Source organism: Arachis duranensis, chromosome 6, assembly GCF_000817695.3.
Source record: "Arachis duranensis cultivar V14167 chromosome 6, aradu.V14167.gnm2.J7QH, whole genome shotgun sequence".
NCBI lineage: Eukaryota > Viridiplantae > Streptophyta > Magnoliopsida > Fabales > Fabaceae > Arachis > Arachis duranensis.
The window spans coordinates 18618986-18691074 of record NC_029777.3 but is presented as its reverse complement, the minus strand read 5'-3'; the positions used below and the strand labels follow the sequence as shown (position 1 = coordinate 18691074).

The 72089-nt window shown below is 32.5% G+C and overlaps 4 protein-coding genes across 4 annotated transcripts in view; all 4 read right to left on the bottom strand.

Moving 5' to 3' along the window:
- Nucleotides 1-25951: 25951 nt before the first annotated feature.
- On the bottom strand, nt 25952-30353 carry LOC107493308 (uncharacterized protein At1g76660). Its single transcript, XM_016114406.3, has 3 exons — nt 30010-30353; nt 26714-27899; nt 25952-26359 (listed from the first exon to the last, which is right to left on the bottom strand). The coding sequence occupies exons 1-3, from the start codon at nt 30046-30048 to the stop codon at nt 26157-26159; spliced, it is 1428 nt and encodes a 475-aa protein (XP_015969892.1). The 5' UTR covers nt 30049-30353; the 3' UTR covers nt 25952-26156.
- Nucleotides 30354-51663: 21310 nt separating this feature from the next.
- LOC110272965 (uncharacterized) lies at nt 51664-55083 on the bottom strand. The gene is made up of 8 exons (XM_021125762.1): nt 54723-55083; nt 54330-54497; nt 53715-53739; nt 53482-53623; nt 52872-53213; nt 52286-52770; nt 52088-52172; nt 51664-51999 (listed from the first exon to the last, which is right to left on the bottom strand). Exons 1-8 carry the CDS (start codon nt 55081-55083, stop codon nt 51664-51666), a joined length of 1944 nt encoding a protein of 647 aa, XP_020981421.1.
- Nucleotides 55084-63135: 8052 nt separating this feature from the next.
- On the bottom strand, nt 63136-66745 carry LOC107493309 (UDP-rhamnose/UDP-galactose transporter 2). Its single transcript, XM_016114407.3, has 5 exons — nt 66053-66745; nt 65535-65719; nt 64368-64568; nt 63866-64027; nt 63136-63755 (listed from the first exon to the last, which is right to left on the bottom strand). Exons 1-5 carry the CDS (start codon nt 66180-66182, stop codon nt 63396-63398), a joined length of 1038 nt encoding a protein of 345 aa, XP_015969893.1. The 5' UTR covers nt 66183-66745; the 3' UTR covers nt 63136-63395.
- A 4738-nt stretch (nt 66746-71483) lies between these two features.
- Nucleotides 71484-72089, bottom strand: part of LOC107493310 (chlorophyll a-b binding protein 7, chloroplastic) — a 3411-nt gene continuing 2805 nt past the window's right edge. The window contains exon 6 of the mRNA XM_021124552.2: nt 71484-72056. Within this exon, the coding sequence (XP_020980211.1) occupies nt 71742-72056 (315 nt within the window). The 3' untranslated portion in view covers nt 71484-71741. The remainder of the gene's footprint in view (nt 72057-72089) is intronic.

Genomic DNA, 72089 nt, shown 5'->3' with positions numbered 1-72089 from the left:
CATCTATATATATTATGTATATCATCTTAATGGTCCATATGAAGCTGCAAAGAGTACAGTTCATGTTTACTCATTCATATAAAATGTCCACATTCTTTTATCCTTTTGTTTTCTGCATCTAATTGAGCCTTTTTTTAGTGTTCACAGTCATCTCTATCTTATAGTAGAAACTGTATGTGCTAGAAAAAATGCTTGGCATCTAATGCTTTTTTTAAATTTTTTGTTTGACCTTTTAATACAGTATTGAGAAGCAGCCTCCACATAAAAAAAATTGGAAAGCTGGAATATAGTATAGGATATGGTTGGTAGAGACGGAGATCGCGGCTGTGGCCATGGCCGAGGCTGAGGCTGAGGCCGTGGCCGAGGCCGAGGCCGAGGCCAAAAGGGGAGGTCAGGCTTTCTACCGGTCACCCCCTTGACTTGCATGCAGATCCATACACTCTTGTTGGGTCATCATCAGGCACGAATGCTCTGACCAATGGGAGACCGCCACCTATTGCTACGACTATCCCCTCTCGTTAGGAGCCTCAGATACACATGATGCCTACTCTGGGTGTGCCAAGATCATGCACACAACAAGCCAATGAACCTTCCAACACTACCTCACATGGTGTGCAAAGTGATCTAGCTATTGTAGCGCCCAGTCAAGCAGGAGCTTGTGGGGAAAGACAAACCACATCTAATGGTACCCAAGATACTCATGGTTAAGGAATATCCACCACCACTGGTCACTCCAGCACAAGTGCTCCCATGCTTAGATATGATGGTGCCAAATGGTTTGTTATTTGCTTTAAATTTTATGAATTGCATGTCTCATTTTTACTAAGTAATGTCCTTATCATTTTTTTTTATTTTTGATGTAGTTGGCACCCACCTAAACCTGGTTTAAAGCATATTTCTTAGGTTTTTAAGGAAAACTACAACAAGCCTTGGCTGAGTTTTAATGAGGCAGATGATGATACTCAAAAAATATGTGGACAGAGTGGAAGGTAAATTTTAATTACTATATTACAGTAATTAACTCAATAAAATTACATGGCTGAGTTTTTAAGGACCTACATGTTTTTACTGCACATGCTAATCTCATTAATTAATTACTAAAGTACATGTCATAATCTGTTTAATTTCAACGTGATGAAGGGCTAATTTGTTGCTGATACATTTTTTTCTTGGATCTTGTTGTTTAGAATTTCAATGCCATATTATATACTATACCATCTGATTTATATATATACTTGCTGGCTGCTTTAGTTAACATGTCCTTGCATCATGGACGAAATATATATTGATTTATAAGGGTAATGATCATATTATATAAACTTTAGAAAGACCAATTATTATAGCTATTACCCAAGAAGAATTTGAGTCTTATTTTTTGGAATCTCTTAATTACTTGACTTGCAAGATTTTTCAGTAATTCAGACTACTACTACCTAATATTTTTAGATAAATTAAGATTAGAAAAGATATGGTGGACAGAGTGGATAGAGTAGAGGGTAAATATGTATCATATTATGTTATATAATAACAAGATATTATTTTTTTAAAATAGAAATGCTTTGACATTCTTGACATGGAAGAGGATGATATCTATCAAGCTTGGAGGTTTATAGCTGCCAAGTGCTTCCGAGGTATGCTCCATGCCATTCGCAAAAAAGGTGCCTGTCCATATTGGATCCCACCAAAAGTTCTTGGTGAATTGATGAGACGTTGGGACACTGATGCCTATAGACAATTATAGGCGAGAAATACAACTGCTAGGAAATCAACTCGAGGTACCTCCCTTCACACTGCAGGAGGCACCACCTTTCCAAAAGCGAGGTTACGCTTGGTAATTTGCTTATAGAACCCTCTTTTCTACTTTATAATATCAGTTGCCATCATAATTTATACTATTATTTATAGAGTTGATTTAATATTAGTTTATACTATTATTCTTTCGATCTAAACCGAAGCTTTGACTTTTGGATTTCTTCAGCTTTGTTTCAAAATATGAGCTAAATAATGAAATAAAAAATATAAAATAAAAATAATTGAAGTTAGATTTCAGTTACCTTCTATGTTGGTTCTCTTTTTCATTAAGTGTGGTTTAGAGTGCCTTTGATTATCATCATCATCAATTATGATATAGTCATGATTTTCATGAACTTCTTTGAGCATGCTTTTATGAGTTCTTGTAAAAAACAATAAAAGAAAATGAAGTACTAACCTTCTTTAGCTTCCATAATTTAACAGAGAATGAACCTCTGAACTCTATAAAATATAATTTGCTATTTTAATTGGTTTCGTAACCTCAAAATTCAAACATGAATAACAATATACAAAGAAATGAAGGCTTGAAGTTATCAACAATTGTGAAGAGGATCTGATACATTAGGAACCTTTCTCTTCTCTGAGAAGTTAACATCAAATAGTTGCCTTGGAAGATTATTATTATGTTGTTGTTGCTGCCTCTGCCTTTGATGATGATGATGTTGTTGATTTTGTTTCTCTTTAATTAATATTGTTTTGCCTCTGCCTCTGCCTCTGCCAAACTATGCTTTTATGAGTTCTCTTTTATGAGCATGCTTTTATGAGCTGCTCTATCTAAGTGCAGTAGTTTAGTTCAGTATATATCAATTGTACACCCATATTTGTTGATAATTTGGTTACATTATGTAGAATCATTCACTTGAAAGACCATCACGTATGGATGAGTTTTTTGAGCACACTCACACTCGCAAAGAGGATAGGACTCAATGGGTTGATGAACACTCCCGAAAGACAAAGGTAACTTACCTTCATTGTAATGTTGGACTTATTCTTTTCACATATCCCCTTAATTTTTTCATTATCAATACTTCTAGTAGTTTATCAATCATTTCTTCTCATTGTAGGATATATTTCAAGAGTGTATGTTTTAGGCTGAGCAAGAGCAGCAGGCTGCTGTAAAGGCTGGTGTAACTGATCCACCACCTATCTTTGAGGAAAGCATATAGATTGAGATAGTGGGTGGAAAATGAAGAGGTAGGGTATATGGCATGGGTGAGTTAAGGGACTCTTCCATGGTGCGACCTCGATTGATGGGCCAACCACGACCACCAGCACTGATGTTTCGGATCTTAGAGAACAAATCGCAATACTCAATAGGGAAGTTGAACAACATGCCGCTAAATATAGAGAGCTTGAAGACCGCTACCAGAAAGAGAAAAGAGAGTGGCAACAGACTGTTGAATTCTTGCGTGAGGATCTCAACACCAGTAACTCACAGATGGATCAGTTTAGTCATCAATTGAGCAGCTTGACTGAGTATGTGTGGGCCATGGGTCCTAGTGTTCTGGATCACGTGTTTTCCCACCTCCTCCTTTTACTTTTCCAAGCTCCCAGAAAAGCATATCCCCAGGTAGAAAACTCCCACCTATTTTGCAGCAACCAGGACAACCACAGAGTTCTCAAAGGGACGACGATTCTGACGATCTTGATGACTCGGATGATTATTTAGATGAGTATGAGTAGGGTAATTTACTTTGCTTTGAATATTTTGTATTATTAGTAGATTGAATTTAAACGAATATAACTCTAAGTTTAGTTATTTATCTTGTCTAGAGTCTTTATGTTAGAGGATTATTTATTATTTTGATAAGTTTGTAAACTCATTATCTAACATTAAGTATAAATTTTATTTTTATATTTAGAAGTTTATTTATCTAATATTTTGTATACATTTTATTTCTATATTTAAAAGTTTATTTGTATTAATTGTCTACTATTTTTCAAATAAAAAAATTATAGCTATTAAAATTGACTACAGGGTTGTCGCTTTTTAAATTTAAAATAGACAAAAAAATACAGACATAGAATTTGTCAGTATCTAAGTAATTAAATCGCCAGCTTTTTTGTCGATTTTATAAAATAAATCCTAGGAAACCTTAGAAAATCTTAGAAAACCTTTGAAAATCCTAAAAAAACCCTAGAAATTCCTTAAAAATCCTAGAAAACCCTAGAAGAATCCTAGAAAAATACTAGAAAATCCAAGAAAAATCTAGAAAATCCAAAAACCCTAAAAAAACCATAAAAATCTTAGAAAATTCTAGAAAACATAGAGAAACCCTAGAAAAACCATAGAAAATCCTAGATAACCCTAGAAAATCTTAGAAAACACTAGAAAACCTAGAAAACACTAGAAAACTCTAAAAACTCTAGAAAAACCTAGAAAACCATAGAAAATCTTAGAAAAACCTTAGGAAACCATAGAAAACCCTCAAAAGCCCTAGTAAATCCTAGAAAACACTAAAAACCCCTAGAAAATCTTAAAAATCCTAGAAAACCCTAAAAAACTCTAGAAAAACCCTAGAAAACCCTAGAAAAACCTAAAAAAATCCTAGAAAACCCTCAAAAAATTATAGAAAACTCTAAACAACCCTAGAAAAACCTTGAAAACACTAGAAAACCCTAAAAAAATCTAGAAAATCCTAGATAACCCTGAAAACCCTAAAAACTCCTAGAAAAACCCTAGAAAATCCTGAAAAATATTAGAAAACCCTAAAAATCCTTTAAAAATCCCAAAAACTCCTAAGAAAACCTTAAATAACTCTAGAAAATCCTAGAAAAATCTAGAAAATCCAACAAACTCTAGACAATCCTAGAAAACGTTGAAAACACAAGAAAACCCCAGAAAAAACCTTGTAAATCCTAGAAAACTCTAGATACCCCAGAAAACCCTAAAAAACCCTAGAAAATCCTAGAAAACCTTGAAAAATACTAGAACACCATAGAAAATCCTTAAAAACTTTAGAAAATCCCAGAAAACTCTAAGAAAACCCTAAATAACCCTAAAAAATCCTAGAAAAACTTAGAAAACCCTAAAAACCCTAGAAAATCCTAGACAATCCTAGAAAACCATAGAAAATCCTTGAAAACTCTAGAAAAATCCTAGAAACCCTAGAAAATCCTGAAAAAATTCTAGAAGATCCTAGAAAACACTAGAAAATCCTAAAAATCCCTAGAAAATCCTAAAATACTCTAGAAAACCCTAAAAATCCAATGAAGCCCTAGGAAATCCTAGAAAACCCTAGAAAATCCTAAAAACCCAAAAAATCCTAGAAAACCAAAGAAAAATCCTAAAGAACCATAAAAAACCATAGAAAACCCTAGAAAAACTCTAGGAACCCCTAGAAAACCTTAAAAATCCTAGGAAACCCTAGAAAATCTTAGTAAAGTTCAAAAAAATCTGAAAAATCCAAAAATACCCTAGAAAAGAACTAGAAAAATCCTAGAAAAAAACTAGAAAATCCAAGAAAAATCTAGGAAACCAAAAAAACCTTAAAAAACCCTAAAAAGGCTTAGAAAACCTTAGAAAACCCTAGAAAATCCAAAAACGTCCTAGAAAACCAAAGAGAAAACCCTAGAAAACCCATAGAAAATCCTAGATAATCCTAGAAAATCCTAGAGAACACTAGAAAACTTAGAAAACACTAGAAAATCCTAAAAAACTATAGAAAAACCTAGAAAACCCTAGAAACTAAGAGAAAAACACTAGGAAATCCTAGAAAACCCTGAAAAGTCCTAAAAAATCCTAGAAAATACAAAAAACCCATGAAAACCCTAAAAAATCCAAGAAAATCCTAAAAATTCTAGAAAAACCCTAAAATCCCTAGAAAAGCTTTCTAAAACCCAAAAAATCCCTTGAAAATCTTAGAAAATCTAAGAAAACCCTAAAAAATACTAGAAAACTCTCGAAAAACCCTAGAAAACTCTAAACAACCCTAGAAAAATCTTGAAAACACTAGAAAACCCTAGAAAAACCTAGAGAATACTATAAAACCCTAGATAACCCAGAAAATCCTAAAAATCCTAGAAAAATCCTAGAAAACCCTGAAAAACATGAGAAGATCCTAAAAAACCTTAGAGAATCCCAAAAAACCCTAAGAAAATTCTAAATAACCCCAGAAAATCTTAGAAAAGCCTAGAAAGACTTAAAAACCCTAGAAAACCCTAAGAAACCAACGAAAAACCTAGAAAACCCTTGAAAACCCTAGAAAAACCCTAGAAACCCCTAGAAAATCCTGAAAAATCCTAGAAGACCCTAGAAAATCCTAGAAAATCTTAAAAATTCCTAAAAAATTCTAGAAAACTTAAAAATCCTACAAAATCCTAGGAAATTCTAGAAAATCCAAGAAAATCCTAGAAAACCCTTGAAAACCCTAAAAACCCTAGAAAACCATAGAAAGCTATATATAGAAAACTCTAGAAAACCCTAGAAAAACCTAGAAAACCCTAGAAAAACTCTAGAAAATCCTAGAAAATACTAAAAATCTTAGGAAACCCTAGAAAACCGTAGAAAACCCTAAAAGATCTTAGAAAATGCTAGAAATACCCTAGAAAAATACTAGAAAATCTAAGAAAAATCTAGAAAACACAAAAAAACCTTAAAAACCCTAGAAAACCTTAGAAAACCTAGAAAATCCAAAAAATCTTAGAAAACCATAGAAAAACCCTAGAAAAACCTTAGAAAACCCTATATTACTTTAGAAAATCTTAGAAAAATCCTAAAAAACCTTAGAAAAATCCTAGGAAACCGTAGAAAAACCGTGAACAACCATAGAAAACACTAGAAAAATCTTAGAAAATCCTGAAAAACCCTAGAAAATTCTAGAAACCCTTAAAAATATCTAAAAAGGCCCTAGAAAACGCTAATAAACCCCTAGAAAATCATAGAAAACCCTAGAAAAACCTTAGAAATTCCTAGAAATCCTAAAAAAATCCTAGAAAATCCTTAGAAAACCCTAGAAAAACCCTATAAAACCCTAGAAAAATCCTAGTAAACCCAAGAAAAACCCTGAAAAATTCTAAAAAATACTAGAAAAACCCTAGAAAATCTTAGAAAATCTTGATAAAACCCTAGAAAACCTTAGAAACCCCTAAATAACCCTAGAAAATGCTAAAAAACTCTAGAAAACCGTAGAAATTTCTAAAAAAATCTTAGAAAACCCTAGAAATTCGAAAAAAATTCCTAGAAAAATCTAGAAAACCTTAAAAAGCCCTAGAAAACCCTAGAAAACCCTAAAAAACCCCTAGGAAACACTAAAAACCCTAGAAAAATCATAGAAAACCCAAGAAAAAACTAGAAAATCCTAAAATCCCTAACAAAACCTAGAAAACTCTAAAAGATCCTAGAAAAACATAGAAAACCCTGAGAAAAGCCAAGATAACCCTAGAAAATATTAGAAAACTCTAGAAAACCCTAAAAAATCCTAGAAAATTATAGAAAAACTCTAGAAAAACCCTAGAAATCCTAGTAAAATCGTAGAAAACTCTAGAAAAACCATAGAAAACTCTAGAAATCCTAAAAAAATTCTAGAAAACGCTAAAAAAATCTAGAAAACCCTAAAAACAGTAAAAAAAACTTAGAAAACCTAGAAAAACCTAGAAAATCCCAAGAAAACACTAGAAAAATCTAGAAAAATCTAGAAAACACTAGAAAATTCTAAAAAACCCTAGAAAACCCTAGGAAACCCTAAAAACAATGAAAAAATCCTAAAAAATCCTCGAAAAACCTAAGAAATGCAAGAAAACCCAAAAAACGCAAGAAAACCCTAGAAAAATCCTAGAAAAACCTAGAAAATCCTAGAAAACCACTAGAAATCTTTAAAAAAATCCTAGAAAACCATAGAAAATCCCTAAGAAACCCTAGAAAACACTAGAAGAACCCTAGAAAATATTAGAAAATCTAAAAAAATTCTAGAAAACCCTAGAAAACAGTAAAAAAAACCTGAGAAAACCCAAAATAACCCTAGAAAAATCCTAGAAAACACTACAAAATACTAGAAAACCCTAAAAATCCTAGAAAACCTAAAAAAACCTAGAAAATCCTAGAAAAATCCTAGGAAACTCCAGAAAATCCTGAAAAACCCTAGTAAATCCTAGAAAACACAAAAAAACCCTAGGAAACCCTAAAAACCCTAGAAAACCTTAAAGAACCCTAGAAAAACTTTGTAAAACCAGAAAAATTCCTGGAAAACCCTAGAAAACTAAAGAAAAACCCTAAAGAACCCTAGAAAATCATAGAAAAATCTCGAAAACCCTAGAAAAACTTTAGGAACCACTAGAAAACCCTAAAAATTCTAGGAAACCCTAGAAAACCTTAGTAAATTTTAAAAAAATTTGGAAAATCCTAAAATACCTTAGAAAACCCTTAGAAAAATCCTTGAAAAATACTAGAAAATCCAAGAAAAATCTAGGAAATCAAAAAAACCCTAAAAAAGCATAGAAAATCCTAAAAAAGCCAAAAAAAAAACCTAGAAAACCAAAGCAAAAAACATAGAAAAACCATAGAAAATCCTAGATAACCCTAGAAAATCCTAGAGAACACTAGAAAATACTAGAAAATCCTAAAACACTATAGAAAATCTAGAAAACCTAGAAAATCCTAGAAACTAAGAGAAAAACACTAAGAAACCCTAGAAAACTCTAAAAGGCTCTAAAAATCCTAGAAAATACAAAAAACCCATGAAAACCTTAAAAATCTTAGAAAACCCTAAAAAACTCTAGAAAAACCCTAGAAAAGCTTTCTAAAACCCAAAAAATCCCTTGAAAACCCTAGAAAATCCAAGAAAATCCTAAAGAATCCTAGAAAACCCTCGAAAAACCCTAGAAAACTCTAAACAATCCTAAAAAAATCTTGAAAACACTAGAAAACCCTAGGAAAACCTAGAGAATCCTAGAAAGCCCTATAGAACCCTAAAAATCCTAGAAAACCATAGAAAATTATAGAAAAACCCTAGAGAATCCTAGAAAACCCTAGAAAAACCTAGAAAACCCTAGAAAACCCTAAAAAAATTCTAGGAAATCCTTAGAAAACACCATAAATCTTAAGAAACCCAAGAAAACCGTAGAAAATCCTAAACAAATACAAGAAAACCGTAGAAAAACCCTGAACAACCATAGAAAATACTAGAAAAATCCTAGAAAATCTTAGAAAATTCTAAAAAACCCTAGAAAACTCTAGAGACCCTTAAAAATCTCTAAAAAGGCTCTAGAAAATGCTAAAAAACCCCTAGAAAACCATAGAAACCCCTAAAAAAAGCTTAGAAAACTCTAGAAATCCTAAAAAAATCCTAGAAAATCCATAGAAAACCTTAGAAAAACCTTATAAAACCCTAGAAAAATCCTAGTAAACCCTTAAAAACCCTAAAAAATCTTAGAAAATCCTGAAAAAACCCTAGAAAATCTTAGAAAACCCTAAATAACCCTAGAAAATGCTAAAAAATTCTAGAAAACCCTAGAAAAAACCTTAGAAAATCCTAGAAATCCGAAAAAAAATTCCTAGAAAAATCTAGAAAACCTTTAAAAGCCCTAGAAAACTCTAGAAAATCCTAGAAAACACTAAAAAACCCTAGAAAAATCATAGAAACCCCAAGAAAAACCTAGAAAACCATAAAATCCCTAACAAAACCTAGGAAACCCTAAAAAATCCTAGAAAAGCATAGAAAACCCCAAGAAAAGCCAAGATAACCCTAGAAAACGTTAGAAAACTCTAGAAAACCCTAAAAAATCCTAGAAAATCTTAGAAAAACTCTAGAAAAACCCTAAAAATCTTAGAAAAACCCAGAAAACTATAGAAAAACCATAGAAAACTCTAGAAATCCTAAAAAATTCTAGAAACGCTAGAAAAACATAGAAAACCCTAAAAAACAGTAAAAAAAACCTAGAAAACCTAGAAAAACCTATAAAATCCCAAGAAAATCCTAGAAAAATCTAGAAATACAAAGAAAACACTAGAAAATTCTAGAAAACCCTAGAAAATCCTAAAAATAATAAAAAAATCCTAAAAAACCCTAGAAAAACCTAAGAAATGCAAGAAAACCCAAAAAACCCAACAAAACCCTAGAAAAATCTTAGAAAAGCCTAGAAAATCCTAGAAAACCCCTAAAAATCTTAGAAAAATCCTAGAAAACCATAGAAAATCCATAAGAAATCCTAGAAAACACTAGAAGAACCCTAGAAAATCTTACAAAACCTTAGAAAACCTTAAAAAATCTTAGAAAATTCTAGAAAACGTTAGAAAACTCTAAAAAATTCTAGAAAACCCTAGAAAACAGTAGAAAATCCAAAAAAACCCTAGAAAAATCTTAGAAAACACTACAAAATACTAGAAAACCCTAAAAAATTTTAGAAAACCTAGAAAATCCTAGAAAACCACAGAAAATCCTGCAAAACCCTAGTAAATCCTAGAAAACACAAAAAACCCATAGAAAATCCTAAAACCCTAGAAAACCATAAAGAACCCTAGAAAAATCCTAGAAAACCCTAGAAAAACTTTGTAAAACCCAAAAAATTCCTGGAAAACCCTTGAAAACCAAAGAAAAACCCTAAAGAACTCGAGAAAACCATAGAAAAATCTAGAAAACCCTAAAAAAACTCTAGGAACCCCTAGAAAACCCTAAAAATTCTAGGAAACCCTAGAAAACCTTAGTAAATTTTTAAAAAATTTGGAAAATCCTAAAATATGTTAGAAAAACCCTAGAAAAATCCTCGAAAAATACTAAAAATTCAAGAAAAATCTAGGAAACCAAAAAAACCCTAAAAAAGCTTAGAAAACCTTAGAAAACCATAAAAATCCAAAAAAGTCATAGAAAACCAAAGCAAAAAACCTAGAAAAACCATAGAAAATCCTAGATAACCCAAGAAAATCCTAGAGAACACTAGAAAACCTAGAAAATCCTAAAAAACTATAGAAAAACCTAGAAAATCCTAGAAATTAAGAGAAAAACACTAGGAAACCCTAGAAAACTTTGAAAAGCTCTAAAAAATCCTAGAAAACACAAAAAACTCATGAAAACCTTAAAAATCTTAGAAAACCCTAAAAACTCTAGAAAAACCCTAGAAAAGCTTTCTAAAACCCAAAAAACCCTTGTAAACCCTAGAAAACCCAAGAAAACCCTAAAAATCCTAGAAAACCCTCGAAAAACCCTAGAAAACTCTAAACAACCCTAGAAAAATCTTGAAAACACTAGAAAACCTTAGAAAAACCTAGAGAATTCTAGAAAATCCTAGAGAACCCTAAAAATTCTAGAAAATCATAAAAAACTATAGAAAAACCCTAGAGAATCCTAGAAAACCCTAGAAAAACCTAGAAAACCCTAGAAAAATTCTAGGAAACCTTAGAAAACACAAAAAATCTTAGGAAACCCTAGAAAACCATAGAAAACCCTAAAAAACCCTAGAAAACCCTAAAAGATCTTAGAAAACCCTAGAAATACCCTAGAAAAATACTAGAAAATCCAAGAAAAATCAAGGAAACCTAGAAAATCTTAGAAAAATCCTAGGAAACCTTAGAAAAATCCTGAAAAGTCCTAGAAAACACCTGAAAAATCCTAAAAATTCTTAGAAAATCCTGAAAAATCCCTAGAAAACTCTAGAAAACCTTAAAATCTCTAAAAAGATCCTAGAAAATGCTAAAAAACCCTAAAAAACTATAGAAAACCTTAGAAAAGCCTTAGAAAATCCTAGAAATCCTAAAACAATTCTAGAAAAATCCTAGAAAACTCTAAAAAAATCCTATAAAATCCTAGAAAAATCCTAGTAAACCCTAGAAAAATCCTAAAAAATCCGAAAAAAGACTAGAAAAATCCTAGAAAATCTTAGAAAATCCTGAAAACCCCTAGAAAACCTTAGAAAACTCTAAATAACCCTAGAAAACGCTAAAAAACTCTAGAAAACCGTAGAAAACCCTAAAAAAACCTTAGAAAATACTAGAAATCCTAAAAAGACCCTAGAAACCCTTAGAAAAACTTTAGAAAGTCCTAGAAATCCGAAAAAAATTCCTAGAAAAATCTAGAAAACCTTAAAAAGCCCTAAAAAACTCTAGAAAACCCTAAGAAACCCTAAAAACCTTAGGAAACACTAAAAAACTCTAGAAAAATCATAGAAAATTCAAGAAAAACCTAGAAAAGCCTAAAATCCCTAACAAAACTTAGGAAACCCTAGAAAACCCTAAAAAATCCTAGAAAAACATAGAAAACCGCTAGAAAAGCCAAAATAACCCTAGAAAATGTTAGGAAACCCTAGACAACCCTAAAAAATCCTAAAAAATCTTAGAAAAACTTTAGAAAAACTCTAGAAAATCCTAGAAAAACTCTAGAAAACTCTAGAAAAATCATAGAAAACCCTAGAAATCCTAGAAAAATCCTAGAAAACTCTAGAGAAATCTAGAAAAATCTAGAAAATCTTAAAAAACACTAAAAACCCCTAGAAAACCTAGAAAAACCTAGAAAACTCTAAGAAAACCCTAGAAAAACCTAGAAAACCCTAGAAAACCTTACAAAATTCTAGGAAAACCTAGAAATCCCTAGGAAACCCTAGGAAACCCTAGAAAATAATAAAAAACCCTAAAAAATCCTAGAAAAACCTAAAAAATCCTAGAAAATCCAAAAAACCTAAGAAAACCCTAGAAAAACCTAGAAAACCCAAGAAAACCCCTAGAAAACCTTAGAAAAACCCTAAAAAATCATAGAAAATCCCTAAGAAACCCTTGAAAACACTAGAAGAACCTTAGAAAATCTTACAAAACCTTAGAAAACCTTTAAAAATCCTAGAAAATTCTAGAAAACGTTAGCAAACTCTAAAAAAATCCTAGAAAATTCTAGAAAACAATAGAAAACCCAAGGAAACCAAAAAAGCCCTAGAAAAACCCTAGAAATACTACAAAATACTAAAAAATCCTAGAAAACCTAAAAAAACCTAGAAAATCTTAGAAAAATTCTAGGAAATCCTGAAAAATTCTAGTAAATCCTAGAAAATACAAAAAATCCCTAAAAAACCCTAAAAACACTAGAAAACCCTAAAAAACTCTAGAAAAATCCTAGAAAACCCTAGATAAACTTTGTAAAACCCAAAAAATTCCTGGAAAACCCTAGAAAACCAAATAAAACCCTAATAAATCCTAGAAAACCCCTTGAAAATCCTAGACAACTCTAGACAACCCTAGAAAAATCTTGAAAATACTAGAAAACCCTAGAAAAAATCTAGAAAATTCTAGAAAACCCTAGATAACCCAGAAAACCCTAAAAAACCATAGAAAAATACTAGAAAACCCTAGAAAACCCTGAAAAATATTAGAAAATCCTAAAAAATCCTAGAAAACTCTAAAAAATTTTAGAAAATTCAAGAAAACCTTAAGAAAACCCTAAATAACCCTAGAAAATCATTAAAAAAACCTAGAAAATCTTAAAAATCAAGGAAAACCTTAGAAAACTCTAAAAAACCATAGAAAACCCTAGAAAACTCTTGACAACCCTAGAAAAACCCTAGAAAATTCTAAAAAATCCTAGAAGACCCTAGAAAATCCTAGAAAATCCTAAAAATCCCTAGAAAATCCCAAAAACTCTAAAAAACCCTAAAAATCCTACAAAATCCTAAGAAATCTTAGAAAATCTTTGAAAATCCTTGAAAACCCTAGAAAACCCTAAAAACTCTAGAAAACCCTAGAAAATCATAGAAAAACTCTAAAGAACCGTAAAAAACCATAGAAAACCTTAAAAATTCTAGAAAATCCTAGAAAAATCATAGAAAAATACTAGAAAATCCAAGAAAAATCTAGGAAACCCAAAAAACCCTAAAAAACCCTAGAAAATCTTAGAAAATCCTGGAAACCCCAATAAAATCCTAGAAAATCTTTGAAAAACACTAGAGAACCCTAGATAACCCTAAAAAATCCAAGAAAAAACCTAGAAAACACTATAAAAATCCTAGAAAACCTTAGAAAATCCTTAAAAACCCTAGAAAACTCTAGAAAACCTAAGAAATTCTAAAAAATTCTAGAAAAAGCTAAAAAAACTCTAAAAAATCCTAGAAAATCCTAGAAAACTCTTGAAAACCCTAGAAAAACCCTAGGAAACCCTAGAAAATCCTGAAAAATCCTAGAAGATCCTAGAAAAACCTAAAAATCCCTAGAAAACCGTAAAAAATCTAGAAGACCTTAAAAATACAATAAAATCCTAGAAAATCTTAGAAAACCCTAGGAAATCCTAGAAAACTTTAAAAACTCTAGAAAACCATAGAAAAAATCCTAGAGAATCCTAGAAAACCCTAAAAATTCCTAGAAAGCCCTAAAAAACTCTAAAAAACACTAAAAATCTTACAAAACCCTAGAAAATCCTAAAAACTCTAAAAAATCCTGGAAAACCATAGAACAACCCTAGAGAAGCCTAGAAAACTCTAAAAAAAACTCTAGAAAAACTCTAGGAAACTCTAGAAAACATTAAAAATCCTAGGAAACCCAAGCAAAACCCTAGAAAACCCTAAAAATCGTACAAAACCATAGAAAAACCCTAGAAAAATACTAGAAAATCCAAGAAAAATCTAGGAAACCCAAAAAACCTTAAAAACCCTAGAAAACCTTAGGAAACCTTAGAAAACCCAAAAAAATCCTAGAATACCATAGAAAATCACTAGAAAAACCTTAGAAAACTCTAGAAAAACCTTAGAAAACCTGAGAAATCTTAAAAAATCTTAGAAAACCCCAAGGAAACCCTAGAAAAACCCTAAAAACCTTAAAAAACACTAGAAAAATCCTAGAAAATCTTGAAAAACCCTAGATAACCCTAGAAAATCTTAAAAAACTCTAAAAAACCCTAGAAATCTCCAAAAGACCCTAGTAAACCGTAGAAAAATTTTAGAAAACCATAGAAATCCTAAAATATCCTAGAAATTTCCTTGAAATCCTCAGAAAAACCTTAGAAAATCCTAGAAATCCAAAAAAAATTCCAAGAAAACTCTTGAAAAATCTGAAAAACCTAGAAAACCCTAAAAAACCCTAGAAAATTCTAGAAAAACAAAAAAAACACTAGAAAACCGTGGGAAACCCAAGAAAACCTTAAAAAATCCTAGAAAAATCATAGAAAATCCTAAAAAAACTTAGGAAATTCAAAAAAATCCTAAACAATCATAAAAAACTATAGAAAATCCTAGAAAATCCAAGATAACTCTAGAAAATGTTAGAAAACCTTAGAAAACCTTAAAAACTCTAGAAAATCCTAGAAAAACTCTAGAAAAGCCCTAGAAAATCCTAGAAAATCCAAGAAAATTCTAGAAAAACCCTAGAAAATCCTAGAAAAAATCCTAAAAAAAATCCTACAAAACTCTAGAAAAATCTAGAAAATCCTAAAAAACCCTAGAAAATCTTGGAAAACTCTAGAAAAACCTAGAAAATCCTAGAAAACCCTAGAGAATCCCAGAAAACCCCTAGAAAATCTTAGAAAATCCTAGAAAAATCTAGAAAACCTTAGAAAACTCTAGGAAACCCTAGAAAATCCTAGGAAACCCTAGAAAACACTAAACACCTAAGAAAAACCATAGAAAACACTAGAAAAACCTAGGAAACCTAAAAAATCCTAGAAAATCGTAGAAAAACCAAGAAAACCCTAGAAAACCCTAGGAAACCCTAGAAAAAACTAGAAAATCCTAAACACCTAAGAAAAACCATAGAAAATACTAGAAAAACCTAGAAGACCTAAAAAATCCTAGAAAATCCTAGAAAAACCAAGAAAAATCTAGAAAACCCTAAACAACTAAGAAAAACCATAGAAAATACTAACAAACTTAGGAAATCTTAAAAAACCCTAGAAAATCCTAGAAAATACTAAAAACTTTAGAAAACCCCTAGAAAATCTAAGATAACCCTAGAAAATATTAGAAAATCCTAGAAAACCCTAAAAAGGTCTAGAAAACCCTAGGAAATTCTGAAAACCCCTAGAAATTTCTAAAAAACTCTAGAAAACCCTAGAAAAACCCTAGAAAACTATAGAAAAATTTTGAAAACCCCTAAAAAACTTTGGAAAAACCTTTAAAAACCATAGAAAATCCCATGCCATACAGAAAATCCTAGAAAACCCTTAAAAATCTTAGAAAAATCTTAGAAAGTTCTAAAAAACACAAAAATACCCTAGAAAATCTTAGAAAACCCTAGAAAATCCTAAAAAGTCTAGAAAAACCTAGAATACCCTAGATAATCCTAGAAAATTCAAGAAAACCCTAAGAATCCTAGAAAATTCTAGATAACCCTAGAAAACCCTAGAAAAAAATAAGAAAATCATAAAAAATCTAGAAAATCCCTAGAGAGCCATAGAAAATCTTAAAAACCTCTAAAAAACCTATAAAATTCCAGTAAAAAAAGCCTAGAAATCCCAAGAAAAACTTTGAAAAGTCCTAAAAACCTAGAAAACCCTAGAAAACCATAGAAAACTCAAAAAATCCTAAAAAACCCTAGAAAAATCTGAAAAGCCCTAGAAAACCCTAAAAAAGACTAGAAAATCCTAGAAAACTCTAGAAAACTCTCGAAAACCCTAGATAACACAGAAAATCCTAGAAAAATACTAGAAACCCTAGAAAAATCCTAGAAAACCCTTGAAAATATTAAAATATTATAGAAAATACTAAAAAACCTTAGAAAATCCTAGAAAAACCTAGAGAACCCTAGAAAATCCTAGAAAATTCTTGAAAATCTTAGAAAACTCTAAAAAAAACCTAGAAAATCCTAGAAAACCCATAGAAAAAACTAGAAATCCTAAAAAAGTCCTACAAAACTCTAGAAAAATCTAGAAAATCCTAAAAAACCCTAGAAAATCTTGGAAAACTCTAGAAAAACCTAGAAAATCCTAGAAAACCTATAGAAAACCCTAGAAATCCTAAAAAAATCCTACAAAACTCTAGAAAAATCTAGAAAATCCTAAAAAACCCTAGAAAATCTTGGAAAACTCTAGAAAAACCTAGAAAATCCTAGAAAAACCTAGAAAACCTTAGAAAACCCTAGGAAACCCTAGAAAACCCTAGAAAATCCTAGAAAAAACTAGAAAACCCTAAACACCTAAGAAAAACCATAGAAAACACTAGAAAAACCTAGGAAACCAAAAAAATCCTAGAAAATCCTAGAAAAACCAAGAAAAACCTAGAAAACTCTAGAAAATCCTAAACACCTAAGAAAAACCATAGAAAATACTAACAAACATAGGAAATCCTAAAAAACCCTAGAAAACACTAAAAATTTTAGAAAACCCCTAGAAAATCCAAGATAACCCTAGAAAATATTAGGAAATCTTAGAAAACCCTAAAAAAGTCTGGAAAACCCTAGAAAATATTGAAAACCCCTAGAAATTTCTAAAAAACTCTAGAAAACCCTAGAAAAACCCTAGAAAACTCTAGAAAAACTTTGAAAAACCCTAAAAAACCTTTAAAAACCTTAGAAAATCCCATATCATACAGAAAATTCTAGAAAACCTTTAAAAATCTTAGAAAAATCCTAGAAAGTTCTAGAAAACACAAAAATACCCTAAAAAATCTTAGAAAACCCTAGAAAATCCTAAAAAGTCTAGAAAAACCTAGAAAATCCTAGATAATCCTAGAAAATTCAAGAAAATCCTAAAAATCTTAGAAAATTCTAGATAACCTAGAAAACCTAGAAAAAAATTAGAAAACCTAGAAAACCCAAAGAAACCCTAGGAAATCCTAGAAAATCATAAAAAATCCTAGAAAATCCCTAGAGAGCCATAGAAAATCCTAAAAACTCCTAAAAAAATCCTAAAAAACCTATAAAACCCCAGTAAAAAAATCCTAGAAATCCCAAGAAAAACTTTGAAAAGCCCTAAAAACCTAGAAAACCCTAGAAAATCATAGAAAACCCCAAAAAGTACTAGAAAACTCTAAAAAAATCCTAGAAAACCCTAGAAAAATAAAAAAAGCCCTAGAAAACCCTAAAAAGACTAGAAAATCCTAGAAAACTCTCGAAAACCCTAGATAACACAGAAAACCCTAGAAAAATACTAGAAACCCTATAAAAATTCTAGAAAACCCTTGAAAATACTAAAATATTATAGAAAATACTAGAAAACCTTAGAAAATTCTAGCAAAAACCTAGAGAACCCTAGAAAATCCTAGAAAACCCTAGAAAATCTTGGAAAACTCTAGAAAAACCTAGAAAATCCTAGAAAACCCATAGAAAGTCCTAGAAATCCTAAAAAAATCCTACAAAACTCTAGAAAAATCTAGAAAATCTTAAAAAACCCTAGAAAATCTTGGAAAACTCTAGAAAAACCTAGAAAATCTTAGAAAACTCATAGAAAACCCTAGAAATACTAAAAAATCTTACAAAACTCTAGAAAAATCTAGAAAATCCTAAAAAACCCTAGAAAATCTTGGAAAACTCTAAAAAAACCTAGAAAATCCTAGAAAACCCTAGGAAATCCCAGAAAACCCCTAGAAAATCTTAGAAATCCTAGAAAAACCTAGAAAACTTTAGAAAACCCTAGGAACCCTAGAAAATCCTAGGAAATCCTAGAAAAAACTAGAAAACCCTAAACACCTAAGAAAAACCAAAGAAAACACTAGAAAATCCTAGAAGACCTAAAAAATCCTAGAAAATCCTAGAAAAACCAAGAAAAATCTAAAAAACCCTAAACACCTAAGAAAAACCATAGAAAATACTAACAAACTTAGGAAATCTTAAAAAACCTAGAAAATCCTAGAAAATACTAAAAACTTTAGAAAACCCCTAGAAAATCCAAGATAACTCTAGAAAATATTAGAAAATCCTAGAAAGTACTAGAAAACTCTAAAAAAATCCTAGAAAATCCTAGAAAAATCTAAAAAGTCCTAGAAAATCCTAAAAAAGACTAGAAAATCCTAGAAAACTCTAGAAAACTCTCGAAAACCCTAGATAACACAGAAAACCCTAGAAAACTACTAGAAACCCTAGAAAAATCCTAGAAAACCCTTGAAAATACTAAAATTTTATAGAAAATACTAGAAAACCTTAGAAAATCCTAGAAAAACCTAGAGAACCCTAGAAAATCCTAGAAAACCCTAAAAAACCTTAGAAAATCCTAGATAACCCTAGAGAACCCTAGAAAACCCCTAGAAAATTCTGAAAAACCTCTAGAAAACCCTAGGAAACTCTAGGAAATCCTAGAAAACCTTAAAAAGCCCTAGAAAATTCTAGAAAATTCCTAGAAAAACCTAGAAATCCTTAGAAAAATCATAGGAAGCCCTACAAAACCCTAAAAATTCCTAGAAAACCATAGAAGAACCCTAAGAAACCGTAGAAAACACTAGAAGAACCCTAAAAAATCCTAGAAACCCCTAAAAAATCTTAGAAATCCCAAGAAAACTTTAAAAAACTCTAAAAAATCCTAGAAAACCCTAAAAAACTTTAAAAACCCTAAAAATCCATAGAAAACCCTAGAAAACACTAGAAAAATCCTAAAAAAACCTAGAAAACCCAAAAAAACTGTAGAAAAATCCTAGAAAACACAACAAAACACCTAGAAAACCCTAAAAAATCCTAGAAAACCCTAAAAAAATGTAAGGAGCTCGAGAAAACCCTAGAAAACCGTATAAAACTCTAGAAAATTCTAGATAGCTCTAGAAAAACCTAGAAAACCCCTAAAAAATCCTAAAAAATCCCTATAAAATCCTAGAAAACCCTAAGAAATCCTAGAAAATCCTAAAACCCCAAGAAAACCCTAAACACCCTAGAAAAACCTAGAAAATCCTAGGAAGCCCTACAAAACCCTGAAAATCGCTAGAAAATCCTGAAAAACCTTAGAAAATCCCTAAGAAACCATAGAAAATCTCTAAGAAACCCTAGAAAATACTAGAAGAACCCTAGAAAATCTTACAAAACTTTAGAAAACCATAAAAAATCCTAGAAAACCCTAGAAAATGTTAGAAAACTCTAAAAAGTCCTAGAAAATACTAGAAACCCGTAGAAAACTCGAGGAAACCATAGAAAACCCTAGAAAAACCCTAGAAAACTCTAGAAAACACTAGAAAATCCTAAAAAAACCCTAGAAAACCTAGAAAAACCTAGAAAACCTAGAAAATCCTAGAAAAATCCTACGAAACCTAAGAAAACCCTAAAAAATCCTAGACGATCCTAGAAAATACAAAAAATCTCTAGAAAACTCTAAAAACCCAGGAAAACTCTATAAATCTCTAGAAAAACCCTATAAAACCCAAGAAAAATCCTAGAAAACTCTAGACAACCTTAGAAAAACCTTGAAAACACTAGAAAACCCTAGAAAAATCCTAGAAAAAACTGAAAAAACTGTAGAAAAACTTAGAAAAACTCTAAAACCCCTAGAAAAATCTAAAAAACCTTAGAAAATCCTAAAAAATCCTAGAAAACATTAGATAACACAATAAAACCATACAAAATCCTAAAAAAAACCCAGGAAACACTAGAACACCCCTAGGAAACCCTTCAAAATCTTAGGAAACCTTAAAAAAACCTAAAAATCCTAGAAAATTCTAAAAAACTCTGGAAAACACTAAAAATCCCTAGAGAACCCTAAAAAACCCTAGGAAACTCTAGAAAATCCTATAAAAATCTAGAAAACCTTAGAAAAACCCTAGAAAATCCTAGAAAACCCTAAAATCCCTCGGAAACCATAGAAAATCCTAAAAACCCTAGAAAATCCTAAAAAACCCTAAAAAGCCCAAGAAAATCCTTAAAAACTCTAGGATACCCAAGAAAACCCTAAAAAACCCTTAGAAAATTTTTAGAAACCCCTAAAAAATCCTAGAAAATCAAAGAAAATACTAAAAAAAACTAGAAAACCCTAGAAAATCCTAGAAAAATCGTAGGAATCCCTAGAAAACCCCAAAAAACAATAGAAAATCCTAGAAAATCCTAGCAAAACTCTAGAAAACCCTAAAAAACCCTAGAAGCTCAGAGAAAATCCTAGATAATCCTAGAAAATTCTAAAAAACCCTAAAAAATCCTAAAAAGCTAGCAAACTCTAGAAAACCCTAAAAATCCTAAAAAATCTAGAAAATTCTAGAAAACCCTAGATAAATCCTAGAAAACCCTAGAAAAACCTAAAAAAACCCGAGAAAATCCTAGAAAAACCATAAAAAATCCTAAAAAACCTTAGAAAATCCTAGAAAAACTCCAGAAAACTGTAGGAAACCCTAAAAAATCCTAGATAATCCTAAAGAACACTAGAAAACACTAAAAAACCTAGAAAATCCTAAAAAATCTAGAAAACCCTAGAAAAACTTTAAAAAGCCATAAAAATTCTGGAAAACCTTAGAAAAATCTAGAAAGCCCTAGAAAACCCTAAAAACCCTAGAAAAATCTAGCAAACCCTAGAAAACCCTCTTAAACCATATAAAAACATAGAAAATCCTAGAAAACCCTAGAAACCCTAGAAAAATTCTTGAAAACACTAAAATACCCTAAGAAATCCTAGAAAACCTTAGAAAATCCTAGAAAAAAATAGAGAACCCTAGAAAACTATAGAAATCTCTAGAAAATCCTAAAAATATCTAAAAAATCCTAGATAACTCTAGAAAACCCTAAAAAATACCTAGAAAATCCTAGAATACCATAGAAAAACCTAGAAAATCCTAGAAAACCTTAAAACAACCCTAGAAAATCCTAGAAAAACCTAGAAAATCCTGAAAAACTTAGAAAACCCTAAAAAACCATATAAAAATCCTAGAAAATACTAGAAAATCCTAGAAAAATCTAGAAAACTCTAGAAAACTCTAAAAACCCCTAGAAAACCTTGAAAAATCCTAGAAAATCCTAAAAAAGCCTAGAAAATCATAAAAAACCCCACATCACCTAGAAAACCCTAGAAAACCCCAAGAAAACCTTAAAAAAAACTCTAAAAGAACTTAAAAAAAACTCTAGAAAATCTTAGTAAAATCCAAAAAATACTAGAAAATCCTAGAAAACCCTAGATACCCTTAAAAATCCTAGAAAAACATTAAAATATCTAGAAAATCCTAGAAAAATTCTAGAAAATCCTAGAAAACCCTAGAAAACCCTAAAAAATCTTAAAAAATCTTAGAAAACCCTAGAAATATCCTAGAGAACCCTAAAAAACTCTAGAAAAACCTTAAAACCCCTAGAAAACCCTAGAAAAAACCTGGAAAACCCAAGAAAACTCTAGAAAAACCTTGAAAACCCTAGAAAATCTTAGAAAAACCCTAGAAAATCCTAAAAATTTTAGAAAAACTCTAGAAAACCCTTAAAAACCGTAGAGAATTCTAGAAAACCCAAGGAAAATCCTAGACAATCCTAAAAAACCCTAGAAAACCCTAAAAAACCTTAAAAAACCCTAGAAAAGCTTAGAAAAACCCAAAAAACCTAAAAAATCCTGAAAAATCCTTGAAAACCCTAAAAAGTCCTAGAAAATCCTAGAAGACCCTAGAAAACCATAGAAAACCTAAGAAACCTTAAAAAACCCTTAAAACTCCTAGAAAACCCTAAAAAACCCTAGAAAACTCTTGATAACCCTAGAAAATCCTAGAAAAATCCTAAAAAACCTAGAAAAATCTTAGAAAAACTAAACCTTAGAAAATCCTACGAAACCCTAAAAATCTTTGAAATTTGATAATCCTAGAAAACCACACAAAATCCTAGAAAACCCTAGAAAAACGTAGAAAATCCTAGAAAAACCCAAGAAAATCCTAGAAAACCCTAAAAAACTCTAGAAAACCCTAAAAAATTCTAAGAAACCCTAGAAAAAACCTAGGAAACCCTAGAAAACCCTAAAAATCCTAGAAAATCCTAAAAAATTATAGAAAACCTTAGAAAACCCCAAGAAAAAGCTAGGAAGCCCTAGAAAAACCTAGAAAATCCTAAATACCCTAGAAAACCATAAAAAAATTTAGAAAATCCTAAAATACCCTAGAAAATCTGAAAAAATCCTAAAAATTCTAGAAAAATCTAAGAAACCCTAGAAAATCTTAAAAAAACTCTAGGAATCCCAAGAATATCCTAAAAAACACTAGAAAATTATAGAAAAATCCTAGAAAACCCAAGATAACACTAAAAAATCTAGAGAACCCTAGAATACCCTAGAAAATCCTAAAACATACTAGAAAAACTTTGAAAAACCCTAAAAATCCTGAAAAATACTAGAAAACCCTAAAAAACCCAAAAAACCCTAGAAAACCCTAGAAAAATTCTAGAAAACCTTAGAAAATCCTAGAAAAATCTAGAAAACCCTAAAAAATCCTAAAGATTCCTAGAAAATCCTAAAAACCCTAGAAAAACCCTAGAAAATCCTAGAAAACCCTAAAAACCTTAGATTGCCATAGAAAATCATACAAAACACTAGAAAATCTTAGAAAAACGTAAAAAATCCTAGAAGAACCCTAGGAAACCCTAAAAAATCCTAGGAAACTCTAAAAAGCTCAAAAACCCTAGAAAATCTTACAAAATCCTAGAAAAATCCTAGAAAACCCTAGAAAAACCTAAAAAACCTTAGGAACCCTTAGAAAACACTAAAAACCCTAAGAAACCCTAAAAAATCCTAAAAAATACTAAAAAATCCTAGAAAATCCTAGAAAAACCTAAGAAGCACTAGAAAACCCTAAAAACTCTAGAAAATCCTAGAAAATCCTAGAAAAACTCTAGAAAATCCTAAAAAATCCTAAAAATCTTAGAAACACACTAGGAAACCCTAGAAAATTCTAGATAACCCTAGAAAACCCTAGAAAAATCCTAGAAAACCCAAGAAAACCTTAGTAAAGCCTAGAAAAATCCTAGAAAATCCTAGAAAAATCCTAAGAAATCCTATAAAATGTTGAAAAAGTCTAGAAAATCGTAAAAACTCCAAAAAAACACCATAAAAAATCTAGAAAACCTAAAAAAACTCAAGAAAACTCTAGAAAAACTTTGAAAAATCTTAAAAAACTCTGGAAAGCCCTAGAAAATCCTAAAAATTCCTAAAAAACCCTAAAAAATCTTAGAAAATCCTAGAAAATATTAAAAAGTCCTAGAAAATCCTAGAAAAATCCTAGATAACCCTAAAAAAATCTAGAAAATCCCAGATAACACAGAAAATCCTAGAAAAATCCTAAAAAATCCTAGAACATACTAAAATACACTAGAAAACACTAAAGTTCCCTAAAAAATCCTAGAAAACCTAAGAAAATCCTAGAAAAACCTAGAGAACCCTAGAAAACCCTAAAAAATTCTAGAAAACCCTAGAAAAACCTAAAAAATCCTAGAAAAATCCTGAAAATCCCTAGAAAACCTTAGAGAACCCCTAGAAATCCATAGAAAAACTCTAAGAAACCCTAGAAAATCCAAGAAAACACTAGAAAATACTAGAGAAACTTTAGAAAACCTTAGAAAATCATAAAAAAAACCCTATAAAACTCTAGAAAACCTTAGAAAACTCTAAAAAACCCTAAAAGATCGTAAAAAACCCTGAGAACCCTAAAAAACTCCAAAAACCCCTAAAAAACCTAGAAAACATTAGAAAAACCCTAATAACCCTAGAAAACCTAGAAATCTCTAGAAAACCCTAGAAAACATAAAAATCCCTAGATAACCCTAAAAAATCGTAGAAAACCCTAAAAAATTCTAGAAAATTCTAGAAAATCCTAGAAAAACATTGAAAACCCCTAAAAACCTGAAAAACCCTAGAAAATCCTAAAAAATCGTAAAAAAAATCCTAGGAAAACCTTAGATAACCCTAGAAAATCCTAGAAAATCCTAGAAAACCCTATAAAACCATAGAAAATCCTAGATAACACAGAAAACCCTAGAAAAATCCTAAAAATCCTAGAAAAACCTTAGAAAATACTAAAATACCCTAAAAACCCTAGAAAAGTTTAGAAAATCATAGAAGAACCTAGAGAATTCTAGAAAACCCTAAAAAACCCTAAAAACCCCTGAAAATATTAGAAAACCCTAAAATACCCTAGAAAAATCCTAGAAAAATAACCATAGAAAACCCTAAATCAAGCGCACATGCTCGTCACCATGGAACCAAAACAGACGAAACCGAAAAACTCCATTTTCCATCTGTGCTAGCATCATATACCCCACCTTCCGATCTCTTTTCTCCCGCTACCACCGACACTACTCAATATCAGACTATTCAACTCGAACAAAGAACTTACTCGCTGAGTACATAACATAATGGGATTTTAACACTCAAATATCACCTTATTATCACTGGTTTTCATATGGCAGTTGCCAGTTGGGATACACATTTACAACTAAATATCCAATACTACTAGACATTTTGGTTTATTTTCGAAAGAAAAAGATAGAGGAGTAATGAAATGTTTGTGAACAATACAAAGGGTTGTACATCCTTTTATAGCTACTGAAAATTTGTCATTAAATATCTCGTTTATACTGTACACATCATAATTATTCATGTATCTCATTTACAATGTAAACGAATTAATACTACACATTTCATTTACATTGTAAACGCAATATACACGTTTTTCGTTTCATGTCTTATTTCGTTTACAGTGTAAACAAATTAATACTAATTCGTTTACATTGTAAACGAAATAAGACATAAAATACATTTTAATAAAAATGCTACAAATTGTCTATTTTGATAAATAAAATATTTATTTTATTTATTAAAAAAAATTCCCAATTCTAAAATCCCTCCCTGTCCCCCTCCCAAAAAAAAAATATTTCATATCAGGCATTTTGATCTCCAATAAATTTTTATTGACTATAAGTCCTCAAATATTATTTTTATTAGACTAATTCATTCTACTATTGTTTTGAAGAAAAAAACATTTGACTTATAATGATATATTTTGAAACTTGCCCTATAATAAAAAATTTGAGAGACTTATTTATCCAATACACATTAAAAAATTGATTAAAGGCGATCCAAAAACTAATCTGTCCGACTAAAATAATTCTTGAAGACTTTTAAAAAATAAAAATTTGTTGGAGACTAAGATATTTAATCCAAGATTTCTTAAGGACTAATTTGAATATTCAATCAAACAAAAACTAACCACTTATTTCTGTAAAGAACTTCTCTAAAGTCTATAGTCCTACACTAAGCAGATTCAGTCACCAGAAAGAAAAAAAAAAAAAAAACTAACCAGCTTCAAAAGATGTACAACCTCAATTGTACAGCATTCACCTATTTTAAATTTAAACTCCATTTGCTTAACACGAACTCAGACTTGCTTGAGGGAAATTAAGAGACTACATTCATTCATCAGTAAGATCTTGGCAAACCCGAGGGACAGAATCGGTTAGATCTAGGTTAGACCATTCCATCTATAAGAGAACTCCAAGAGTTTTTTTTTTTTTCATTTTTTTATAAGGAAGCTGCAAATTAAATTAATACACAGATAACAAAGAAACTGCTTTAATCCTTAGTCATGCCAAATCACATTTTTCCCTTTCTTTCTCGTAAGCTTCCTCCCCTCCTATAGTCAACCTCTGCATCAGAGCATGATAACCCCATCTGATATTTCCTGGAAATTCTGGATGTTCCCAATTTCGAGAATATGTCCTCGTCATCCATGACAACATGGTTATCCGGTGTACTTAACCCAGAGCTGCTGTTACAATGCTCGTGTGATATTTGATCTGAAATTTGCAAGAAAGAAACATTTGATTACAGGTAGATAAAAAAATAAGCATGAAAAAGGTTGAAACAAAGATGGCACATCCTACTGAGCTAAATGCATTCTAACACAATCACCATCCATCTTTTCTGGTCTTTTATGACAATCCAGATATAATACTTTACCACCTGAATGTAAAAAACATTATTATTAATCATAAATACAGCCAAGCAAGGCTTTATATACTGAGGCGAACCAAATCATATCATAATTAATCTATAAGTAATATGCTCTATATCCTTTTTCCCATTTTTGATGATTTCTCAAGATGTAAGCAAACAGATCATATTCTGGACCAGGAAATATTACAGCATACCTTTGTATCCTTGACATACTGTGATCTGATTACGTGCTTCCTTGATATCAGGACTTGCATCTAACCTAAGGCTTTTCAGACTCTGACATGGCACTTGTGTCTCTTGAGCTTTGATTCCTTCTTTCATCAATGCATGTTCTATGCTTTCTTCCATTGTGGACTTACCGGTGGTGAAAGGCATCATGGTAAATGAGTCCTCTGTTACATCAGAAATCTCCACATACTGAGTGGTAGTAATGATCTCATCTGCACTGAAACCAAAGGATGCTCTGTAAGCTTCTATTTCTTCCACATCTTGCTTAGGACTTCTAGCATGCCTACTTTGATGTCCATTCCCACCAGTAGATTGAACATCTGAATCTTTGGAAACACTTAACCTCCCACCAGTATGAGGAAATGGAGGATTTTGGTCTAAATAGAATTGTGCATAGGTAGCAGGGCAAAAGAAATTTGTATCTTGGGATGCCATTGTGACAGCATTAGTGTCATGACCAGACAACCTCCCAGATGCAGTCCTTTGATATTTTCCATTCTCAGGAGATAGTGATGGATCCCACTGCGGGCGGAACTCACGTTCAGGAAAAGATGATGATAAACACTCACCAGAGTTCCTTGAGATTGGAGATTTAAGGCTACTGGCAGGACTTCCAGGGTAGAATGAATAAGTAGCTTGAAGATCATTTGCTGTGACATAGTTACTTTTAGCACCATTTTTTAGATCCACTGCAGACGATAGAAAATGAGCAAAAGGAACATCTGGGGAAGAGGGAGTTGTCAAGTGAGCCAACTCCGGTGGCGGAGTCAGAGGAGCAGTAGATGGCTCAGTAGTGAAATTAGAGAAGACTGGAGGAGAAACCAGTTGTGTTTCATGAGCATATGGTCCAGTAGCAAACATTGTGGATGAGGGACCACCAGGTGAATTAGCAGATAATGACAAGAAACAACTAGGTGACTGTGCAGTTGAAGGAAGGGCAGAATGTGTGAACGATGCTGGTGATGAAGGCGGAGCTAAAAGAGAAGGAGCGAGTCCCGTGGCTTGATTGGGCAACCCCACAACTTGAGGGCCATTGGGTTGAGTGGCTGATACATTACTCTCTGGAATGCGAGATGCAGGTACAATGCGCTTGCCGCCTTTCTGTGAACCAAAACATGAAAATGCACCCCAACATCCACCCCATCTCTTTCGCTGTCAATAAAAGTCAAGCAATATACTTAGGATTCAAGAAAGAAGAGATAAATAATGGGAAGATCTCAACATAGACAACCATATTTTAGAATTTCCATTTTTTTTAACCATTAGAGTGCATTTGGAACAACTAAAAATGAAAATGAATTGATTTTTTACTTAATCTCATGTTTGCAACCACATTATAATGACAAATGAATTGATTCATCCAATTGCATTCTCCATAATTCCTAATCATATAATTTTATATGATAGTTAGGACGAATTGATTTGATTTCAAGTACACAAATGCAAAAATGTGTTTTTTTTTTTTCAAGAATCTCTCTCTCTCTCAATGTCAACATGTGCTAATTGAAGCTTACGCATACATTTAAGTAGTGTTTGTTTCCAAAGACTGGAAACGGGACTCAATATTGTATTTGGTGGCCAGAGACTAGAACTAAAAATTAGTCCCAGGGCACAAAATTTCAATCTCTTCAATACCTCAAGAAAATGGAGACATATGGGATTGAAATTTCTGGAAACATATAGTGAAGCTTTAACATTTTCTTTAATAATGAAATATATTTTAGTAAATATTCTTATTTCATCTCCATATTTATCTTGAACCAAATATGATAATAAGACATAACTCAGTCTTGTACACTTTAACTAAACATAATACATAGACTTAATTTAGTCTCAGTCTCCCAATTTCTATCTCCCTACCAAACACAACCTTAGTAATCACAACTTATGTTTTAGTATACTTAAATGCACAAACTAAATCCTCCAATTAAATAAGGAATATCTAGTTCAAATGTTCAGTTAGAATTTTAAATATCAACTTTGTCCCTTCTTTAACATGGAAATCAATCTAATCTCAAATGCATATTTGGACATCAACTTGATCCTTAAATCAATGGCTATTTTACAATATGATGGACAAAATTAGCATACATAAGTCTTGGAACGACTATCTTGAATTCTTGATGTGTCTGTATCTTTCCATGATTAATGTTGGCATTTGGTCCTTTTAAGACTCAACTTGTCTATTTTCAAAATATCATTTAACTGTTAAAGAAATTACTAAATTAACATCCTATAATACATTGCAAAGTTAAACAAACTAGTGTCCCTTCATCTACCTGATTCTAGTAATCTCACCCTCAGTATATACAAGACAATCTGGCCTTCAGATTTTTTGTGTATTTTCTTTTTTTCTTTTCCCCAGTTTTAACCCACACTCCAAATAATCAGAAGTCTCTTCTTCACAAACAATTTGTAATCTCAACCTCTCTAAGTTTCATCTTCACACAGTTCTCTTCATGTTCATCATTTAGTGAATCTATACCTGCATTCAGGCAGAAACTTTCTTGTGGAAACTTTTTCAGGATTTTTGGTGAACACTGGGTGCATCCTCACACCTAGAAGCTATGATTGTAATTTGTATGGCTGTACCAGTTCTTGCAGTTCTTTAGTGCCTGTGGTTGGAAGGAATGGTATGTTTCCAAAGGTCCCTTCCTATTCATTGGACTCTCTGGATTAATAAAATTACAAACCCTTTCCTCGGACAGCTCCCAGAAAATGTGATATAAGATGTTCATTAACAACAAACTTATGCTGCTAAATATAAACTAGGCATAATAAATATATATAAATAAACAAATAATACAAGACAAAAAGACAAGTGCGTGTGATACTAGCAATGCAGATTTTGAGGGGGAGAAAAAAGCATCAAAGGATTTAAAGTACACCGTTCTTCACTCTCTTTTGGGGAAGGATTTCTCTACAAAGCTTCTACAAGATGATAAAATGTGGAAGCTTTGGAAAGTGGAAACTAATAATTCAGCCCTCAGATCTCTCCAAGCTGAGTGCGTGGGGATGGAAATAAACCATTAAGAATAGGCTAGAAGGGGAAAAATAAATACAATATCCTCGTTTAACCTGAGATCTGAGAAAGAAACAGACTTATTAAAGTAAAAACAGTAATGAACAAACATAAGAAGCGATCCCCAATCTAGAACAAACCAAAATTGAAGTTAGGTTATATATTGAGAAGCTCAGATCTAAACCCCCCCAACCCACCAAAAAAAAGAAATAAAAACGATCCGCTAGAGTAAAGAGTTACCCTTTCATGCTGAGGAAATCGATTTTGCTCGGACCCCATTAGATAGAAGTAGCTGGAATGTGTGGCACTCCACTAGGGCTGTCAGGTCAGTTGTTGAGTTGGGGGCACTGGTGGCTCTGGCTTAAAACAAGATCATTCTCACATTTCTTCTACACTAGCTGACACCAAATACACTTTCGATGCCAAGAGAGGGAGAATATTAATTAATTTATGCTAACAATCAAAGGACAAAGAAAGACAAAAGCGAAAAGGATTGAAGTGTGATGAAGATAGAGAAAAAAAAAAGCAACAGAGGGACCGGGACAGAGGTGATGCTTGCTTTCTTTTCTTCTCTCTCTATATATATATTCGCTATCTCTCTACATATATATACTGGAGGGGGAGAAAGTGTTTGAAGGGATATTATTATCCTTACTGTAAGTAAATCGCTAATTTTTTTTTTTATTATGGATTACAAATGTGTGTAAGTCATCCAATTCTTTTTTTTGTTTTCTTTGCAATCGTTCTTAAAAAATTATTTATGTTTTTAAATTAGTTCACAAAAGATTTTTTTTAGTTATATTAGTTCTTGAAAGATAAAATATAAGTTACATTGATTCTTCCGTTAGTTAGATAATAACATGTCAAGTTAAGTGTCACATGGCATGATGACATAGTCGGTTAATGCCAGGTGTTGTAAGATAATTGGTTGACGTGTCAGGTCAGTAATACTTAGTACGTCACGTATCACTTGACATGTAAAAAAAATTATTTATAATTAAAATAGTCCTGAAGATTCAAATATAAGTCATTTTCATTTCTAAAATTTTAAAAATTAATCTAATTAGTTCTTATATATTTTTTATATTTTTATAATATTAAATTTGAAAACCTAATTCCTCTTCTTCTTCAACATCATCAGAACCAAACCCAACTATCAAAACAATGAAATCAACCCACACAACCTGCAATAGCAACCACAATGGAGGAAATCACTGCATGCTCTCACACTCCTCTTCATCTCTTCCATAACCGCACAATCACAAGCCATCGCCATAAACAATGCAGGACTTCAACCGTCATTAACGCCCAGTAGCCCAACAATCAGAATTCCTCTCCATTCTCTCAAAACTTTCTCCTCAATGTCCCCAAACCCCCAAACCTAGGCCTCCTGGATGGCAGTTCATGAGTCACATGAGGAATACTCACAGAAATAGAAATAGAGTTCCAAAAAGAGGAAAGAGAAGAATTCGAAAAGGAAAGTAATAAAACGGAAAGAGTACATAAAGAATACGCAAAGATAATAAAATTGTGAAAGAATAAGGAAAAAAGATGAAAAAATTTTATTGATTAGTGATTGATTGAAAATTGTAAACTATGAATGTAAATAAATATATATAGAGCATTATCCTGTGAAAGATAAAAGCAAATAAAGATAAGATAAGGATAAGATAATAATAATAAAGCCTAAAATTATAACTGAATTTGTGTGCTGAATTTGTGGATCGTGAGACTTCTTTATTGTTGTCATGCGCAAAGGTAGAAGAGTGGTTTAATACGCCCCACAAGTTGGAGGATGAAAGATGTCAAGAACACTAAACTTATTCAGATTAAGATGGAAGGGTTGAGAAGACAAAGACTTGGTGAAGATGTCAGCTAGCTGCCTAAAAGAGGGGATGGGGAGAAGTTTCATCACTCCAACTTGAGCTTTTTGTCGAACCAAGTGACAATCAACCTCTAAATGTTTGGTCCGTTTATGAAAAACCGGGTTAGCAGCAATATGAAGATCACTCTGATTATCACAATATAAAACTAGTGGACAGATAGGAGAGATGCGTAAAAATTGTAACACATTTAGTATCCATTGAAGTTCACAAGTTGTGTTAGTAAGTGCACGATATTCTGTTTCAGTGGATGAGCGGGCAACGGTGGTTTGTTTCTTGGTCTTTCGAGAAACTAAAGAACTACCTAAGAAAAAACAATAACCTGTTAAAGATCGTCGAGTGTCAGGACATTTGGCCTGATCAGAGTCACGGAAGACGAGAAGTTGAATTTCTGATTCTCTTGGAAAAAAAAAGTCATTTGCCGGGCTAGTTTTCAGATATCATAACACATGCTTGGCAGCTTGAAGATGAGATTCAGTAGGATATGCCATAAATTGACTTAATTGTTGAGTGGCATACATGATGTCTGGTCGAGTAGTGGTGAGATAGATAAGACACCCAACCAAATAGCGATATACAAAAGGGTCAGATAGCTAGGAACTTTTGTCTTGATATAGTCTTATGGTACTATCCATTGGAACAGAGGCAGGTTTAGCACCTAATAAACCAGAATCTTCCAGAAGATCAAGACAATATTTTCTCTGAGATAAGTAAATTTCCTTCGCTGATTAAGCGACCTCAATACCCAAAAAATATTTTAATGGGCACAAGTCTTTAATTCGGAAGTGTGTTGGTGCAAAATAGACTTAATGATAGCAAGTTCAGAAATGGAATTACTAGTGAGAACAATATCATCAACATAGACTAGAATGATATAAATTTGAGCACCAGTGAATTTAAAAAATAGACTATAATCAGATAAGGTCTACTAGTATCCATGAGATAGCAAAAGATGAGAAAGTTTGTCATACCATATACAACTAGATTGTTGTAAACCATACAGTGACTTTAGTAGCTTGCAGTATTGATTATATCGAGGAGATGTAAATCCGGATAGCAGAGTCATATAAATATTCTCAGAAAGATCCCCATGTAAGAAAGCATGATTGACATCCAACTTATGTATGGACCAATGCTTCATAGAGGCCAATGCCAAAACTAATCTGATGGTGGCAGGTTTGACAATAGGGGAGAAAGTTTTTAAGAAATCAACACCTTCGATCTGAGTGAATCATGCTTTATATCGATCAACTAAATGATCAGGCTTGCGTTTGATGGGATAGAACCATTTATAGCCAACCGGCTTAACGCTTACAGGGCAATCAACAAGACGTCAGGTTTTGTTCAGCTCAAGAGCATCCAACTCATCTTTCATAGCACTACGCCAATTAGAGTGTTAATTGGCGTCCTTAAAAGACTTTGACTCAACGTCAAAATGTAGAGATAAAAGAAAATTTTTATGTGAAGATGAAAGAGAAGAAAAAGACATGACTGAAGATAAATGATACTTACACTTTGAGGGAGATTGATTTGTAGAGATGAGAGAGGAATTGCACAAGTAATCAGAGAGATATGCTGGAGGTCGGTGAGGCCGGTCAAAATGACGAGGATGGAGTTTCTCAGGTGGTGAAGAAGGTGACGGGAGATGAAGAACTGATGGTGGACTGGTGTCTAGCGCGGAAAGAGAGAAGGGTGTGTGTGTTGAAAGAGATTCGGTGGTCATAGGTTCAACTTGGTTAGGAAGCGACAGTGAGGTTGTTGGAGAAAATAAAGAATTAGATGGAGTTGGGTAAATGGATATAGGTGAGGGTTCAATTGGAAGACTAACTGAATCTTGTTTTTGAGAAGGCATGTTTGGCAATGTTGGGTTGAGTGTATGGAATTGGACATTTTTTGTGACTAAAGGCAAGATCATTTCATAAAAAATCATATTTCTAGAAATCTCAATTCTTTTATCTTCTAAAACATAAACAATATATCCTTTAAAATCATGTTGAAAGCCAATAAACATAGCCTTTTTGGATCTTGGATCAAATTTTGATCTGTTTGCCATTAGGGCAGAAACAAAACATAAGCATCCAAAAACTTTAAGGTCATGATAATTTGGTGGATAATTAAATAAAATCTCAAATGGTGTTTTAAAATTAATTGCGGATGATGGAACTCTGTTAAGTAAATAAACATGTTTAACATCATAAGACCAAAAAGATGATGGTAAATCAAATTGAAACATAAAAGCACAAGCTATATTTAAAATATGTTGATGCTTGCGTTCTACCCTTCTATTTTACTGAGGAGTTTCAACACAACTACGTTGATGAATAATGCCCTTTAGAGCATAAAAATCATGTAAAATAAATTTCGGTACATTATCGGAACGAATAGTTTTGACTTTAGAATTGAATTGTATTTCAACTAAAATAATAAATTTTTTTACTTGATTTTGCACTTTTCCTTTTGATTTTAATAAAATAATCCATGCAAAGCGGCTAAAATCATCAATAATAGTAAAAAAATATTTATGGTTATGAATAAAATTTTGTCAAAACGGACCCCAAATATCAAAATATAATAAATTAAAACTTGCATTGGCTTTGTTAAAATTTTGAGAAAATGAAAGTTTCTTTTGTTTAGAAAGATGACAAATATCACAAGTCTCATCATGATGCATAGAGATAAAAGAAAAATGTTTATGTAAATGATTAAGTCTTTGTCTAGAAAGGTGTCCTAAACGAAAATGTCATATATTTGAAGGTGTAATAGGTGGGGATTGGATGGAATTTATGGAATGTGTAGTGGATGGATTTTTACCGAAATTAAGTTCAAAAACATATAATCCCTATCTCATTCTGTCCAAATCAATCGTCCCTAAATTGTTGCTCTGTAGAGTGCAAGAAGAAGATGAAAAAGTGAGTTCACATATGAGTGTTGAAGTAATTTTTGAGACGGAGATAATATTAAAGTTGAAATGAGGTAAATAAATAACATTATGAAGAACCAAGGATGGTGAAAATTGAACAATGCCTTTATAAAAAACAGTAATTTGAGAACCATTTGGTAAATAGACAATAATAAGAGAAATTTGTGTGTAAAAAATAAACCAAGACAAATTTGATGCAATGTGATCTGTGCCACCATAATCAATGATCCAAGTGTTCAAAAATGAATATCGATTTGAAAAATTGTTAACAATAGAAAAAGTATTGAAAGAACAAAGATAATGAGTAGTTGAACTTGACAAAAGCTCAAGTTTGTTTGAAGGACAAGTTTCTTTATTGGAAGGAAGTGTCATGAAAAAAAGTGCTGGGCTGACGAAAAGGTCCAAAAGAGGCTCCTGATGATGAAGTTGTTCGTGTGCCCTTTCTCTTTGACCTAGGACAAAGTAGGGAGATTGATTATTCTTAGTGTGAGGGGAGGTTAAAGCGGTTTTAAGATCCGAATTGGTTGGTTTATCTATGAATGTTAGTAGAGTTCAAGAGGAGTTTTGATACTGTTCTTGTATGGATACCTGAAGGGAGAGCTCGGTCCCTGGAAGTCGACGCCGAGTTGTTATCTTCGGTGCCGACCTTTGAATTTTTGTGAAAGTTCTGAGATTTTCTCCAAAGAGATGTCCAATTGCGCAGAGCGTGAGCAAGGAACAAGGTGGGAGTGCACCTGCAAAGGCACTCCGACGATTAAGTCAGTATTGAGAATTCAATGTCTCCTTTGAAGATAAAATATCATACCTTTATAGGTGAGATAAAATAAGTTGGTTACGTTTCTATTGATCATCTGAATTGAAGAGCAATTAATAGGTTTTAACAAGTGATCATGTCTGATTGTAATGTATAACGCAAGTGCCGAGTTATGGTGCATAATGCCTAGTTATTGTATATAATGCCGAATTATGACATCGAATTTGTAATGGCCGTATCAGATACCATAATAAAACAGAAAACGTAAAGATAATAAAATTGTGAAAGAATAAGGAAAGAAAAGAAAAAATAAAAAATTTTTATTGATTGTTGATTGATTGAAATTGTAAATTATGAAGGTAAAATTATATATATATATATAGTCAACACACAAGTTTTTGTTAGAGAATACAAAAGCATAACACAATAAATTTTTATTACAAATATATTTTATTAGTTGAGCCAGTTAATATCTTAAATATATAGAATATAACAATTAATTTCTTCAAAATCTTAACATCGTTATTTAGATTAATAGTTTTTTGCTAATCGTCCCTTCAATATGTTTTTTGCTAATCACCCTTCTTAACTAATATGTAAAATGATTTTTGTAAATACATGGTTGCTACTTAAGACGTAAAATTATGATTTGAATATTTTAAAATGTAAAAATAGATTCTAACATTTATTTAGATTTATGGAACTATGTTAGAAAAGTAGGTCTAAAAATAGAATAAAAGAATAAAATTTAAATTTAATCCAAATATCAAAAGTAAAATTAAAATCAAATCCAAAAATTAATTTGAAAACAAATTCTCTTTTTTACCATATCACTCTTTGTACATATGAAGAGGTTTGTTTGCTCTTAAAGTAAGTGTGTAATTATTTATAAATATTAAATTTTGTCAATTGAATTTAAAATACTCACCAGATAAATATAAAGGTGTTACGGCCCAGCCCAACTGAGCAGAGTTACCGCCCGACCCGCAACTAGCCGGCCTACACGGCTGGGTCGACGCTTACAAATCGTCCGGTCTCTGGCCCAAACACGCGTCCTTGCTGCCAGCAGCTTGACAGCTGTGAGAAGCGAAGCTTCCTAGAAAGAGGCTTTCCCTTGCGGGGCCCACCCCACTGACAAGGTATATAAGGGGAGGGTCCTACCCCTCCCCCAAGGTACGTCATCACAACTTTTCTCCCTTACCACCTGTACACCACACTGACTTGGGCATCGGAGTGTCTTTGCAGGTGACACCCCTCTCCACACCAAGAACTCGGGAAGTCGGCTACTCCAGCTCCATCTTCACAATCCTGAACCAGGCGAAAACCCCACCTTACCATCCGAGGGATCTCCCCGAACCGTCCAGTACCCGAGCTACCGAACAGAAGGGTATTTACAAATTTGATTAATTAATATTATTGATATTATTATTAATATTATTATTAATATTAATAAACGGTTATTAGCTATTTAGTACCATTTGGTTGAAAGGACACGACCTTTTAAGGATTGTGTATGTTCAAATTATTGTGTCTATTGACTAAAGGGACATAACTTTTTAAGGATTGTGTATGTTCAAAACATTGTGTCTATTGGCTAAAGGGACACAACTCTTTAGGAATTGTGTATGTTCAAAATATTGCATCTATTGACAATAGAAAAGACACAACTATTTGTATACATAACTAATTATAATTGCTATGTGCAATATGTATAAATAAGCTATTGCTAATTAAGAAATTCTTAGGTTTCATTATATCTTAGGAGAGTATTGTCATCAACCCTATAGCAACTAAGTGTGGGGACAAATATCTCTCTAAAGAAAGCGATCTAATCATACCTTGAAACCACTACACAAATATAAGATTTTGTCATCTTCTCATAATAATATACCCAATAATTTTAGAGAGATATTTCTTGAAGATGGCACAAGATCAAAACACTACGTTCAAGGTCATGAGTCAAGAGTTTGTCAAATTAGATCGCTTTGATGGAACGAACTTCAATAGTTAGAAGGATAAAATAATGTTTCTTCTTTCAATTCTCAATCTTGCATATGTGATTGACTCAAAGACTACACCAATTGCCAATGCTGCTGAAAATTTCACACTGGAAGAGGAAGAAAAGATTGTTCAATTGAAGAAGAAACGTGATGAAGATACTATTGCATATCGAGGTCATATGTTAATTCAATCACCATTGGATATTTGGAAATCTTTGGACAAAAAGTACAAAACTAAACGACAAGGAACAGATAAGTTTATTATGATAAAATATTTCAAATTTATTATGAGTACTATGCCTGTTATAGATCAAATTCATGAATTACAAATCCTTATAAGTAGACTTTGTGATCTACAAGTGGTGATCCCTGAATCACTACAAGGTGAAGAATATTTTTTTAATAAATTTGATAACATTTGTGAATTATGTGGTATTTTTCATGAATCTTCCGCTCAATATACTTCGCAACAAAATGGTTTGGCAGAGAGAAAAAAAGGAAAAAATCGTACCTTAGTGGATATGGTTAATTCAATGTTATAAATGCAAAATTGCTTTACAATTTTTGGGGTGAAGCATTATTGACATCATGTCATATCCATAATAGGATACCATCAAGACATAGAAAGGTTTCTCCTTTTGAAATTTGGAAAGAAAGGAAACCTAATTTAAATTATCTTAAAGTATGGGGGTGTTTAGCCTTTTATCGAGTTCCTGATCAAAAGAGAACCAAATTGGAGCCAAGAGCCATAAAAGGCACTTTTATAGGATATGCTCAAAATTCTAAAGCATATAGAATATTAGACTTAGTGTCTAATGTAGTTGTTGAATCAAGAGAAGTAGAATTTATTGAAAATAAATTTATCAATGATTCAACTTCTAATTCAGAGTATCCCCAAAATGATATTAATATTTTTCAAAAAATAAATAATTAAAATAATAAACGTCTAAGCAACAAAAAATTGATTGAACCAAGAAAGAGCTTGAGAGTAAGAAAAGAAAAGGACTTGGGTTTAGATTTTATTTCTTCTCAAGCTATCACCTTTTTGGTAGAAGGAACTAGGAATTCTATAACAAACAAGATTCCTATTGTTATGAACATAGAGGGTGATCCTCAAACATTCAAAGAGGCTATGGCTTCAAGGGATTCTATTTTTTGGAAAGAAGCAATAAATGATGAAATAAACTCAATATTATCTAATAATACTTGGGTCTTGGTTGATTTGCCTCCAGGATCAAAACCTACAGGATGTAAGTGGGTATTTAGAAGAAAGTATAATACTGATGGTTCATTACAAACCTTTAAAGCAAGGTTAGTGGCCAAGGGGTTTAGACAACAAGAAGGTCTAGACTATTTTGATACCTACGCACCTGTGGCAAGAATGACTTTTATTAGGGCTCTTATAGCATTAGCATCCATACATAAGCTTCATATACATCAAATGGATGTTAAAACAGCTCTTCTAAATGGAGATCTTAATGAAAAAATTTATATGGAGCAACCGGAAGGCTATATGCTACCCGGAAATGAAAAGAAAGTTTGCAAATTAATTAAGTCTTTGTATGGGCTAAAACAAGCGCCTAAACAATGACATGAGAAGTTTGATTCAGTGGTGTTATCAAATGGCTTCTCACATAATAGTGCGGATAAATGTATTTACTCAAAATTTACTAAGATTATGGAGTAATCATTTGTTTATATGTTGATGATATGTTAATCATCGGAACAAATTTAGAAGGAATTCGTATAACGAAGGAGTATTTAACTTCTAAATTCAAGATGAAGGATTTGAATGAAGTTGATACAATATTAGGCATAAAGGTGCATAAGAATGAAGTTGGTTTTACTTTAAGTCAATCTCATTATATCAAAAAGGTATTAGAAAAGTTTGATCATCTCACAATTAAAGAATCCAATACACCGTATGATCCTAATCTTAAATTAAAAGGAAACATGGGAAGACCTATAGCACAATTAGAATATACTAGTGCTATAGGAAGTTTAATGTATGCAATGCATTGTACTAGACCTAATATAGCATTTACTGTGTGCAAATTATCAAGTTTTACAGGAAAGCCTAACAATCAACATTGGAAAGTTATAACAAGAGTTCTTGGTTATCTCAAGAAAACTATAAAATTGGGATTATATTATAGTGATTATCCCACAGTTTTAGAAAGTTATTCCGACGCAAGTTGGATTACAAATCTTAGTGACAACAAATCCACTTCAGGATGGATTTTCACCATAGGTGGTGGAGCAATAAGTTGGGTCTCAAAGAAACAAACATGTATTACACATTCTATTATGGAGGCTGAGTTTGTAGCTTTATCAGCTACAGGTAAAGAAGCAGAATGATTAAGAAATTTGTTATGTGATATAAAGCTGTGGCCACAGCAGACGGCATCCATTTCAATCTTCTGTGATAGTGAATCAACCATGTCTCGAGCATATAATAAGGTTTATAATGGAAAGTCTAGACATATAAGTTTGAGACATGAGTTTGTGAGGCAACTAATAGATGATGGTGTAATTACCATCACGTATGTAAGATCTCAAGAAAATTTAGCAGACCCTTTGACTAAAGGTTTGTCAAGGGATAAAATCAAATAAACTACTGCTAAAATGGGATTAAAACCTATTATTGCTAAATGATGGGAACCCAACTTTATTCTAGTAGACCACTAGTTTCAAGTTTTAATGGGTAATAACAAGTTATTTAGCAATTGGAGCACTAAGGTATAGGATTTAGTGCTATTTACAATAAATTAGGAGGGTGAGTTTAAACTCTTAATGGAATGATAATATTATCTATCAAAAGATTCCACCTATATGAATATAAGAGTGGTTCCGCTCTAATAGAGAATTTTAGAGGTTTTATTCTCGTAAATATTCATGAAACCAGGATGAGTACAAGGCCATATATGGTATTTTTAATTATTTTATAAAAAAAGATAATATATTTAATATTTGGATTTCATGATGATATGATTGTGGTCTAATTTTTATTAACAAATTTACGTTCAATTGTTTCTATGCCGCATAAATTTTAAATAATTTTCATCGGCATTCAATCATGCATTGTTGTTTTGGAAATTGAATGAAAAACTTATAGTTGGTAATACTGTGAAACTTTTACTTAAACTAAAAAATTAAACCGAAGTGAATAACAATTGAACTAAAAAAGGGAATGTTGATTGAGGTGGTGTGAAATTTACTTTAATTACATTAATTGTGTTTTTCTTATATTTATTTAGTTGAATAGAAAGTTTAATATAAATAACGTTTAAATTTTATTTGATATAGAAACAGTGATACAATTTATGAATGTATAACAATTAATATTAAAGATATAGACTAAATTTTCTGTTGTTTACAAAAACAATGTGTATGCACATTTTTTAATAAAAATTAAAATATTAATTTATTATATATACTATGTCTTTTTCTGCAGTTAATCCAATTATTTTGTAATTTTTTTGTTATGAACTTTTGTTTAGTATTCACATGAATAAAAAAAATAAATTAAGTTTAATTTAAAATTAAATATGTTAAAGAATATTTTTCATTAAAAATACTTTAAATATAAATAAAAAATTAAATATTTTTCATGCATGTATAGTACTTTTACTAACTTGCTCTTAAAGTAAGTTTGATAACTATTTGTACATATTAAATTTTTCCAATTGAATTTAAAATACTCACTAGATAAATAATGTATATTAAATTTCATACATTTCAAAGTTAATTTGACGCTTATGTCAAAAACGAAAAATTAATTTGACATTTCATTTTAAAAATTTTGCCAATTGAATTTAAAATACTCACTAGATAAATAATGTATATTAAATTTTATACATTTCAAAGTTAATTTGACGCTTATGTCAAAAACGAAAAATTAATTTGACATTTCATTTTAATGTATAATATATAGATTAATGATCAAATTAATTTTTAAAAGATGATTTATTTTTCAAATTCATCCGTAAAAGATTTTATTTATTAAATTAGTCTTTTAAATATTATAAACTAATTATTTTTAACTTTCAGTCACTTAATTAATAATTTTTGTCAACGATTAATGATATAAAACGTTAATTCACATCATACATGATATCTAGCATATTTAATTAGACGTAAAACAAATATATTTATGAAAATATATCAATTTAGTATTATTAGATTATATTAGGGTTAGCCATCAATTGAATATATTTTGTATCATATATGCCATTAGTTAATGTTATATATCATCAATCATTGATAAAAACTTTTAATTGCATGATGGAAGGACAAAAATGATTAATTTATAATCTTTAAAGGACTTATTTAATTAATAAAAATTTTTAGGGACGAATTTAAAAAATAGTACATCTTTCAAAGACTAATTTAACTATTAACTCTATAATATATTGAAAGAGAGATATTAGAGGATCAATTAAATTTATTATTTTTTCAATAGTTAGCCTTCAATGTTTAAAAATTGGAGCTAAAAATATGTTCTTAAATACTATACTAAAAGAATTGACTTGATAGCTAAAAATAATAATAAAAAATAATTAATTCTTATGGTCCTTGAATATTTTTCATACTGAAATACACAACTATTGATATTTAATTTCTCAAATATCTATAAGACTAAACTATTAAAAATATTAGAAAATATATTGCTGATAAAATTTTTTAAAAGTGTTCATAAATCGAATCGTATTTGTGATGTGCGGAAAACGATTCGACACAAAACTCACTGGCAAGTGCACCGGGTTGCATCAAGTAATAAAAACTCACGGGAGTGAGGTCGATCCCACAGGGATTGAAGGATTGAGCAATTTTAGTTTAGTGGTTGATTTAGTCAAGCGAATCAGGATTTGGTTGAGTGATTTGTGATTTGCAGAATTTAAATTGCATGGAAAGTAAAGGGAATGTGTAAATTGCATGAAATTAAAGAGAGCAAGAATTAAATTGCTGAATCTTAAAGAACAAGTAATATAAATTGCAGAAACTTAGAATGCAAGAAATGTAAATGACTTGAAATGTAAAGGGAATTGGGAATTGGATTTGCAGCAATTAAACAAGGCAAAATAAATTGCATCAAACAGAAGAGTAAAAGGGGATTGGGATTGAATCGGATCTGAAGCAGAAGAGTGAATGAACATGAAAAGCAATAAACAGAGAATTGGAAATTAGAAATTCAGATCTCAGGACCCAAGAGACTAGATAACCGAGTCTAGATCTCAATGCCTTCCCAGATCCAACAAGAACACTTGCAAGGGAAATGTAAATTTGCAAAGAAAGTAGATGAAGAGCAATTAACAGAAATTTAAACTCAATTATGCAGTAAAGAAACAGAGAGATCCAAGGATGAGATTGAAACAGAATTTCTTCAATTCTCCAACCCAAGATCCAAGACAAAGTAATTGAAATTGAAAACAATAAAACTAAGAGGAAGAGAATGGAATTCTCCTTCCCCGAAACTAAGAAATTAAAGATCACTCAATACCAAAAGCTCTCCGAAAACTACTAAGCAAAACTAAAGGAAAAAAAAAACTCCTTAAAACTAGCTCTCCGAAAAACTACTAAGCAAAACTAAAGGAAAACTAAAAAGAAGAGCTCCCCGAATAACTTGAATTCTATCCTATTTATACACTTTCTTCAAATGATCTTCAAGCCTTTAATTGGGCCTTTGCTCTTGATGGAATTGGGTTGAGAGAGGCCTTGGTTGATTGCTCTTGGAGTTTGGAGAAGAACCGAATTGAACCAATTGAACCGGATTGGATTTTTGTACCAAAAGTTCGAGCAAAAGTTAGAGGCTAACTTTTGCTCCAACTTTTCATATCAGCTAGCCTCTTTTGCTGATACCAACGTTGGTGCAAAAGTTAGGGGTCTAACTTTTGCTCCAACGTTGGCTTTACCTTGTGCACTTATGGCGCCAACGTTAGCCCAAAAGTTAGGGGTCTAACGTTGGCGTAAACTTTTGCTCCTCCCCTTGTATTTTCATGTGCCAACGTTAGCCCAAAAGTTAGGGGTCTAACGTTGGCGCAAACTTTTGGTGCCCAGGGAGTGATTTTCAAGTTCCAACGTTAGACCAAAAGTTAGGGGTCTAACGTTGGCGCAAACTTTTGGAACCCAGGGAGTGATTTTCAAGTTCCAACGTTAGCCCAGAAGTTAGGGGTCTAACGTTGGGGCTAACTTTTCACCCAAAAGTTTGTGCAAAAGTTTGAGGCTAACTTTAGGTCCAGCTTTTTGCTTCCTAGTTCAATTTCACTTATTCCATTGTCCTCTCTTTACTCCTAGCTATTCCTTCTTGCTTCAACCTTTCTCCAAGCTTTCTTCACCTATCATTAATCAACCAAACACATCAAAGCTATGCTTAAAATCATGAGATATTCATTCTTTCACAATATGTATCAAATATAGCATAAAACCTCATGAAATTGCATTAATTCATCTATGGTTAATTCAATCAAAGGAAGCATGAAAATCTACCCAAATTGGCTTGCTTAGACCTCAAGAAAGTGCATAATTCAAGTGAAAACAAAAGAAAAAGACTAGTGAAACTAGGCTAAGATGACTTGTCATCAATTTGCAGATCCACAGTAATTATCTGCATCTGATTCGTAAATTACATATACGATCTGATCCGTAGACTAATCGGATCAGATAAAATCTGATCCACATCTTTAAAGAATCGGATCGTGGATATCTATCAAATTTTACCCTTTTTTTAGCGCTACAATCATTCACTCTCACCCACACTCATAGACTGAGATACACCAATCGGCCACTCCTTCTTCCTTGACCACCGCCGGAAACTGCTCATTGGAGATTGTTCGTTGTTCCTCTCTCTTTATGGCATTCTTCCTCTCGCCATTGTTCCTCGCATAATCGCATTCATCCCTTTTTCTCGCATTCATCCCTTCTTCTCGCGTTCTCGCCACTCCTTCTTCAATAAGCAGGGTCCATGGTTCGTGGTTCAAACGTTATAAATGGTGCAGATTTTGAATACCACAATTGACCAGCAAGTGCACCGCATCGTACCAAGTAATAAATCAGGTGAGTGGGTATCTATCTCATGAGAATTAATAGATCAAGCAACAATGGTTGAATGATTAAGCTAGTCAGACAAGTAAAAAAGGGAGCGTTTTCAAGTTCAGACGGCATAAAGTAGTAATTCAGAGAATTCAAGAAAACAAACGGTGTTTAGTTGGTGAAAATAGAATGAGAAAATAGTTAAGACTTTGAAGATGTTAAATTTCTAGATTAATAGTTCTTATCACTCACTTTAATCATGCAAAGGTTCAATTCATGGCAAACTCTAATTGATTAAACCCTAATTCCTTAGCAATTTAATCTCTTCTAACTAAACCAACCGTCAATTTCTTGGTCACTTAATTTAAATTAGAAGTTTAAGTCCAATCCTAGTTTATGAGCCACACAAACCCTAGGTACACAAAGATAAGATGATTATATGTAACGTATCATGTTAAATCCAGGTAATTAGAGAGTTATGAGGAATTGATTTCAAGTTGTTATTCAAGCGATGTAACTTTCCTAAGATTCAACAAGAATTCAATTAGAAAAAGAGTTATCATCCAATATACTCTAATTCCTGGGATGAAGAACGAAACCAATCCTTAAAAATAAACCAGCGCATGGATTAAGAGAAGAATGAGTTGTTCATGGTGCGGAAAAAATCCTAGCAGAGAAAAAATGTAAAGTGTGGAGGAAGAAAAGAAGAAAAAAAAGAGAGAAGCCTTAGGCCATGATATCTTCTCCTTTTATATCTAATCCTAATTGATACAAAATTGAAATTCTAAAACCAAAAAGTATATTTTCTTAATTCAAAATTGATAAAAAAAATCAAATTAAAGTAAAGAATTTGGTGCTGAATCACGTGGAGACCACTCGCTACTGGCGTAGTGGGCCAAGTAGGCAGCAACTTTTTCACATTTACGAGGTCCCTGAAGTCAAATTCTGGGTCGTGTTCTAGCGCCAAACTTGTCTATCTAGCGTTTGACGCCGGGACTCTAGAGAAGAATGAGTGCTGGACGCGGTTTGGCACTAAACGCCAATGTTGCGGCGTTTAGCATCGTGATGCCAGAGAGAAAGCATGGACTATTATATATTGTTGGAAAGCTCTAGAAGTTGACTTTCTAATTCCGTTAAAAATGCGTCATTTGGACCTCTATAGCTCAAGTTAAACTTATTGGAGTGTGAAGAGGTCAAGGTTGACAACATTTACGAATTCTTTTTGCACTTGTCTTCAATTCTTGATTCCTCCTTTTGCTTTTACTTCTCATTTCCTAACATTTTCCTACAAAAATCATGAAACCAAGAAAATCAAAATACTAATAGAATAGTTTTGAAAATTATATAATTATCAAGCAAAAATCATTAATTCTCTATGAGAAATGGCCAAGAAAAGTACTTAAGATGCTCACGCATCACTTCACGCCTCGCCTTCTCGTTGCCTCACCTTCTCGCCGTCAATCATACTCAATTCCTGCCACATTGTCGTCCTCCTTTCAATTCCTACCGTCAGTCTGTGGTCCTCTGTTCTCACCATCTTGACGTCCTCCATGCTCGCCGCCTAGCCATACTTAGTTCTTGTTGCATTGCCGTCCTCAGTTCTCGCTGTTTTGCCGTCCTCCTTTCAGCGAATCAACATTCTTTTCTTCATTGAATTATTGTTAAGGACGTGAGGTAATTTTTCTATAAATATCATTTGAATTTTGTGAATAATTCTTTGTTACTATTATTTTTTTTTTAAGAATTATGCTACTATTATTGTTCATATGAAATGCTTTTTTTTTAATTATTCTAACATGTTTTACTAATTTTTTTTAATTGGTATTTGAGAAAATTTCACTCTCCTCCTTTGAGAGATATTAAAATGACACTCCCCTTTTTTCTATTTGTAAAATATACATTCTCCTCCCTTATAATTTTTTAAAAACCTCCTCTTTAATTCATTTTAAATTGTGTTAACTAATGTTAACTTTATCCATTTTTTAAGAAAAAATAAATTATTTTTTACAAAAATATTCTTTAGCAAAATTTTTACTTTTTTGTCATTAAATTTTGCTTACCAAAATGTCTTTTAATAAATTGTATAAAAAGTAGAGTGTTTCTCTTTTATTCAATTTTAAACTATTCTTTTATTTTTTATTTTCTATTTTTAATTTCAATTCATCTTTTTTTATTTCAATTCTTATCTTCTAGTTTATTATTAGTAATTTTTTCCTTATCACTCTTATATACTTATATAAATAAGAGAAAAGAAAGAGCTTGGAGTATGAAAAAATGAGACTTTGAATTTTTAGAGGATTAATAGTCAAATTATTCTCTAAAATATGAGAAGTTTGTTAAATTTATTCTCAAATAATTTTTATAATTAAATTCATTCTTAAAATATTGAAAATTAATCGTGTTTATCCTCTCGTCAATAGATTAATAGTTTCTGTTAATGGTTGGTCATGTAAAACATTAAGTGAGAAATCACATACGCCTGATATGCGCATGTGAATATTAATAAAATATGTTTATGAATTTAGATCAAACTAAATTGGTCACGTAAAACATTAAGTGACAGATCATATAACTCTTGATGTACACAAGTGAATACTGATAAAATATGTTTAAGAATTTAGATCAAATTATATTTTTTGTCCATAATATAAATTTTTTAAAATTACGTTAATTTTGTCCAAACATTATAAATTATGATATAAAAAATTTATAGGATCAAACTATTTTTACAAAAAGAACGTAAGAATAAAAGTCTTTGTCAGCTAAAAAGACTAGAATCTTTATATGTACATAAAAAAATTAAATAATAAATTTTTTAATAAAGTTTAATTTTTTACTAATAATCAATTTTAGTATTCATTATCTAAAATTTAAAAGAATTTAATATGTATAATTTTATATTTAATTAGTATTAACTCTATTGTACAGATAAAAAAATTAATTTATCTAATTTTTATTAAATTTTAACGTAAAGATTAATTTTCTACAAAATAAAAAATCAGAGTGATTTAATAAATAAAATTTATCAAAAATTAAATTGTTCGACCCTTTCACGGAATTTAATTTGAGATATTACTCACATTAATATTATCTCCAATATTTTTTGTTTAATTTATATTTGAAATCTTTAAAAAATAATTCAATACGTATTTCAGCATTAACCTAATAAAAAATTATTAATGAAAGCAAATTTCCGTAATGTTATTATTGTAAATAAAGAGTTATTTTTTGTATATAAGTCATTTTTTATATAAGTCATTATAAATCATTTATATATATGTGCACACGTTTTTTTTTGTAACATTCTATCACATAAAACTTTACATCTAGAATATAAAATAGAGGTGGTGAGACGCTACGATCTCTAAAATAAAATGCATACATATAATAGCAGAAAGAATATAATAAACTAGGAACCTTGAAAAACAGGTAAAACAAAATCGCAAAATAAAAAGCGCAACGCTCAGAAAACGAGATTACTTGCCTGCTAAGAAACCTATAGATTATAGGTGTAACAAGTAGAAAATGGGAATGGAGGGTCAAAAGTATAGAATAACAAGCTCATAACTCAGCTTGCGAAATTAAGGCTGGCCGAAGAATATTTACATATATATACATATCCCGAAAACCCAAAATACATAACTGAAAGCTTAACTCTCCTCAACCCTCTAGGAGGGACAAAATAAACAAGTTTCTTAGAGAGAAAGCTAAGTACATATATACATATATATACAAAGGTAAAGGTGCCACGCATATAATATATAAGGTCTTGGGAATGCCAGAGACAATCCTAGAACACCGATACTCAAATTAAAAAGCCTTAAAATATTAAATAGAAACCATAAAGGGGGTGGCTTTCTAGAGGTATCCAAGCCTAACATAATTTAACCTTAATCTTATTGCCTTCCGCCTTTCCTCCATACTTCCATCTCCAATAGTATACCACACACAATTAAACAGATAAAATCAAACACAAGAAGGATATAAGTACTGCAGATATCAATTATACAATTAACATAGCAAATACATTTAGGCATACTCAGTTAATGCACAACAAGTAAAGCAGGTAATATGCATATAGTGAATGCCTGTCCTATGGCTGATGAGTCTCATCTGTTGGTTATTAAGCCAACCCGAGAAGTCCGGTTTGCTAAACTTATGGATTGTCCCCCGACGCACATCCCCAAAATTCTATACAAAGCTTTTTCCCATGTTATAAATTTCTCAATGAGGGTCAGCCTTCCCGGGAATTTAGAGTACCCGGTCACATCTTATGCCGCAGGGTCAACAGAGTATTGGGTCTCAACCTGGAACACGTGGTGGCAAGCCACGGTACTTTACCCAGAAAAACACGTATCTCAGATAACTTAAATGTGTAAGCCTCATACAATTCATAGTAATTATAGAAATCAATTATTCAAGCCTTAGCATCTTCAATCATTCATGAATGTGTCTCCTTTTTACATGATTTCATCATTTTTAACATTTACTTCACCCTCAAGTTACCTTAATTTACTAAATCCACCTCATTACTAAGCTTCCTAACCAAGTTTAGAACTAACCATAGAAAAATAGAGGTTTAGAAGTTTGAAATTCAGTTTAAAAAATTAAAATCCAGTTTTTGCAGAAAAAAGGGCCACGCATACGCGTTGTTATGCGTTTAGGCCAAGACGCGCACGCATCCCCTGATTACGCGTATGCATTAGCGCCAGGCAGCAGCTACCATCCGCGAATGAGGATTATGCATACGTGAAAGTCTCATGTCACGCGTACGCATGGGCATACGTTTTTCCAAAATTTTTTACCAAGTTTGAAATCTGCAGGTTTTCCATTTTAAATCCTAAATTTCCGACGCGCATAACTTTTCTGTTTTAAATCATTTTTCCTCCGTTCTTTGAATAGCACAAAATTCATGGACCCAGTTTTCATAAAAAATAAGTTTGAAATTGTTTGGAGGTCTGGAAGCCAAGTTATAGGTCGCCGAAGTTCGGCCAAAAATAAAATTTTACAAAAAATCTCAAAACCTCATTTTCTCTTTAAATCTCTTTTCAACCCAACTTATCAAACCTATAATCATCAATATAACATACTTTTGACAATATCACAATAATCTCCATAATACTACCATTTCTCAACTCAATAACATCTCACTTCAACCTAAATTTCATAAGTTTATCAACAAACATCAACATACCAACCTATATGTACATATTGCCAAAATCACAAGTCCTTCAACATCATCACATCATCATTCATCATTCCAATATCAACAATATCAAGTGAACACCACACATGATCAAATTATATCCTTATCATTAATCATTCAATACACATAATCATTATTCTAGCTTATCCTATGGTTCTCTAACCTAAGTTTTCACATGACATTATACACGCGAAACCTAAACCATACCTTGGCCGATTTCAACGTATTAACCAAGGCAATCCATAAGGCAAAAGGGAAAATGCTTCAATCACCAAGATTCAACTCTAACTCCACTAAACTCTCAAATTAAGCTTCCAATGATTCCAAGGTCTCCGTATCATGTATTCATACACCTAACACATATATATACATACATATACCGAATAATTCAATAACCAACATAATCCAAACAAGAAATAACAAGGGTTTAGGACTCTCACCGTGCCCACAAACTAAATGAACTAAATCCGTCAAGCTCCACAAGCTAAATTGAACCTAGAGCACCAAATCAAGCAAAATTTCAACATGGATTCCCTTTAATTTCGAAAATTGAGGGATAGATAGGCTGGGGTGAGATTGAAGATTACCTATGAAATTGATCCGATAGAATTATAGAACTCGATGCGGTGGACGCATGGCTGGAAACGGTACGGCGATCGAAGCTCGGATGAGGAAGTTATGGTGGATTAAGGTGGCGGTGAGGGTTTGGAAGCTCTCCACTCCCTTGGCTGTTCATCGTATTCCTTTGCTGAATGTGGAAGGAAATGGGCTTCTGCCCATTTAAGTGATGGGTCCGGTTGGGCCCACTAGCCTAGTTCAACCGGTTCGGTCTGTCTGGCCCAATCTTGGACCAAATTTTTTGAAATTAGTGTTAAAATTCTCGTTTTAAAGAGCTCTATCTTATTTTAACATAAGATTTACAATTCAAATTTTCCTTCTTAAAATTTAATTTATTGACTATTTATTTACTAATTTTAGCGGGGTTTACATCCTACCCACCTAATTAAGAATTGTGTTCTCAAAATTCAGATTTAGTTACCTGAAAAGAGGTGTGGGTAGTCCTTCCGCATATCTAACTCAAGCTCCCAAGTATGCTCTTCAATACCAGCCCAACTCCAAGCTATTTTCACTAAAGAGACCTTCTTTTCGCGTAACCGCTTGATACTGGTGTCGTCAATCCTAACTTAAGTTACTGGAAGCGTTAGATCTTTCCTTTAACCAATTTTGGTTCCAGAATGTGACTTGCATCAGGGGTGTGTATTTACGAAGCTGCGACACGTGAAACACGTCATGCAGGTTCGAAAGATGCGGTGGTAAAGCGATCCTATAAGCCACTGGTCCAATTCTCTTTAGGATCTCAAACGGTCCAATGTAACGGAGATTCAGTTTCTTAGTCTTAATAGATCTTTCCACTCCGGTGGTTGGAGTAACTTTTAGAAAGACGTGTTCTCCTTCCTCAAGCTCCAAAGGCTTCCGCCTTTGATCAGCATATATAGCTCTTCTGACGACTTTGAGCTATAAGCATTCGGCTACAGATCTTTTTTATCTGCTCCGTGGTCTCAGCTATCATCTCAGGCCCTAACAAGCTCCTTTCTCCAGCTTTATACCAGCACAGTAGAAATTGACATTTCCTACCATACAAAGCTTCATACGGAGCCATTCCAATGCTCGCATGGTAGCTGTTGTTATAAGCAAACTCCACTAGGGGCATATACCGATCCCAGCTTGCCAGCTGGTCCAAAACATAAGTTCTCAGCATATCCTCCAAAGTTTGGATTGTTCTTTTTTACTGACCATCTGTTTGAGGGTGATATGCGGTGTTTAGATTCAATTGAGTGCCAAATGCTCGCTGAAAGGCTCCCCAGAACCCTGATGTGAGTCGAGGATCCCTGTCGGATACAATGGTGGAAGGTACACCATGTAATCTCATAATTTCCTTAATGTATAACTGTGCTAACTCCTCCATCGTGCAACTAATTCGAATGGGAAGAAAGTGAGCCGATTTGGTTAGTGGATTCATAACTATCCAAATGGCATCACAACCCATTCGAGTTCTAGGTAAAACCCAACACGAAGTCCATTGCAATACTCTCCCATTTCCACTATGGAATCTCCAAAGGCTGAAGGATTCTTGATGGTCTCTGATGTTCAATTTTAACTTTCTGGCAAGTTGGGCACTTGAAAACGTGCGACGCTACATCATTTTTCATTCCTGGCCACCAGAACATCGTCTTCAGATCTTGATACATCTTGGTGCTTCCCAGATGGATTGAGAATCCGCTCTTATGAGCTTCCTTCAAGATGATTTGTCGCAAGTCTTTGACATTTGGCACAATAATATGGTCCTTAAACCTCCATAAACCATTCTTATCTTCTGACACTCTCCACCGTTTGCCTTGCTCAATCACCGGCAAAATCTTATACAATTCTTTGTCATTCTGATGAGCCCTTAGGAGTTCAGCTTTGAAATCACTTGAAATCTCTAATTGACTTAAGCACAGAGTCCCAAACTCTTTTTTGACTCACAATTTCAATCCTTGGAATGCTTTTAATAACTCTTCCTCTCGCAGCATCATCTAAGCAGCGCATAGAGACTTTTGACTCAAGGTATCTACCATAACATTCACCTTTCCAAGATGGTAGTTTAACTTGAAATCATAATCTTTCAAAAGCTCCATCCACCTCCTCTGACGCATATTTAACTATTTTTGCTCAAAGAGGTACTTTAAGCTCTTGTGATCTGAGAAAACTTGAAACTTAATGCTGTGGAGATAGTGTCTCCAAATCATCAAAGCAAATACTACAGTAGCAAGTTCTAAGTCGTGATTCAGATAGTTCATCTCATGCGGCCTTAACTGTCGTGAGGCATATGCCACGACCTTACGGTGCTGCATCAGCACGCACCCTAAACCCTTCAGTGATGCATCGCAGTACACTTTGAACAGTTCACTCGGCTCAGGCAACACTAACACGGGTGCGGTAGTCAATCTCTGCTTCAATGCAAGAAAACTCTCTTCACACTTAGGAGTCCAAAGTAAAGGTACCTCCTTCCTAGTCAGCTTGGTTAAAGGTAAGGCGAGCTGTGAAAATCCCTTAATGAATCTCCGATAATAACCCGCCAAACCTAGGAAACTCCTGATCTCCGTCACTGAAGTTGGTTGCTCCCAATTCATCACTGCTTCAACCTTAGCAGGATCAACTGCTATCCCCTACTTGCTCACCACGTGGCCAAGAAACTTCACTTCAGTTTTTCAGAACTCACACTTAGATAGCTTAGCATACAACTTCCTTCTTTCAAGATTTGCAGCACAGTCCGTAAGTGACCTGCATGCTCATCTTCTGTCTTAAAGTAAATAAGAATGTCATCGATGAACACGACAACAAACTTATCCAGATACGGATGGAAAATTCTATTCATGTAATCCATGAATATCTCCAGAACATTAGTCAATCCAAAAGACATCACCGTGTATTCATAATGACCGTAGCACGTCCTAAAGGCAGTTTTGGGAATATCCTCATCTTTGACTCTTATCCGGTGGTATCCGGATCGCAGATCAATCTTAGAGAAAACACCGAATCCTTGTAACTGGTCCATTAGGCCGTCAATTCTTGGCATCGGATATTTATTCTTTACAGTAATCCTATTCAGCTGCCGATAATTAACACACAAGCACATACTTCCGTCTTTCTTCTTTACCAGTAGCACTGGCACTCCTCACAGAGAAACACTCGGCTGAATAAAGTCTTTACCCAACAAATCTTCTAGTTGAGCATTCAGCTCAGGTATTTCTAGAGGTGACATCCTATAAGGAGCACTCGAGATTGGAGCGGCCCCAAGTACCAACTCAAGAGCAAATTCAACCTCTCGGTTAGGTGGAAATTTGTCAAGATCGTCCGGAAACACCTTGGGAACTCACAAACAACCGAAATTTGTCCAAGCTTTGATCATCACCCGAAATTCCCATGGTTAGCAGCATAATACCCTGACATTCATCCCCAGAACAATTCACCATCATCAAGTTCAAATAATAGTGATTCATCACGACAGGAACTTCTGACCTTTTTGGCATAAAGCATATCGATTTCTCAGAACAATCAAGCAAGACATGGTTCTTAGACAACTAATCTAATCCCAAGATGAGATCAAGACCATTCATCGGCAGGCAAATCAGATCCTGCATAAATTCACATTGTTGTACTCGAAATGGAACTTGTGGACATCCTAACCTAGTCACCATAGCTTCATGGGTACCATTATACACCTTTAAATTATAACCCAAGACCACTATTTTCAATCCTAACTCATCAGCCTTTTCAAATGCAATGAATGAATGTGTCGCTCTAGAATCAAACAATGCACTTAAAACTTTACCGGCTATCTCACAGTTACCTCTAATCAGTGTCTCTGACCCCTCAGTGCCTGCTGCAGAAGTAGTATATACTCTCCCTGGCTACTGTACCCTGCCAGTCTCATATTTCTTCTTTTCTGGGCAGCTCCAAGCCAGGTGCCCAGGTTGCCCGCAGAAATAGCACACTCCCATACCCAATCTGTATGGAATTCCCGAATGATGCTTCCTGCACCTTTGACAATTCAAGTCATGCTGTGGTTGTTTCCCAAATCTTCTTCCTTGATTAGTATTGTGAGTCGGCCTCCTAAAGTTGTCTTGCCCCTGATTATTTTGAGGGACAAAGCCTCCACATTTGAAATCCCTGCCCCTCGGTGCGAAGTTTCTCCCTTGATTCATCTAAAAAGGCATTCTCATACTTCCTTTCTTTACTGCCGCCTTCCTCACACATTCTTCAGCCACCCTACTCTTGTTTACAAGTTTAGAGAACACTCTGATCTCCGTTGGTGCAACGGAGCTCAGAATATCACTTTGGAGACCTCCCTCATACTTGATGCACTTCCACTCAGCAAAATCCTCTGGAGTACCTTGACAGATGCGAGAGAATTGGCATAATTCCTCAAACTTATTGGTATACTCAATAATAGTCATCTACCCTTGCTTCAATTTCATCAATTCAAGTTCTTTGGCGTTTTTGACTGAATTGGGAAAATACTTCTTATAGAACTCTATTTGAAACAATTTCCAAGAAATTACAACCCCATCAGGCTGCAGAATATGCCGCGTGCCCTGCCACCAATGCTGAGCCTCACCTTGCAGCTGATAAGTTTCAAACTCAACCCACTGCTCTTCAGGAACCTGTTGAGCCTGTAGCGCCCGTTCCATAGCTTGGATCAAGTTATCGGCCTCAATGGGGTTTGAGGTTCCCCGGAAGGTCGGAGGGTGAACCTTCAGGAATGTGGGAAGCGTCATAAGGCCATCTTCATTGTTATTCCAATGGTTCCCATTGTTTATCTGATTTCCCAGAGCTTTAGCTGTCGCCTGCATAGCCGCAGCCATGTTCCCCAGGGCAGCCATAAAGTCTACAGGGATAGGATTATTCCCTATCGCTTCAGGAGTAGCATTTCCTAATCTGCCTCTACCTCGCCCGCGACTGCGTCTACGAGTCGACATCTGGTCCCTATACACACCAAACAAGTGATATCAAGTTGATCAGTCTCAATATTGCAAATCTAGTGCTTTAAGTTCCAAATGCATGCTCATGAACATTCATGCCACATATATCAGTTAGATATCCTAATAGCACATAGACACATACACAGAGAATGCACAGAAGCATAGTCAGTCCGTCCCTCAGGCTCTATAGGAATAAACTGCTCTGAAACCATAATGTAACACCATACCACACAGAGCTTTACACCTAGGATGTAAAATAAAGGTGGCGAGGCACTATGGCCTCTAAAATAAAATACATACATATAATAGCATAAATAATATAATAAACTAGGAGCCTTGAAAAACAGGTAAAACAAAATCACAAAATAAAAATTGAAACGCTCAGAAAATGAGATTACTTGCATGCTAAGAAACCTAGAGATTATAGGTGTAACAAGTAGAAAATGGGAATAGAGGGTCAAAAGTACAGAATAACAAGCTCCTAACTCAGCCTACAAAGCTAAGTCTGGTCAGAGAATATTTACATATATATACATATCCCAAAAACCCAAAATACATAACTGAAAACTTAACTCTCCTCAACCCTCTAGGAGGGACAAAATAAACAAGTTTCTTGGAGAAAAAGTTAAGTACATATATATAAAGTTGTATATCAAAATAAACCCAAAGATTACTCCGTTTCAGAAGTCCAGACGCCTAGCAAGGAGCCTCTCGATCTGCATCTGAAAATAACAACACAATATGGGGTGAGAACCAGAGGTTCTCAGCAAGGTAAAGGTGCCACGCATATAATATATAAGGTCCTGAAAATGCTAGAGGCAATCCTAGAACGCTGATACTCATATTAAAAAGCCTTAAAGTATTAAACAGAAACCATAAAAGGGGTGGCTTTCTAGAGGTATCCAAGCCTAACATAACTTAACCTTAAACCTATTTTCTTTCACCTTTCCTCCGTACTTCCATCTCTAATGGTATACCACACACAGTTAAATAGATAAAATCAAACACAAGAAGGGTACAAGTACTGCAGATATCAATTATACAATTAGTATAGCATATACATTTAGGCATACTCATTTAATGCACAACAAGTAAATCAGATAATATGAATATGGTGCATGCCTGTCCTATGGCTGATGAGTCTCATCTGTCGGTTATTAAGCCAACCCGACAAGTCCGGTTTGCTAAACCTTTGGACTGTCCCCCGACGCGGATCCTCAAGAGTCTATGCATAGCTTTTTTTCATGTTATAAATTGCTCAATGGGGGTCAACCTTCCTGGAATTTAGAGTGCCCAGTCACATCTTACGTCGCAAGGTCAATAGAGTATCGGGTCTCAACCTGTAACACGTGGTGGCAAGCCATGGTACTTTACCCAGAAAAATCTGTATCTCAGATAATTTAAATGTGTAAGCCTCATACATTTCATAGTAATTATAGAAATCAATTATTCAAGCCTTAACATCTTCAATCATTCATGAATGTGTCTCCTTTTTACATGATTTCATCATTTTTAATGATTACTTCACCCTCAAGTTACCTTAATTTACTAACTCCACCTCATTACTAAGCTTCCTAACCAAGTTTAGAACTAACCATAGGAAAATAGAGGTTTAGAAGTTTAAAATTCATTTTAAAAACTCAAAATCTAGTTTTTGCAGAAAACAAAGCCACGCATGCGCGTGGGCAATGCGTACGCGTGGGTATGCGTTTAGGCCAAGACGCACATGCATCCCATGATTACGCGTACGCATTAGCGCCAGGCAGTAGCTACCATCCGCGAATGAGGGTTATGCATACGCGAAAGTGTCATGTCATGCGTACGCGTGGGCCACGCAAATGCGTGGGCATACATTTTTCCAAAAATTTTTACCAAGTTTGAAATCTGCAGCTTTGCCATTTTCTAATCCTAAACTTCTAACGTGCATAACTTTTTCGTTTTAAATCATTTTTCCTCCGTTCTTCAAATGGTATAAACTTCTCGAACCCAGTTTTCATACAAAATAAATTTGAAATTATTTGGAGGTCTGGAAGCCAAGTTATGGGTTGCCAAAGTTTAGCCAAAAACCAAATTTTACAAAAAAACCTCAAAACCTCATTTTCTCTTTAAATCTATTTCTAACCCAAATTATCAAACCTATAATCATCAATATAGCACACTTTTGACAATATCACAATAATCTCTATAATCCTACCATTTCTCAATTCAATAACATCTCACTTCAACCTAAATTTTATAAGTTTATCAACAAACATCAACATACCAACCTATATGTACATATTGCCAAAATCACAAGTCTTTCAACATCATCACATCATCATTCATCATTCCAATATCAAAAACATCAAGTGAACACCACACATGCTCAAAATATATCCTTATCACTAATCATTCAATACACATAATCATTATTCCAACTTATCCTTTGGTTCTCTAGCCTAAGATTTCACATAACATTATATATTATACACGCAAAACCTAAACCATACCTTAGCCGATTTCAACGTATTAACCAAGGCAATCAACAAGGCAAAAAGGGAAATGCTTCAATCACTGAGATTCAACTCTAACTCCACCAAACTCTCAAATTAAGCTTCCAATGATTCCAAGGTCTCCATATCATGTATTCATACACCTAACACATATATATACATACATATGCCCAACAATTCAATAACAAACATAATCCAAACAAGAAATAACTAGGGTTTAGGACTCTCACCGTGCCCACGGACTAAACGAACTAAATCCGTCAAGCTCCACAAGCTAAATTGAACCTAGAGCACCAAATCAAGCAAAATTTCAACATGGGTTCCCTTTAGTTTCGAAAATTGAGGGATTGAGAGGCTGGGTGAGATTGAAGCTTACCTATGAAATTGATCATATAGAATCGTAGAGCTCGATGCGGTGGACGCGTGGCCACAAATCGTGCGGCGATCGGAGCTCGAATGAGGAAGTTATGGTGGATTAAGTTGGCGGTGAGGGTTTGGAAGCTCTCCACTCCCTTGGCTGTTTAGCGTGTTCCTTTGCTGAATGGGGAAGGGAATGGGCTTCTGCTCATTTAAGTAATGGGTCCGGTTGGGCTCATGAGCCTAGTTTGGGCCCGGTTCAACTGGTTCGGTCCGTCCGACCCAATCTTGGGCCAAATTTTTTGAAATTAGTGTCAAAATTCTCGTTTTAAAGAGCTCTATCCAATTTTAACATAAGATTTACAATTCTAATTTTTCTTATTAAAATTTAATTTATTGACTATTTATTTAATAATTTAGCGGGGTTTATATTTTTTGTATCACTGCTACACGTTCTTTTTCTTCTTCTTCTCTTTTGTTATCATCGTCAGCAACACCACCTCTTCATCCTCCTCCTTCTTTTTTTATTGAAATTTCTTCTCTTCCTTGCTTTTCTTCCTTCTTCTCCATCATCAGTTATCTCGTTGTTGAAGATAATGAATAATTCAAGTTCAGATTGTCAATTGAACTAGATCGAAATTGATTATTATTTTGAATCCAATCAAGTGACTGAGGTGTGGTTCAATTCTAGTAATTTTTTTTAGTAATTTATGATTCTGTAGGTAAATAATGTTTCATTGTTGATGGTTTGAATTGAATGTAATGTAAAAATTTTGCATTAGAAGAAACATTTTTCTGTATTTGCAGTAAATTTAGGAGTAACACGAAGATATTTGGGTGTAACACGAAGATATTTTAGTGTATTGTTTAAGAAATTTTGGTGTATGTGTACTGATAAAATCTGCATAATTCAAAACTCTTCTTCTCCCTCCTCCTCATCTTCTACTGCTGCTTCTTCTTCTTTTTCATCATAACCATCATCATCTTTTTTTTTTCTTATTCATCTTTTTTTATCTTCTTAAGTTTCTTCTTATTTTACTCTTTTAACAAGAATAAAATAAAAAAATTAAACAAAGAAGAAGAAGAAACACATAACGGTAAAATTACTTGAAAGAAGATGAACTTACATTCATTCAACTAAAAAAAAAGAAAGAAATAAAAAAAGAAGAAAAAAATGCAACATTAAAGGAAATATTTTTCTGTATTTGCAGCAAATTTGGATGTAACACGAAGATATTTTGGTGTAACACAAAGATGTTGGAGTGTATTGTTTAAAAAATTTTCAGTGTACATGTGCTGATAAGTTTTGCATAATTCAAAACTCTTCTTTTTCCTCCTCCTTATTTTCTGCTGCTTCTTCTTTTTTTCATCATTATCATCACCATCTTCTTCTTCTTCTTTTTTCTTATTCATCTTTTTTTTATTTACCTTCTCAAGTTTCTTCTTGTTTTACTCTTTTAACAAGAATAAAAACAAAAAAATAAATAAAGAAGAAGAAAAAACACATAATGCTACAAAATTACTTGGAAGAGGATTAACTTACATTCATTCAACTAAAAGAAAGAAAGAAATAAGAAAAAAAAGAAGAAAAAAATGCAGCATTAGAGGAAACATTTTTCTGTATTTATAGTAAATTTGGGTGTAACACGAAGATATTCGAGTGTATTATTTAAGAATTTTTTATGTATGTGTACTGATAAGTTCTGCATAATTCAAAACTCTTCCTCTTTGTCCTCCTCATCTTCTACTTCTTCTTCTTATTCATTTTCTTATTTCATATTCTCATAATTCTTCTTGGAAGGAAAACATCGAACAAAGAAGAAAAAAATACATAATGTTGCAAAATCAATAGAAATATGAGGAGGAAAAAAATGCAGCAACAACAACAGTAATAAAAAAACGATGATGAAGATGAAATACACGAAGAAAAAGGAGGAGAAACAGAAAGAAAAAAGAGAAGAAGAAGTTGGAGGAAGAGGAGGAGGAGGAGAAACGCGAGATACAAAGAGAAACAACGTGATTTTACGGTGTGCATTATGTAAGTGACTTGTATAATTTATATGCCAAAAAAACTTGTATATATAACAATACTCATAAATAAATATAAAAAATAATTAATATAATAAACTTAAGAACAGAACATTAACTCAAAATATTAAAAATATACTGTTATATATAAAAGACCGAATTTTTCTCTACTAAATTGTAAAAGTAATAAAAATAAAAACAGAATTTAAGAAGATATACATCCTCTTTTAGTATCTTTTTTTACAGAATAATTAAAACGAAATAATATTGAATTAATTTAAAAATTGTAGATATAAATAAAACAAAAAATATTTGAAATAATATTAATATTTATCTAAATATTTGAAATAAAAATAATACTTTATCATAAATAAATAGAATACTTTAATAAATGGAAATTTAATTTAAATTTAAATTTTATCATATATTTTAATATTTTATAGTTATGTATGATATCATTAAATTATAAAATAATAAACTCACTTTTGTCAATTTAGTCATTCATTTTTATACTATACAATATTTAGTTGAAATATTTATAACCATTAATATAATCTTTAATATAATTCAATTTTTATTTAATTAATTTATTAATTAATTTAAATTAATTCTGTATAAATTTTTCTATTCATTAAATATATAATTAAAATATAAAAGTTTCTTTAGTTTTACATTAAAAATACGAAAATGTAGTGTGATCAAATTAATTATCTAACTAAATTCAACTAAACACCTTTAAAAGTTTTTAATTTTTGTCACATAAGTGCCCTGCATCTTTTTTCTTCTTCTTATTCTTGTTCACTTTTTGCTTTTTTGGTTCTTTTTTCTTTTCTTTTTTTCTCATTCTTCTTCCTCTGTATATATTTTTTTCCCTGTGTTTTCTTTTTTTTTCTTTCCTCTATTTTCTTTTTCTACTTTTCTTATTTCTCCTTCTCAAAAGAAAAGAACAAAAATAAAAAAAGCAAGGAAAAAAAAATCAAATCAGCGCAACAAAGAAAAAGACAAATATAGCAGACAAACAAAAATAGAAGAAATATAGGGAAAATTTATATATTTTGTAGTTTAAAATTTTTGAATTTTTTACTTTATCTATAAAACTATTCTATATTGAGCTTCACAAATTTCTTTGTTCAGCTTTATACATATTTGTGTGTTTTTTAATATTGAAATTTCTGCATTTTTATTATTTTTAATTTTAGGTCAATTTTTTATAATAAACATTTAAAAAAATACGTAAATTTTTTAAGGAAACACCGAAAATTGTGAAAGAAAACACAGATAGATTTTATGTTGTTGTTTCATTTATTTTTGCTTCTCCTCTTTAACGATGAACACATAAATTTTAAAAGAAAAACAAAAAAAATTGTAAACGAAAATATAAAAATTTTGCGCTTTTCTTTTCTCCTCTTTCTTTTCGTTCTTTTTATTAGTTATTTTGTTTTCATATTTCTCTTCCTTCTCTTTTTGTTTAGATGCTTTTTTTTAAACAAAAAAAATAAAATTGAAGAAATAAAAAAAATAAATAAATAAATAAACGTAATTAATAGCAATTAGATAGAAAAAATAAAAATTTTATATAAAAGCGAAAAAAGTGAATTAAATACATAAAATATAAAATTATAAAAAAAATTTAAATTATAAAATTATCAATCCTAATATAAATTTTATAGAATTAATTAACTCATTTAAAATCATAATATCAAAAGAATTTAAGAGATAAATTAAAATTCTAACTATTATACTAATAGTGACAATAGTAGTTCAAGTGAAGAAGTGATTCATCACTAAAATATGTGATTCATGTGCATCTTTTGTGTGAGTAATTTTTGTATTCTTGTATTCTATTGGTAATAAATTAGAACAAATTATAAAAATCTAATTTATTCTCATTTTTTTTTCATTCAAAAAATTTGAGATAAAAAATATAATAATAAAAAAGTTTAATTATTCTATCCGTCATTATAGTTTCACTGAATTTTCAATTAGGTCGTTATATTTTTTTTCTTTTTGATTGAGTCCCTATACCAGATTTTGTAATTAGGTTTTTACTGTAATAAAAATATTAGAATTAACGGAATATTCCGTTAAGTAAAATGAATATGCCTAACACTTGATTGAATATTCTATATAGTTTAACAGAATATTCCGTTAATTTCAATGTTTTTATCACGGTGGGAATTTAATTACAGAATATGATATAATATATAGGGACCTAATTGAAAAGGAAAAAAAAGTATAGGAACCTAATTGAAAATTAGATAAAACTATAGGGACCGACAGAATAATTAAACCTAATAAAAAATATAATTATGCAAAATTAACAAGAATAATAAAAGAAAAAATAAAAAATAAGTTGTTTTTTATTAGTATTTCAGTATTCTTTTTATCATGATGGATACACAATACATTAATTTAGTATTTCTAAACACATTGTCCCTTTCTATACCTCCTCTATCAAACACAATTTTGTGTCTCTGTGTTCCTATCTTAAGGTTCTATCTCTATAAACAATCACAACCTAAACGATTAATTTTACTATTAACCTAATCGACAATGTACCAAACACACTAACAAATCATGTGTAGAGTGATAACAAAAAGAATGCCTCCATGATAAATGATAAATTTTAACAAAAGCATTGGGCATGAAGCCATGAACACCGTTGAAATTATCAAAAGTTATTCACTAAATCACATAAAGTTGATAGAGTTTGTACTTTGTAGGCTTCCACTAGAGAACACTTTTCCTTTTTGAATACATCTTTAACTTTAAAATGATTTCGTGCTCGGTGGTTTAATTCTTCTCTCTTAATAATTAACTTCAAAAAATATTTTCCACAATTTACTTACGAATATGTGGTAAGTTTTCCACATCGTTTTCTTTTGGGTCACGAGTTTTCCACATCGTTAAAATTCTGTTGTTTCCATTTTGTTTTTGCATATCTAAATAAAATGCATTTTTCTTTCTTTCTTTTTTGGTATAGGATGTAATCTTGCATTATATTTTTGTATGAATTTATTAAAAAATTGATATTATCAAAATAAAAGTAGCATTATCATTTCCCTATATTAATTTATCACTTTAGTAAAGCAAACTATTTATTTCGGGTGAAAGAGACGGTCGTGAAAAGTTTTAATAAATAAATTAGACAACATAAATTTAACACAAATAATTAATTATGACATAAAAATTTTAAATTAATCAATAAAATAATTAAGGTCATTTCAAACAACCAAGATTAAGCAATTGAGAGAGAAATTAAATAGACATACGGGAGTGCTATAGGTCCCACCCTAATTTTTCATGTCTCAAGACTTACAGCCAGTAAACTAGATAATAAAGGAACAGAATCAAATTGACAATAAAAAGAAAACTAGAATTGAATTAAACCCTTGTGTGTTTCTCATCAAATTTTACCACCACTGACTTAATCTAACCTTTAGCCTCACCAAGTTCAACATCCTTCAAAGGAATGTTTTCTACTCCTTCCTTCAATAACCTAATTTCTTCTTCTGTTAGGCTGTTTTTCGAATGAGGGAGGTTCTTGGCACTTGATTGCTTTTCAACTTCCACAGCCCAACTGTAAATTACCATGCCCACAACTGCAATAATCATTCCCATGATATTCTTGAAAGTTAGCTCCGAATCAAATAGAAGCCACCCCAGCGTCAGAACACATACTGTTTTCATGTGGCCCAAAACCTGGAAGGAAACTGCTGAGAAGCGCCCAATGCAGAGGTACTGGCTCACATTGCAAAACACAGCTAGGGAGCATGAAAGAACAATGAATAACTGCAGAGATTGTGAGCCCCCCAAAAAGAGAAGTGTCACCATTGTATAATTAAGACATATATAGAGTTTAAATAAGCTATATACAACAGGATAATAGGACAAAAACTTACAGTGGCACCCGTGGATATGTTATATTCGGTTATCAATTTGTCACTGAGGTAGTAATCAATAAATGGACCAAGAATAAGGAGAGAGAGGGCTTGAATAGGAGCAGTCTTGCTCAGCAGTTCAAAAGATCCTATTGAATATTTCTTTTGGAGAGAACCAATTGACTGGCATGGAAAAAAAAAAGAAGAGGAGGATCAGTTAAATAAATATAAATGATCCCACAAATTTCATAACTATCAGTAGATAACAGTGTCTTGTAACTGAAAGTACACTTTACAATACACATTTATAAGAACAAAAAATGATGCTTCTGGTTATGATACTACACCTAATTAAGTTCCATTAGAGTATTAGACACACTTTCGGTTATTGCAATTCATAATGTATAAAATGACATGAGAAATGATGGTACAAGTCCACAACTCAAATTTTTTTCCTTCTAAAAGAAGGGGCCATAGTGCCTGCATAGAGAGGGGCAGAATCAGAACAGTATATGATACTTACAATTTGCTGCAAAGATGTTGATAAAACCGCCAGACAGGCACATACAAAACCTTTGAGGTTAACTTTAACATCAGTTACAGTGCAAACACCAACACCAATAACCACAACCATGACTGACATTTTCACTTCCCTTGAGTAGTGCTTGCTGTGAAGGATCCATTCCATCACACAAACCACTGGAATCATGCTTAGTTTTGATATCTGTTCACATATAGAATGAGAAAATCACTGCTTAAGAAACAAGAGGCAATCCAGATTCAAGTGAAACTTTGGGGGATAGGGATAAAACTGAATCATGGGGATGGAGTTAGAAAGTTAGATAACAATGTGAGAGTAATGCAGACCACAATATCAGGAAATATAGATATTAGTTATAACGAAGCACATGTGTCTCCACAGATGAAGTGTCAGGACAATCTGAAAGTACTATAATGATGTATGTGATCATGCTAACTGCTTGCATAAGTATTTTTGAAAGCTCGCACAAAAAATGCCTCAGTTATAGTGCAAAGCCTGCATAGGCTGTCTTATGAAAGAGGGCTCCTCAAGGTGTAAACTTAACTCCAGAATTAATTGTTAAGTCTTAAAAACTTGCATTTGTGTTCCTCACATAACAATATCTTTCCAGGTACTAATTCTGCAATCAATTTCAAAGGTTAATCAATTCTTCAGGTAGAATTTGAAGAATGGATTCATACAACAGCTACAAGCTGCAGGTGGAAGTGGATGCATCAATCTAAGGACACCATCAAGCTTTACCAGAAACAGGCTTCTTGGTTTGCAAAGTATCATTTGACCAATCTTTCTCGTTACATTCTTGCTTGTTCTTATAATCACATGCATCTTCTTCTCAATAAGTAATAAGCGTATTTCATCTTTTTCCTATATACTTAAATTCATACTCTTCTCTTATAATATCTACTTCCATTTCAAAATTCTCATCCATTAAAAGTAGACCCATAAACCAAATATATATATATATATATAAGCGGTCCTCAATTCTTAGCTTTCACTAAACAATGCATTACACACATACAAATCATTGTGATACAACCAACTTAAGTGTATATTAGTTTGCACATAAATTACCCAGGTTTGAATTTCCAGAAAGATGATATTTAATTACATGCACCAATCACTCATGTTAGAAAAGGGAGGCGAAGATACTTGGTAGAATCCAACAGAGTTGAGCATCAGGCTAAAATTCATCCCTGTGATAGACATATTGGCAACCACTGAAAACCAAAGAAGCTCCCACAAGGGGACATGCTTTGCTGCAGAATAACCAGTAGCATTCGACACCAGACCCACAATAGCAGTTACAGCAAAGTGGAACCCAGTTAACGTGGTGGCTGCAAGGGGAAACCAAAAAGAGCAGATGCAAAGACAAGAAATCATTAACGGAAAAGTTCGCATATAATACCAACATAAATTTACACCATAATACTGGCAAATAAGTTTGTACCCGAAACAAAATAGTATAACGAAATTGATAAACATAGATGCGCCGTTTAAAATGAGAGAGAGAGAGAGAGAGAGAGAGAGAGAGAGAGAGAGAGAGAGAGAGAGAGAGAGGGGAGAGAATATAACTAGCATTGGAGAAGATAGATAGATAACTGCTACTCCAGGATTCAATTAAAGCATATGAGAATAACAGCTGCATTTGGATTAGGAAGAGGACTGACCGAAGCTGAAAGCATAGCCATGATTGGACATGAGCTGTTTGTTGGCCATGATAATTCCAACGGAGCTGACAACGTTCATGGCCCATGCCCCCACATCTGATATTGCCGACGCTTTCTTCTCGTTCTCCATCTGCTATTTTGGAGAGTTCCAAATACTTGAACGTATAATACCAGAACCAGAAAGAACAATATCGATTATCAAATTGGTAACCGGAGACCAGATCTGATTAATAATGTTGATCTCCCGTTGCGATAGATCTGTATAGCGCGAATCTACTTTTACCTTACCGAATTCAAATTGAAGTTTAGCTTCAATTCGGACTCGGGAGGAATATATATGTACTTTGGAAACAAAATGGAAACCGAGGACTCAAATTATTTGAGAAAGGAAAGTGGGGGAGAGAAGCTTTTCCCGATTCCACCCTTTAGTTCGCTGATGCCACTTGTGTCTTTCTGTCTGTCTCCTCCCACAATACTTCCCCGTTGTTTCCCTCGCCTTCACATTATTGTCTCCATCTGCATTCAACCCTCACTAGATCTGTAAATCTTTCTTTTATTGTACTCTTGAAGATCTGTGGTTATTAAATAATTTTGAGAAGACTCATTTTTATCACCTTCGAGTTTATCACCCTAGCGGAGAGAGCATTGGAGTGAATTATAAATTATTAGCTTTTTTATTTTCCTACAACCTGAAGTCCTGAATCCAAACTTTTGTATCAAGAGGTTGTAAAGTGACGAGATTAGTAAGGTGGGAAGGTAAATATTTAATTATTATGGGTAAATACCTTTTCTGCTCCCTAACATTTTATTTGTGAGAAATAATGTATTTTAATCATCTTTAAATCTTATCAGTATTTAAATTCAAATTGATTTAAATTAAACTGTTTATTCAATTTAATCTAAACCAAAAATTAATTAAAATCGTATTAATTCGGATTTGATTAGATTCTATTTTTTGCAAACCGCTAGATTGAATTGGATTTCAGATATATTTTTCATAACCGATCTAATTCAATTCAAACAGCACAATGTGCTATAATATTATTATTTTATTATTATATTTACATTTATACTTATAACATATTCAATTTATTATACATTTTTTTATTATTCATGTATTATTACTATTTAATAAATATTTTATATTCAAAATATTATTTATTTTAACTAACCTATAATTTTATTTCTATTGTTATCTTATCGTTGGCTTTTTAAAATATTGTTAAGACTTGTTATGTCATTGTTGGTTATTTAAAATTTGATGTTGAAACTTGCTATATGTATTTAATTTTTTTATTTAAAAAATTACAAATCCAAACCGATTCAAACCGCTTGTAATCGAATCGGATCGGATTGAATTTCCAAAAAAAGTTCATCCAATCCAAACTGCACCGCACATAAATTAAGCGTTCAGATCGGATGACTTTTTTCCTTAAAACCGAACCAAACCGCACCGCAAACACCCTTAGCTTAGCTACTAAAAAAATAGATAAAATAATTTTTACAACCGGATAACAAACGGTTACCAGTACCGTGTCAGTTCTTTAGATTGGAGGGACTAAAAATCCCTCCTCTTAACATTTTCTTCCTCTTCTTCATTCTCTCTCTCCTCTTCCTCGTCTCTTCTATTTTTTTTCTCTTCACTTCTTCTATTTCATTTTCTTTCTCTTCTTATGTACGTTGAACAATCCTCTTCTAGTTCTCCAGATTCTAACAGTATATAGATAACTGCTATATAGATTCACCAAAAAAGTTACTGCTTATAGGATTTCAAATGGTGCAAAACTTAAACACCAAAATTTTCAATCAAACTGCATCAACAGACAACATCAAGAAAAAAAAGGAAGGCACAAACTCCAGAGGCCAAGTTTTAATTCGAACTCAACTCATGCTCTAAATCTAAAGACCTAAGCGCTACCATCTCCGTATACGATGATGCCGTTTAGACCAACACTCGCATCAATCAGGACCACCTCAATGCCTTACTCTATTTCTATTCCAATTCTGTCAACGACCCCTCGCTCAAAGACAACGCGTTGCACCACAAATTCTGCGTTTTTGATTACATGACTAGCTTCGAAATAAATTCCAATGAAGCCACCCTCATCACGGTTGCGAGGCTTCTCGCCGCGAAAGGCAATGCCAACCGTGCATTTGAGTTCAAGAAGGCCATTCAGAATTATAGCTCTATCCTAGGCTGAGGACTTTTGACCATGCATTGTTCAGATTCTGCGAGCTTATAAATTCCGATAAGACTTATGAGGTGGAGGAGCATGTGAATGGGTCTGGTGTGACGCTCGAGGAACCACAACTCACGACGCCGTTGAAGGTGAGTGCAAAAAACGGGAATGCAAATAAAGTGTATGAGTATTTGCACAAGTTATGAAGCTCAGTGAGATGCGTTAGTGAAACAACAATATCTGTGATTAAAGAGTAGTTTCATAGCGGAAAGGATTTTGACGTTGGTCTGGTGGACTTGGGGCATATGAAAGAAGGGATTTTGCAAAATGGAGGAGGGTGGCATGGTCAAGGGTGGGTTAGAAAAGGGGACTGGCATGGTCAATGGTGTGCACATAGTTGTTATCGGGAATGTTCGTAGCAGTTTCGGGGCTAATTCAATGGAAGGTGGTTTACGGAGGTGGTGGTGGTGGTTTAGAGTAAGAAAGAGAAGAGGAGGAAGAACAGGGAATTACAGTAGTAGTGGTGAAGGTGAAACTCGATAATGGTGGTGATGGAGGTGGAAATGCAAAGAGAAAGGAGAAGAAGAGGAAGAAAATGAAGGAAAAGAGGAGGACGATGAAGATGAGGAAAATATTAAGAGGGGGTTTTTAATCCCTCCAACCAAAGAAACTGACACCTGCCATTGATAATCGTTTGCTATCCAGTTGCAAGGGTCGTTTTGTCTTTTTTTGGTGGATGGAAATAGATGAAGTTTAAGAATGATTAGAATACGTGATGTCTCACAAAAAACGTCAATAATAAAAAAAGTATTTATCCAATTATTATTAAGTTAAAACAACGAAATTTATATATAATATAAGGTGAAAACTCAGGTGAAGTCGACTTCATGTAAAGTTGATATTTGAGAGTCGTTACATGAAAATTTAGTTAAATCAGGCAAATCATGTAACGGCTCTCAAGTATCAACTTTACGTGAAGTCGACTGCAACTGAGTTTTCACCATAATATAAATGATAAGTTTTATAATGATTAATTTTTATTTTATCAGTTTATTTTTTTATTTTAGAAAATTCAAATTTAAACTTTTTAAGATGAAGTATTTTCATTTTTCACTCATTTTTTGTGTATCTACTCGTTTTACTTTTATTATTTTTAGGAAAATGTTAGGATTAATAAGTAAAAAAATAGAGAATTTATTAGTATTGATTTAAATAAAAAATAATTTAATCATATAATAAAAGAAAACTTATTTAAATTAATAAAAGGTTAGACAAAAAGTTAAATTAAATTAAATATATATATTTTTTTGAATTAAATATATTAAAAGAATAAGAACTTTATTTTATTAATCAATATCCTTAAGCACTCTTTAGGCTAAATCTATACATAATTTAAATATTGATTTTTCTAAACTTATATGGATTACTTGACATGCTATAAATGCATTGAAAAAATGTGTCTATGTCTTATGTAAAGATGACGATGATATAAGTACTTTTTTTTTATTTTTCACCGTATTCTCCAACTCAATAGATCAAGGACTAATCCGTCGCGGTACTGAACTTTATTTAAGGGTTTGTCATAAAGTGAGATTCGAACCCGCAATACTTACTTAAGCGAACTAGTGAGTTAACTATTAGACCAACCCAACTTAGTTATATAAGTACTCTTTTAATTCTTATGATTTAGGGTCAAAATTATAGTTATTATTTATAAAAAAAAATTTCCCTCGAAACCGGCTCTAAGATTTGATTTACTTTTAAAATCATCCTTGCCATACGAAAACACTTCTTTGAAACAAAATTTCCCTTCACGTTTGGTACTCATTAACCAGTTCCTGCAAAAGCCCTAACCTCATTCATCTTCATCAAGTTACGACAATAAAAATACTCTCACAGTCTCACCACAATGGTCGCTCAAATCCCTGATCCAGCTTGAATGTGACTGAAGTTGCGACGGTGGAGTGGATTCAATGACCATTTTGAACAACATAAACAACCACCAATCAAATAAAAACACACTACACCTCTAAATTAATCATCTAAATCTTAATATTAAAATAACCATCCATACACATAGTGAGATGAATGTCTAATATATCTATTATTCATATTGTTTAGTATTTTCATTGTCTACCTATACTTTTCCTTCTGCATTTCAATTTCTGAGAAGGCTTTTATCGCTTATTGAAGAGGATCATAGGTCGCGATTGCTTCAAGTATTGTAGCAACCTATATTGACTCTTACTTTGACTTCGGTTCAGCTATGTGACAATCACGATAAGGCAAGGAGTTCTGTTTTTTTGGTTGCATGTCACTGACTAATGAGTCAATGTAAGGTTAAGTGATGGATAGTAATATCAGGGTTTAGTGTATTAAGGATCCTCTGTTTCTATTTTTGTTTGGTGATACTTTGTCGTTAATGTTGACTTATAGGGTTTTTGAAGCAGAAAATGGGATACTTTAAATCAAAGGGGTAAATTTGGTTATGATACTAGCGACTACAATATGTTGATGGAAAAGAAAACAGTTATTGAAGATGTTAACGGTGATAATTGGTCTTTTTTTTTTTGGTAGATGTGATAATTGGTCTTTATTTGAAGCATATGCAAAGTTAGAGCACTTTGGTTATATATAATTATATATCGAGTCCAATATCTCGGCGTTCCGGTACAAGTATCCTACAGTTGATGACTGTGAGGGAGAGATGAGGTTGTTTAGCGGTGTATAGATACACTTGAAATGGTAAGACTAGCTGAAAACATGGGTCATGTTGAGTTGGTTGTAGTGCATGGGGTTGAGGATGATAAAGGCTTTCCTGAGGTGGGTTGTATTCATGTTCAGAATCAGGGGGTGGTGATGAGTTATACGACACTCATCCGAAACTAGTCTAATATGCATAATATTTTTTTTATCCAATTGTCTTAATAAAAAATAAAAAACACTTCATTAAAATAGTAAAATAACGTATCTAATTTTATTTTTAACAAGTATTTTTAAAATAAATTTAAAAATAATATATTATTATTTATTAAAATATTATTTTAAATACTTTTCCATGCATCATAGTACACAATAATATAATATTACAATGCGCCTATAACAAATTAACGTAAATAAGCTAAATAAGGAAAGCTAACACAAAATAGTGGTAATAAACACAAGACATAACAGATCGTAATTCGTAACAGAACGATCCAAGTCGTTTACTGTTACTCACTACGTGTCAGACTCACAGTAACATCTCATAATTTCAAACATAGAAGGGTAGATAAAAAGGCATCGCAATGGTTTCCTTTATATACTGAGAGTAACTCCTTTAAGCGGAATGCCACAAAAATCATAAAATAGATCTAGTATATGCAACTAGAATTATTTCCCCATGAAAATGCGGAATTCCCCGTGGCTAACTGGCTATCCCCACTTTGATCTAAATTCCCTTTCCCTCGCAAATAATAAAATAGATTAATAGAAGAAAATTAAAATTATTTTTTAATATATATATTTTTTTAATTGAGTATTTTCACTAAGCTTAGTGAAGCAATCAAGTTATTATGGAAAGGATCAGAGATGTGGTCAAGAAAGTTCTGCACAGGACCTTTACCCGTCAGAGCTGCTTGCACGTAAAAGCCTAACCAGGCAACCATTGCTAGGCGTCCATTTTTAATTTCTTTCACCTTCAACTCCTCAAAAGCTTCAGGATCTTTGGACAAATTTAAGGGATCAAACAATGCTCCACCAGGATAATTTATATCACCAGGCAGAAATATTCCTAGAGGCTCCAATGCCTCAGTCCCACAATATCTAGCATATTCTGGTCCAACCTGTTTAAATATATGTTAAACAGCGAGTCTTGT

What these genes read in the sequence shown, in the direction of transcription:
- LOC107493309 (XM_016114407.3), bottom strand. Translation starts at nt 66,182, where the DNA reads ATGGAGAACGAGAAGAAAGCGTCGGCAATATCAGATGTGGGGGCATGG. An exon ending in TGGCTATGCTTTCAGCTTCG is followed by an intron (nt 65,720 to 66,052) that starts GTCAGTCCTCTT and finishes TTCCCCTTGCAG; the next exon opens with CCACCACGTTAACTGGGTTC. An exon ending in ACATATCCACGGGTGCCACT is followed by an intron (nt 63,756 to 63,865) that starts GTAAGTTTTTGT and finishes CAATCTCTGCAG; the next exon opens with TTATTCATTGTTCTTTCATG.
- LOC107493308 (XM_016114406.3), bottom strand. Translation starts at nt 30,048, where the DNA reads ATGGGGTCCGAGCAAAATCGATTTCCTCAGCATGAAAGG. An exon ending in GATTTCCTCAGCATGAAAGG is followed by an intron (nt 27,900 to 30,009) that starts GTAACTCTTTAC and finishes TTTTATTGACAG; the next exon opens with CGAAAGAGATGGGGTGGATG. An exon ending in AGTATGTCAAGGATACAAAG is followed by an intron (nt 26,360 to 26,713) that starts GTATGCTGTAAT and finishes TGCAAATTTCAG; the next exon opens with ATCAAATATCACACGAGCAT.
- LOC110272965 (XM_021125762.1), bottom strand. Translation starts at nt 55,083, where the DNA reads ATGTCGACTCGTAGACGCAGTCGCGGGCGAGGTAGAGGCAGATTAGGA. An exon ending in GATTTGCCTGCCGATGAATG is followed by an intron (nt 53,624 to 53,714) that starts GTCTTGATCTCA and finishes TATGCCAAAAAG; the next exon opens with GTCAGAAGTTCCTGTCGTGA. An exon ending in TGGACAAATTTCGGTTGTTT is followed by an intron (nt 53,214 to 53,481) that starts GTGAGTTCCCAA and finishes AATTATCGGCAG; the next exon opens with CTGAATAGGATTACTGTAAA.